Here is a 71,828-nt window from a genome sequence, read left to right on the forward strand (position 1 = left end):
GAGGGCTAACAAGCTTGTACTCAACCCAGAAAAGACCGAGTGGCTGTTGTGCTTCCCTCCCAAAGATTCGACCAATATTCCATCACTCAGGCTGGGGGGTCAAATTTTACACCCCTCAGAGAGGGTTCGCAACTTGGGAGTCCTCCTGGATCCACAGCTATCTTTTGACCACCACCTGACGGCTGTGACCAGGGGGGCATTTGCCCAGGTTCGCCTGGTGCGCCAGTTGCGACCCTACCTGAATCGGGAGGCTCTCACAACAGTCACTCGGGCCCTTGTGACCTCTAGGCTGGAATACTGCAATGTGCTCTACATGGGGCTGCCCTTGAAGAGCATCCGGCGACTTCAGCTAGTCCAGAACGCGGCCGCGCGAGTGATTGTGGGTGCACCTTGGTTCACCCACATAACACCTATCCTCCGCGAGCTGCGCTGGCTACCTGTCGATCTCCGGGTGCACTTCAAGGTGCTACTAGTCACCCATAAAGCCCTGCATGGTAGTGGATCTGCGTACTTGAGAGACCGCCTTCTGCCAATTACCTCCCTGCGACCAATTAGATTTCATAGATTGGGCCTCCTCCGAATTCCATCGGCCAGCCAGTGCCAGCTGGCAACTACAAGGAGGAGGGCCTTTTCAGTAGTTGCTCCGACCCTTTGGAACGAGCTCCCCGTGGAGATTCGTACTCTCACCACCGTCCAGGCCTTCCGCATAGCCCTTAAGACCTGGCTAGCCCGTCAGGCCTGGGGACAAAGATAGCCGCCCCTCCCGAATGATGAATGAATGTTGCTCATTATTTTACTTATATGTGTCTATGTCATTGTTTGTATTCCCCCTCCTGATTTTATGTGAGCCGCCCTGAGTCCCCTCAGGGAAAAGGGCGGCCTATAAATGTTAATAAAATTCAAATTCAAATTCAAATTCAAAATTCAAACATCTTCATCAATGATTTGGATGAGGAATAGATTGGGAACTCATCAAATTTGCAGACAACAATAGGGTGGCAGGAAAAGAAGATAGGCTCAACATCCAGATGGATCTAGATAGACTTGAACCCTGGGCCTATCTAACAAAAGGTAATTCAAAATGCAGAAATGTAAGGTTTTATACTTAGAAAAACCAAATGTACACTTACAGATTAGGTGAAACCTGGCTCAATAGCAGTAACTGTGAGAGGGATCTTGGAGTCCTTGTGGACAATCCCTTAAATATGAGCCAGCAGTGAGTGGCAGCTGCCAAAAAAAGCCATTTCAATCCTAGGCTGCATCAACAGAAGGATAGAATCAAGATCATGTGAAATAGTGACCTGAGGTGGCACAGTTGTTAGAGTGCAGTACTGCAGGCTACTTCAGCTGACTGCTAGCTGCAGTTTGGCAGTTCAAATCTCACCGGCTCAGGGTTGACTCAGCCTTCCATTCTCCCGAGGTTGGTAAAATGAGGACCCAGATTGTTGGGGGCAATATGCTGACTCTGTAAACCACTTAGAGACGGCTGTAAAAGCACTATGGTATATAAGTTTAAGTCACTGTTCCCTCTAAGGTGCGCACCTGCGCAGCCACGCACGTCGCAAGAAAAGCCCGCGCAGCAGATTCTATCTGCCGCGCAGAGTTTTCTGTAAAGCAAACGTGGGGAAGTCCTTTGCAGGCGGCTAGAACTGGCCGCCCACAAAGGACCTCCCCAGACTTGTTTTGAAGAGCACGGCTCTTCAAGTCCATGTTCGGGGGATCCCTTGGAGAGGGGATTCCTTCCTGCGACTGCGAGACCCCGCCCAGAAAATGCGGAGAGATTGGCTGGGCTGGATGTGGCCCACGGACCTAATTTCCTTTCCTGTCTTGAAAAAACTGGGGAGGGGGAGGAGGGGGAAACACGTTGGTGACGGCTTCATCCAACAGCCTCAGCTCAGCTGAGCTCCGGACTGGTTTTTTTTTTTTTTTTTGGAAAAAAATATATGCTGGCTTGTTTCTTCGAAGCCTCTCCGTCGAACTCGGCCTGATGGGCTCTTGGTTTGTGAGACAGGGTGTTATTGTGAGCTCAGGGAAGAGGGGAATCAAATTACGCCCGGGGTTGGGATCCGTATCTTGTCGGTGGGCGCAAAAGGCAGATGCATCTCCACGCAGCTGCCCCACCTCCCCAGGGAGCGGCAGGAATGATAGGCAGCGCCAGAGTGGTCACCCTGGCCGGAATCTTCGGGCCCATCTGGGAGGCATCCGGATGGAAATCTGGATTTGAACCTCTCCTCCTGTTTTCCCCCTCCCTTCTACATGCCCCCTTGGTGCAGCGGGCTACTGCCGGCGAAAGGAGTGGGGCGGGCGACATTGCACAACTGGGTAAATTATAAACCACAGATTTTAATCCTATTTAATTTTTAATGGTATCAAATTTAGCTATAAAGTGGCCTTACCTACTTTTTTCCCCCTGGGCCTGCTAAATTCTGGTCCCTGGTGATACAATGAGTTAAATGCATTCTGGCCTGGATTTCCTATTGTGCAATTTGTGTCATGGACTTAATCATTTTAAATTCCATAAAATGCCAGTACACATCCTTTCTGCCAAGAGATCAGAAAAAATGCTCGAATCTTCTGATATTTAAATGATTTATAATGTTGTTTAGATATATAATTTGGATTACATTTGAAAGCTATGCATTGATTAAATACTACAGAATACAAGCAGTTCTTTCTTTTTTGGTTTTAGAAAAGGATAATTCCCCTTTTAGCCAGGCTTTTTGAATTAGATTATGGTGATATTAACACCAGTTTTTAAGTAGATTTCAATTTTTTTAAAAAAAATCTTTTAGCTGCTTTGAATACCTTGGAGATGAAAAGATGGGGTACAAACTTAAATAACAAAAAAATAGTACATTCATTTTGAAAAATAAATGCAAGACTTGATTAATTTCATATCTTTATTTAAAATAGTTTTGGCATGGCATATGGTTTTATCGATTCAGTTGGAAATGATGTGGATGTTGTATCTGATTCTGAGGTATATATATTCTTAAGTAACATAACATATAGCATATAGTCCAAACTTGCTAGACTATTTAATTGATCTTACTACTTTAAAGGGGGAGAGTTTCATGATAAATTATTTTATTACATTTATGTTGCATTTATATATTATATTTATTACATTTATATTCCACATTATATATTTGTATTGTTATTTTAGTGTTTATTGTCAATTTTGATAGATATTATATTGATATATCAATACTGATTTTAATCATACTAAATAACAATTACTGCTATTATTTATCAGCATTAAATATTTACAGTTTTTAATATTGAGTTAGTCGTATTTTAGAATAATAGGATTATCTTTTAATAGGATAATTGGCAAAATCTAATTCACATGTGATGGGTTGCATTCCAAAGGAATGTGAGAGGACAGGTTGCCTGCAAAATGCCAGGACCCAGGACCCTGTTGGTGCCATGTCTCTCTCTAGCCAGTCTAACAATGTAAAAGCTGAGCAGAGAGCCTTTTTTTTTCAGGGTGAGCGGAAAAGTATAGTGTTTGAGTGGCACTTTTCATGCTTGGCATTCATCAGGCTGAAACCTCGCTCACAATTGGTGCTTGGCGCTTGGAATGTTGCGCAAATGTCCAGCAGACGAGACAGAAGTTCAAACTGTTGCTCTCTTAGGTGCTCAGGCATGAAACTGTGCCGCTCAAACACTATACTTTCCCACTCACACTGAAAAAAAATTAGAGGGAACATTGGCCAGGGGACATGAGCAGCAGAAAATAAAATGTGGAGGGGGGCAGAGGGATGCCCCAGAGGGGTCAGCAGGGCTGCTGGTGGCCAAGTGCCAAGGCAAGATTTTCCTTAGACCTCCCTCCTCCTCATTCCAATCTCCCTCTTTTTCTGCCTCACTCCTGCTCATTCCCATTTCTCTCCTTCCTTCTCCCCCTTCTTTCTCTGCCTCCATCCTTCTGATTCCCATTTATCTCCTCCCTCACTCCCTCCCTCCCCAGGAGGGAAGAGGGAAGGGCAAGAGGGTGAGGATGAGGCTTTCCCATATGGGGGTGGGGGGGAGAAGGGGGGATGTCTACGTGAAAGGAAAGTACCTGTGGGCTGCAGGGCCAGTGGGTGAGGCTGGGCCAGTGAAGGAGCCATGGAGGTGGCAGAGGCATTGGTGGAGGCCACTGCACAGCTGCTGGGGCTCTACACTCTGCAGGGACCATGGGAGCATGGCAGCCACCCAATGTCAGAGCACAGTCAGCCTGCGGAGCCTTTACGGTGCTCATCACATGTCAGCTGCATGCACATGGGGGCAGGGTGGGAGGTTGTGGGGTCTGTCCCCTCACTGTCTCTAGGACGGACCCACGGCTCAGATCCAACTATGTTGAGGGCCTTGAGTTTGACATGCCTGTCTTAAGGCAAAGACTGAGCAGCCATCAATCAGAAAAGCTTCAACTGGGATTCCTGCAGAGAGGAGGTGTTGGGCTAGATGGTCTCAGGGTCTCCTTCACATTTATAAGGGTAACATTCCATGATGCTGATCACAAAACCATACATACAGGGATTTATTTAAAAATCCACAACAGCCTTTTAAAATGAGCTACGTTGAATATGAACATTCATCTGTCATGGTGTCTCCTCTTTGGAGCATTTTCCCCTGAGCAATTAGATTGGCCAAATCTGTCCAAATTTTGCAGCATAAAGTAGGTTGAGATGGTTTCTCCTACTTCTCCTCTGGACTCCTTCTACAAAAGAGCTCAGATTAATGGATCCATATCAGCACCCCCATACCTGCCACGGCTGCAGCCTTGGAGACCCCAAGATCTTTTCTCCCTCCTTCCTTCTCCACCTCGATCTGGAAGAATAAGCGGCATTCAAGGCCTGGGCCAGAATCTTCATGAGAGTGTAACGTTGGTAGTTATTTGTGAGAATTCTCCCGTTCCATTTTTTTTGGGGTCTCCAGTGGAGCTTTCTGGATGCATCTTCTGCGGCCTTTGACAGAAAAGACGTTCTTTGAAAGAGAACAGTGAAAATAATGGTCAAATGTATCTTCCACAAAGCAATGGGGTTTAAAGGCTTCATCTTTGGTGATTTCTTTTATAACAATACCAAAGTTCCAAATACTATGGATGTATTTGTGAAGTCTGTGCTTTTTAATTGAGTAAACTAAAAAATTCGTGAGGATCCAGACTTTCCCTTCAATGAGTCCTGGCAAATGCATAAATGTTAAATGGAAAGGAAGGCTTCTGTCTGAGAGGGAAACATCTTCTATGAAGTGAACAAAGACGTTGACTTGTCTCCATTTAGAGAGGGCATCTTTGAGGGGTGCTGTGTGTCCCGCTGTTGAGAATCGTTGTGATATAACCACACAAATTCCATTCCTGACAAGCAGAGGAGGGAAAGTCCTCATGAAATTATCTCCCTTCTCTGTGTCTGAAGCAAAGAGGCCAATCAGGGTCCATCCGAAATGGAGGAGCAGCTGGACAATTGCTGGGTACTGGATCCCTTCTTTGGGGGACATATGGTGGAAAAAGGGGTATTGACTTTTATCACTCAGAGCCTCTGAAACAAAGTTATCTCTGATCTGAAAAAACGATGAGGAATGTTGTGTTATATGGGGATCAGATCAAGTCCAAAATATTAGCTTTAAATTAATCCGACTTCATTCTTATGAACATTAGAATAGTTTGTTTAGCCATTGTTTAAAATATTAACAAAATATTAACAAGACTCTGTATAAAAATGGAATATGAAACAAATTAAGTAAAAAATAACAACAAAAATGCAATTCATATTACTGTATCACCCAGAGGTGGGTTCCTACCAGTTCGCACCTGTTCGGTAGAACCGGTTCGTCAAATCTACCGAACCGGTTAGAAGAGGTTCCACCAGTGGACCCGGAAAGCAGGCCACACGTACAGAAGAGGGTCCAAAACTTTTTGAAACCCACCACTGGTCCTTGGAGATGATTATTCTACACTATCATGCTCCTATTTATAAAACTCAGTGCCTCTGTGAAAGGTAAGGGTGACTACTGCATTTGTGGTGCAATCAGAACATTGCGTGTGTTGAAGTTGTTTTAACGCAAACCAAAGATGCCCTTTAAAAAACAAGTTTCCATCATATTCTTATGCATGCCAGTGCTGTGTGTGAGGTAATTTAAGGTGGTTCTGACAAGTGTCATCGGCATCTTCATATCCGGTCACATGGGCAGTAAGCCACTCCCACAAAGGAGGCCACACCTCAGAGTAGGTTCGAACAATTTTTGAAACCCACCACTGGTATCACCCCTACAAGTTATCGCACTTGCACCTATGTGTGCAGATCTCAAATGGTGTTTTATTCCAATGAAGGCCAATGCTGTATGCTATTTTTGAAGATTGCAACATCTTTCTCTGCCTCAATAATCCAGATTCTTTATGGAACCATCTTTTTATCTTCTTCTCCAGCTGTACAAGAGACAGGGAGACCGCAACTCCTAATAGAATTTGTCAGTTGTACCATCCAAGATTGGTCTTTAAGTGAAATTTGTCTGTTCTGGTAGATACAATTTTGGGAGTCTGCCAGTTTCCATAGCTTTGATTTTAAACCTATGCTAATATAGCCTGATTTTAGGCAAAGAAGAAGTCATGTAAATTCCCAAATTGGCTCTAAGGGCAGCAGCTGAAGTCCTTTTATCTACTCCCAAGACATTCTTCAGATGCAGTGATAGGTTTGTTCTACTATTGATTCTGTCTGAAGCCCCAAACATCAGCTCAATATAAGAACATGGGGGAACTTTGGCCTTATATACTTTAATAGTTGAGGCCAAAGAAGCTGGAGAGCTGTGAGGTTTTAATTTAAGCACTAGATTCATTCATATCCTTCCTCTAAATGAGCTCCTTTGATGATGAGGGATCCAAGATTCAGTCTCAGGGAAAACTTCCCCAGGTAAGGAAAGATGTTAATTTGCTCTATTGGCTCATCGTTGAATAGTCATCTGTGGCTACGATGTCATTTTCAAAAAACCAAAACTTTGGTCTTTGATTTATTAATGATCAGAGAATTATGACAATACAATCAAAGACTCCTTAACAGCCTACACAATCAAACATATGATAGTAATTTCATATTATCAGTATAAGTCAGGGTGTTCCAATATCCATTTACCACATTAGACATGATCCTTCATTAGTGCAGGTGAGTCATTCATATTTAGACTGAATAACAAGGGTTCAAATATGCACCTTTCCCTTCCCCCATGCTAAGCATAGATCCTTCTTCTTGTGGCTCCATTGAGTCCAAACCCCCCTCTCAAACAAGGGTTTGGAGAAAAGGCTGGGATCAGGGCCAACAAGCTAAGCTCCATTTTAAGGGCAATCAGTTTCCTCCATAATATTTCTCTATTTACTGTGTCAAATGCTGCACTAATATACATATAAAGCCAGCAAAAAGTGGTTCATCTCACTGACATGTTTTGTAATTATTTCAGGACAAATGTTTGTCAATATTAGATTATTAATTTATTAAACACATTTATATAACTCTCCCTAAAATGTTCTTGTTCTTCTGCACTGTCTTCTTCTACCCACTCTCAAAGTTACTTAAGAGAAATGTGGCTTATATTTTAACCACAATATCTGATAGACTAACTGTAATTGCCAACAGAGGATCTTACAATGAGGGATGTTTTTTGAATAGTGGAATAACTGGTAGAAAGTCTTCTCCTGGGACCTTATTGCTCTTCAGGTCTTTTATAATGAATTTGAACATGAATATAATAGGATAAAAAACAGTTAACATGTTTGCTAATGTGGAGAAAAACACCTAAATTCTGTGAAGAAGATATTGGACCTATTGCTCATCCCCCACCGCTCACTTTACCAGTTAGAGAAAAACACACACAAACCTGTGGGACTTTGTAGGTGCCTCCTAATGTTGATGCCTGGATGGAGATATCCCTGGCAGCTCCATCAAGAAGAGCCAGAAGGTTCTCCTTCCTTCCACAGCCGTAGTTGGGGACATTGGCTTCTCCAGTGGAGAGAATGTCCAGCAGGGCATCTGAAGTGCAGAAAGGGCTCAAATGGTTGTCATGGATGTTGTAGCCCAGTGTGAGATTGTTCTGTGGATTCTTGTTGATTTCTTGAATGTTGAAAATGAAGTGTAAGGTTTTTGAAAAACCCAAAGAATCTTTACTGTAAAAAAAATCAATTGTTATCATCAAGAGTAACAAAATATACTTTAAAAAAATACAAACCTCTTTCTGATCAATTATAAAATTATTCAAATTGGATGAATTGAGGTAACTACAACTGTTTCTATCACTACTTTAAACAGAAGTCAGAATTCAAGTGATGAATTGAGGATTGAATTGAGAAAGGAAAATAATATGGAATTCTCTCAGGGTTTTTTCAGCCCCATCTTTGGAACTGAGTCTCTTCCACAAGGTAAGACCAAAGAGGGAAGCCATGGAAATTGAAATTAATCAGGAAAACAGATGCATCATGCAAGATAGGAATAAATGAAATAGGAAGGAAAAGAAGGAGAGTGTTAGAACTGTAAATGGAGGGAATGCCTCTTCATCAACCTGAATGACTTACGGATCAGACTGAAGGGAAGGAGCCCTGTTAAAAGGCAACATTATAGGCGACATTAATATTTCAGTTATGATCATGCTAACAAGATGGTCTCCTGGTTTGTAAAATCTCCGTGTATTCTGTCCATCCTGATGATCCAAATTGATCGCACACTTCATTCTAAGTTTCCCAGAGACTGGCTGAAACATCAGCAGTATCAGAAGCAGGAGCAGGAGGTCCATAATTCATGAGTTGAATGAATCTCCTGACCGCTTCTAACCATGAACAAGAGATGGAAAAATTTAGACACTCTCAGAAGGTGGAAATGTCAACGGCTTTTCTGATTCAGACAGAGACAATCAGAGCTTCACCTGGAAAGGAGAGAAAGATACATTCAAGAGCACAGACCCTGCCTCTCTTAAAACTTCTTCCCACAGAACTCGATCTAAGGATTTTATCCTTTTCTGACGCAAGATCCCTTCCATGTTACTTCCATATGACATTTACATCAAAGGTATAGAAATCTCTCTAGGCCCTGAGGGTCATAATTACAGTAAGATACAACTTCTCCTCTTGGGACCTTGAGCTTCTTCTGGGCTCCATGTGCACAGGAGAAACTGGAGAAAAGCATGTAAGAGGAAAATCACAGATACTCCCCTGTGGTCACTGTTCTGTTGTGAGCTTGTGGTCCTTCCTGTCAGGACATGTCCAGAAAATGATGATGCAGGAAGAAAAAATCAATAACAAAGAGATTGACTTCCGCTGTCCTTCAACATAGTCTCTTGTCTTCAGAGACTGTTGGGGAAGGTCTCCCAGAGCCCAGAGTTGGGTGCCACTCCAGGTGGATGTCCTATAGCTTTAGTGCTGCGCATCTTCTAATGCCAAGGAAGCAATCAACACCCTCGAACCCTCCCTAATGTTAAGAGCAAGGCTCTTGGTGATTTTCCTTCATACCAGAACTCCTTATATGAATCCTAAATTGGGGCTGATTTTAACATTACTTGTGCCTCGTGAAATTTCATTTCCCATCTTTTCTAGCAATGTCAATTTCTGGATGAGAGTCAACTAAGAGGCTGGGAGGTGAAAGCCTCTGGACTGTATTGTTGGCTCAGTGGGGAGAAACTTATAGAGTGGGTAGAAATATTTATTCCCCCCTTAATTATTTCCGTGTTGTCATTCCGTATTCATGCAAGACACTGAGATCCTTTATATTTTGAAGTCTCTTAATTTATTAACTGAATCTTGGGCTGGGAGGTTTGCAGCTAAGCTTGTAGATGTACCCACAGCATTATGGATGGAACAATTTGATTTCTTGCCATGCCCCCCCCGAAGATGGTTTGGGGCACCTGGTCTCCCTTTCTCTGGTGGTATGGAGGCACTTTGGGGGGAGGGACACTTCTTTGACATTCCCAGCTTTTCCACACCAAAAACCCTCCAAGTGCTTTGAAAACTAATTGGGAGTCTCTCTGTTCCCGTTTTATCTGGATCCCTTGTGATCAGACTAGTGTTACGGGTGTTATGTCTACCTTAGAGACAGCTCTATCATTCATCTCTATTGTACCTGTTTCCTATATCTCATTCACTGTTCCCTCTAATGTGCGCGCCTGCGCAGCCGTGCACATGGCTGCAATACCCCGCGCAGTAGCTTCTAATTGCCGTGCAGAGGCAGGTGGGGCAGGTATCTGGACACGAACTACAGAGTGATCGCAATCAAAACCTCCTCCAGCTAAACCTTTTCTACTGAAGTACATTGCCACCCGACTTCAGGATTCTCTAATCTGTGATTCTGTGTAGGTCGAAAAGAAAAAAGGGAGAGGGATCTTAAAGATTTAAAACACTGGAGCGAATGCTTCAGAGGCAACAACAGTTTTCACGGGGAATTAGAACAGTCAGAGAGCCCTGCCTGGAGTTTTGCTCCCCTCCCCTTTCAGACCTGCTGCAAGATCGGCTAATTTGCTATTGCCTGGGCTGGCTCTCCCCGGTTACATTTAGCAACAATGTAGCTCTTTTGAGCTCTTTTTCTTCCTCCTCACTTCTCGGGGCTCCACCAATGGGGGAGCAAAGCCCAGCGCCAGGCTTTGGGCTAACACAGGGATCTGCAAAGTTGGCTGTTTTAAGACTAGTGGACTTCAACTCTCAAAATTCTGGAAGTTGAAGTCCACCAGTCTTAAAAGAGCCAACTTTGCAGATCCCTTGGCTAACATGATTGATGCCCTCGGAGTTGGAAAGAGGCGGGAGAGCCCAGTCACATGAGTCATCATGACACGACATCAGCTTTGTGACCACATTGCTGAGTAATAAAAATTCCAGTCCCACGTTGTAATGAAGGAGTACCTATATTTGATAATTCATTGGGATTTTCAAAGTCATTGAGAATATTTTTGCTTTTAATCTAATTAAACTTCCTATCTGTCAGTTTAAAATAGTGACTTCCATAGAGCAAACTAAAATCACTACTTTATAAACAAAAGGAAGGGTTTTTTTCTCTTATTTGGTTATGGTAGAGCCATTTTAACAATCTATTTATATTTGCAAGTAGTATGCAGTTTAGAAATTAGTTTTGCAGTAGTAGTAGGTTACTGAAAACCTCTGTACAGAAAGATTGAGATTGAGAAGTTTATTTCTATGCCGCCCTTTTCCCTGGGGGGACTCAGGGCGGCTTACAACTCGAAGGGGGGGGGAACAAACATTTAACACGTAGGACAATACATTATTAAAAAACACAACATTCATACCATTCGGGCGGGTTACAGTCTTTAGCCCCAGGCCTGATGGGATAGCCAGGTTTTGAGGGTTGTGTGGAAGGCCTGGAGGGTGGTGAGGGTACGAATCTCCACGGGGAGATCGTTCCATAGGGTCGGAGCTGCCACCGAGAAGGCTCTCCTCCGCGTAGTTGCCAGTCGACATTGACCGGCAGATGGGATTCGGAGGAGGCCTAATCGATGGGATCTAATAGGTCGAGTGGAGGTAATTGGCAGTAGGCGGTCTCTCAAGTACCCAGACCCACTACCATGAAGGGCTTTATAGGTGACAAGTAGCACCTTGAAGCGTACCCAGAGAGCAAATTCCCACAAATTTTTAAACAATCAACAAGCATTGTTGAACATGCAGGCAATAAATCCTTGAGTTTACAAATTAACGATGGAAGAAAACTCTTAGATGTGAATGAGACTTTAATTATGGTGATTTTAATAATTTTACTCATTTAAAATAGCAAATTGCATATAATACATTCACAGAAGCATACAGTGTATAGACAACTTTTGCAATTGAATGTTAACTCATTAAAATGAAGTATATCAAGTGAAATTCATTAAAATGAAGTATATCAAACATTTACTATTTTAATATTAGTGGTATTAAGTGCCATTTATATATTCATTTCAAAGCTCTTTTGTATTTAATCCATATAATTGTAATAATTGATAAACCCTAACCCTATAGGTACATCATCAGTCAGTGCTGATGTCAAAACATAAAGCTGGAGTAAATGTTGTTACGAAGAAAAAGTGCAGCTGGAAGTTTAAACTAGAATGGTCTTGGGTGACATCTGTGAAAAAAATTCAGATGCTCAGGCATGAAAATGTGCCGCTCAAACACTTTTCCACCCACACTGAAAAAAAATTAGAGGGAACATTCATCACTTCCAGAGTGAAGAAATACCCACGATCTGCCCGTCCGGATTCCTGGACTGCGCAGCCTGTGACTTTCTCAGTAGCAGAACTGGGAGTGAAGTTATTGTTCTGGAACCAAAAGCCTCCGGAACCATAGTTGTGTGAGAGGAGAACTGCCATCTCCCGTAGGTGTTTTCTCAATTAGAACATTTCCCCAAAAGGTGTTTGTAGCTACGCACACAAGGATTAGGAGTTACCCAATTATTACCACTAGCTGATTGGTGCATCTGTGTGTATGAAGGCTAAGATATTAAGACAAATAGACTTAACAACCTTTGGGATGAGACCACATGATTTTGTTAGGTATCTGTGCTCTTCCCATATAGGTGGGTACCTATATTATGCCCACTTTACCTGAAAGGAAGACTGGAAACCACAGGAATCTCGAACAATTCAGAAAGTACCTGAAGAATACCAACCCCTTTCTTTTCTCCATGGGCTCTGGTCCCTCAATAATGCTTTGTATCGTATATACGATACAAGCGGTGGAGGAAATCCTAGCTAAGGAGACTGGGGAGTTTTTGCTGCAGAAAAAGAACAAGAAGCCATTTGGACAATGACAGTTCAGAATAGAATAGCTCTAGATATGATACTGGCATCCTAAGGAGATGCGTGTGCACTACTTGGACAACAATGCTGTGTGCAGATTCTGGAGAAATCCTGGAACTCCACAGCTGAACTACACAAATCACAAAGAGAGCTGCAACCCCCCCTCCCCCATGGAGGAATGGAAAGAGAAGTGGCATTGACTGACAGGAGGGTTGCCTGATTTCACTGGTTAAGTACCTAATAATGACCCTGGCAGACAAAGTCATTGTTCTCTCAATCACCTGTTGTGCATTACAATGCCTTCTGCTTTGCCTCCCTACCTGTAAGTAAACTACCAGGTCTCCCAGTACAGGGATATTGCTGTTGGGTGAACCTTGGAAAATGAGATCATTTTCAGATTCAAAGGGGGGGGGGATGATGGGCTGGGTGCTAAAGCAAGTTCATAGCACACACTTGAAAGTAAAGCAGGAAGACTGTAATTGGGGTGGGGCTCTGTCTGTCTCACAAGAACAAAGAATGCTTATCAACAGGAAATATGCATGTGTAAAGCTTGCAGCAATTATGGGTAGCTAGAAAGTTGATAAAAGTAACAAGAATTAGACAACTTGCAGAGCTCAGCTAAAAGTTAGGAATAGAGATGGCCGGCAGCCAATGAAACGCCTGTTAGAGAACTCCTGGGGCCTTTGTTAGCCAAGGCTTAGGAATGGCACAGCTAGAGACCAATAGAACAAATGGTAGAATTATTGCTAAAGTGTTTTTTAGAGGATATTTCTTATTATTTCACCTTGTCCCGCCTTCTCCTTTAGTGAAAATGTATAAAGCTTTCTTAATCCTTTGTTCTTGGCCTTTTGATCAGGAACATTTTTCCTTGGAGTCCTCCAATAAAAAGCAATCAGAAAACCTGCCCCTCCTTTCTGAGTCCATCATTGGCTTCCACACCAGGCTCAGACCCCAATTGGGGAGAACACAAGTGTGTTTTTAAACAGCAACTACATGGATACATTTTCTTCCTGGATATCTGAATTTGGAATTCATGCCCAAAAGGAGACCATCTCCAGTTAAAGAGGAGCTAAGGAGGAGAATCTCCTGCTAGTGAATTTCCTCATAGAAATCAATATCTCATTGTTGGGGGAAAAAAGAAACAGGAAATCATGCACCGTTGATATGCTCCAAGTTGGATTCTTTCTGGGTCTTTAGCTGCTGGAGCCTTCAACATTTGGAAGATGGGCAAAAGAGCGTCATGCCCTTGGGGATTCTTATCCCTCCCCATCTCCCTCTCCTCTCCTCTTTCTTCTTCCCCTTTCTTTCTTCCCTTTCCAATCACATAGTCCTCTCTACCTCTTCCCCTTCATATCCTCTCTCCTCTTCTTATCCCTCACCTCTCCTTTCTTCCCTTCCTTCTCCCCTACTCCTCTCTACCCCTTTCCCTGCATATCCTCTCTCCTCTTCTTATCCCGCCCCATCTCCCTCTCCTCTTTTTTTCTTTCCCTTTCCTTTCCTTTCCAATCTCATACTCCTCTCTACTTCTTCCCCTTCCTATCCTCTCCTCTTCCTATCCCTTCCCATCTCCCTCTCCTCTTTCTTCTTTCCCTTTCCTTCTTCCCTTTCTTCTCCCCTACTCCTCTCTACCCCTTCTCCTGCATATCCTCTCTCCTCCTCTTCTTATCCCGCCCCATCTCCCTCTCCTTTCCTTTCTTCTTTCCCTTTCCTTCTTCCCTTTCCTCTCCCCTACTCCTCTCTACCTCTTTAGTTTCATATCCTCCCAAAAGGAGACCGTCTCCAGTTAAAGAGGAGCTAAGGAGGAGAATCTCCTGCTGGTGAATTTCCTCATAGAAATCAATACTTCAGTGTTGGGAAAAAAAGAAACAGGAAATCATGCAACGTTGATATGCTCCAAGTTGGATTCTTTCTGGGTCTTTAGCTGGAGCCTTCAACATTTGGAAGATGGGCAAAAGAGGGTCATGTCCTTGGGGATTCAGCATCATGAAGCCATGCAGGATTTACTTTTGGCAGAAATTGTTCAAGGGAGACAGGATTTCTTTTTCCTGTCCTGCATGGCCGTATTACTTGGGGATTCAGGAAAAGTTGTCTCGCCTAAGCAGAAACGATGGAGGGAGCTCACCTGGGGTGACGGAACAAAACACAAAAGAGCATGGCAAAAGAAAGGGAATGCGATGGGAAGTTCATCCAGAGGCACATTAATGAGTGGAGCTTCCCTTGACAGAGGCAGTCTACATACACAAACCTGCCTTTTGGGAGAAATGGGCAGTCTGAGTGATTGGTTAGGTTGCCTCCTACAGACATTTGCCTGGCGTTGGTGTATGTGTAAAAGGGGGAGCAGGGGACCTTTGATAGGATCAGTGGTGGATTCCTACTGGTTCTGCCTGGTTCTGTGGAACTGGTGGTAGCTTGGCAGACTGGGCTGATGGAACAGTCCCAGAAGGCCCCCTCTACCTCCCCCTGCCTCTTTCTCTCTTACTTTTCATTGTTGCTTGACCATTTTAAATCATATCTCTCTCTCCAAACTCAGGCACTAAGTTTGGTGTGGAGCCGAAAAGAACTTGATTGCCTGAATTGGGGAGAGTTTGAGAGAAGCAAAGAGCCAATGACTCTGGGTGGCTTACAAGAGAGGACAATAAAACGGGGAAGAAGATGGGCAAAACACTGTATGAAAATCCAAAGCTCCCAATGGCTCAACGAAGAGCCAACCCAGGGGTGGAGGGCTATGTCGCAGGGCACAGTGGCACAGGCAGCAGCCGCAACAGGAGTCCCCTCCAAAGAGGGAGAGGGTGTAGGAGGAAAATCTCTCCCTCTCTCTCTCTCTCTCACACACACACACACACACAGACTCACATACATACATACATACACACACACACACACACACACACACACGATTTCCAAGGGCTCAAAAAAGGTTTAAAAATGCAATTAGGAAGGGGGCAGTATTGGAGGGGATTTCCTCCCTCTGCTGCAGTCTTTAGAGAGGAGGAGCAGGTGGATGTGGAGAGGGAGGGGCTGGTAAGGCAGCTAAAGTAGGGAGGGGCTGGCTGACTACCGTGCTTACTGTCTCTGGGGTGCATAGGGCACTGCACACCAAGACAACTACACACAAGAACAGCTTTCCCCCACCTGCCATTACTCTGCTCAACAACGAATTCCCACAACACCTCCTAAGACTGCATTACTATCTTCTTCTTACTCTTCTCGGTAACTGTCTCTCCCCACTTATGACTATGTTGCTTTTATCTTGACAATTTAGATGGTTCTGTTTGTTTCTTAGTATGATTTGATTGCTTATTAGTAACTTACGACTATCACCAAGTGTTGTATGTTGATGGATGCCTTTTATTTTACTTCAGGTACACTGTGAGAGGTGATGCACCAAAGACAAATTCCTTGTGTGTCCAGTCACACTTGGCCAATAAAGAATTCCCTTCTGCTCTGTCCTATTAACTGAGGACATTTCTTGGGTGAGAAGTGAAAGCAAAGGAAATCCAGTTGCCTCCTGAAAAAGCACCTTCGGGATGAGATCTGCTGCTTGAGCAAAGGGTTGGGCTAGAAGACCTCTAAGGTCTCTTCCAGCTGGCTTGTTCTTATTGTGTCAGCTCAGAAGGGAACTTCCTCCATCGGTCTAAGCCTCACTGGGCTCCAGCATCAGATTAGCTCCGGTCTTCAGTGCAAAACGAGGAGAACATTGAAAGGGCGGAAAACTCCGTGGCCCCTTCAGCTTTCGCTCGCCTGGCTGCCCCACCAGACCTCCCAACCCACCTTGCCTAGGGGAGGACCCAGATGGGGGGGAAAGGGGGATGTTTCCCCTCCCCCCTCTCCTCGTCAGTGGATCCTCCGAGGCCCCCCAAGGCTGCTCCTCTGCCTAGAGCGCTTTCCATCCTCTGGGGACTTAGGTGGGCTTCCTCCTGCTGCCTGGATGCTCAGGAGCCTTGGAAGCAGGCCATTTCTTCTGAAGCCCTTTCCACTCTCCGGGTGTTGAGATTCCTTTCCACCCTCCTGGATCCTTCGGGGAGTCCGGGTTCTTCCAAAGGACCCTCCGCCCTCCAGGCATTTCATCCCTTTCTCTCTGCAATGGATCCTTTGATGTCTATAAAGGTTGCTCCTTTGACTGAAGCTCTTTCCACACTCCAGGCATTTATGAGGTTTTTCTCCTGAATGGATCCTGCGATGTTTATAAAGGGTTCTACTCTCCCTGAAGCTCTTTCCACACTCCAAACAATTATGAGGTTTTTCTCCTGTGTGGATCCTCTGATGTCTATAAATGATTCTACTCTCACTGAAGCTCTTTCCACACTCCAGACATTTATGAGGTTCTTCTCCTGAATGGATCCTTTGATGTTTATAAAGGTTGCCCCTCCGACTGAAGCTCTTTCCACACTCCAGGCATTTATGAGGTTTTTCTCCTGAATGGATCCTTTGATGTCTATAAAGGTTGCTCCTCTGAGTGAAGCTCTTTCCACACTCCAGACATTTATGAGGTTCTTCTCTTGTGTGGATTCTTTGATGTGCATAGAGGTTGCTCCTCTGACGGAAGCTCTTTCCACACTCCAGACATTTATGAGGTTCTTCTCCTGTGTGGATCCTTTGATGTGCATAAAGGTTGCTCCTCTGACTGAAGCTCTTTCCACACTCCAGACATTTATGAGGTTTTTCTCCTGTGTGGATCCTTTGATGTGCATAAAGGTTGCTCATCTGACTGAAGCTCTTTCCACACTCCAGACATTTATGAGGTTTTTCTCCTCTGTGCATCCTTTGATGTGCATAAAGGCTGCTCCTCTGACTGAAGCTCTTTCCACACTCCAGACATTTATGAGGTTTTTCTCCTGAATGGATCCTTCGATGTGCATAAAGGTTGCTCATCTGACTGAAGCTCTTTCCACACTCCAGACATTTATGAGGTTTTTCTCCTGTGTGGATACTTTGATGTGCATAAAGGTTGCTCATCTGACTGAAGCTCTTTCCACACTCCAGACATTTATGAGGTTTTTCTCCTGAGTGGATTCTTTGATGTCTATAAAGGTTGCTCCTCTGACTGAAGCGCTTTCCACACTCCAGGCATTGATGAGGATTTTCTCCTGTGTGGATCCTTTGATGTGCATAAAGGCTGCTCCTCTGACTGAAGCTCTTTCCACACTCCAGACATTTATGAGGTTCTTCTTCTGTGTGGATCCTTTGATGTCTATAAAGGTTGCTACTCTGACTGAAGCTCTTTCCACACTCCAGACATTTATGAGGTTTTTCTCCTGTGTGGATCCTTTGATGTGTATAAAGGTTGCTACTCTGACTGAAACTCTTTCCACACTCCAGACATTTATGAGGTTTTTCTCCTGTGTGGATCCTTTGATGTCTATAAAGGTTGCTACTCTGACTGAAACTCTTTCCACACTCCAGACATTTATGAGGTTTTTCTCCTGTGTGGATCCTTTGGTGTTTATAAAAGCTGCTACTCTCACTGAACCTCTTTCCACACTCCAGGCATTGATGAGGATTTTCTCCTGAATGGACCTTTAAATGCTTTCGAAGATACTTATTTCTCTTGAAGACTTTTTCACATTCCGGGCACTGATATCTCTCTTCTTCCTCCTGGATCCTTTGGGGATTCCGGGGTCTTCTGAAGGACCCTCCGCTCTCCAGGTCCGTCTCGGCGTCTCCGCCCGTTTCCTCCTCCTCGCATCGCCCTCCAGGCAGCTGCCTTTCCCGGGCTCCCGCTGGGCTCATCCCTCCTGCAGCTCCGGAGCCCCCCGGCCTTTCCCCGCCGTCTCCCGGGGCTGCTCCGCAGGGCCGGCTCTCCTCCTCCTCTGGGGCGGCGCTTCCTTCCTTCCCTCCCCCGCCGGGCTCCTCCGTCCTCCTGCAGGGGAGAAAGAGAGGCGGGTCACGGCGGCGTCCCCCTCACCGCAGGAGAGGCCCAGGCCGAAGCCTCCCCTCCCGAGGACCCGAAGGAGACCCTCCCAGGCTGCCACTCTGTCCCAGCAGCCTCTACTTACTTCCGGTTTCTCCGCCTCCGAAGGGAACCGCTCCTTCCGTCAGCTCTCTGATTCCGAAAGTGAAGGCGCTCCATTTCCCAGCCCCTCCTTCCTGCGAAGCCCCGCCTCTTCCTCTCCAGGCACCGCCTCCTTGTCGTTCCCCCAAAGGAGAGAAAGGGACCCGCTAGAACAGTTCGGTTCTCAGCCTTCCTGATGCCGTTCGACACGGTTCCTCCTGCGGCGGTGACCCCCAAGCGCCGAATTGGGCTCCAGCCTTCCCTTCGCCGCCACGTTCGTTTCTTTTATTTCATTTTCCGCGCCTGGTTTTCCGCCTCAGCAACGGTCCCTCTCGGCCTCCGTAGCTCCGCCCAACGAGCTCCGTCGCTGGGAGGGAGCTGCTTTCCCAGCGTCCTCTGCGCTTGCGCGTCTGTCCCCACTCCGGCCCCTCCTTTCGCCCCGCCCCCGCCCCATCCACAGCCAGCCACACGGACAGGCGGAGGGAGGGCGGGGCTTCAGATGGCTTCGGTGGGAGGAGCCGCAGTGGCCCCTCCACTCCCGCCGCCCGCGGAGCCCCCGCCGCCCCTTCCCTTCGGGCGGCTCCTTTGGGCGCGGAAGGCTCCTGGCGGGGGCAGCGGAGCTTCGCCCGGGGAGCTGAAGGGGAGGCTCCGAAGGGAAGGCCCGCGTCCTCCCTTCCCCGGCTTCTCCTGCCAGGGAGACGCAGCACGCAGGCTCCGAAGACTTCCAGGCTCCCCCCGGGGGTCTCGGGCGACCCCTGGGAAAAGGCCCTTCCACCCCCAGGAGGAGAACCGCCGGGCCAGGAGCCGAGCAGCCGAAGGGATCCCGGGAAGGGATGGAGCTCAGCCCGAGGGGATCCCGGGAGGCCATTGGGAGACGAGGGAGCCGAGGAGGGACGGGGGAATCCACTGGAAAGCCAGGGATCCCAAGGGGGGATCGGGGACCAGGTGGAAAGAAGCGGATCCCAGGAGGGGATCACCCCCCACCCTTTCCTGCAGGGGCAAAAGGACCCCTCCTCCCTTTAGGGCTGAGCAGGGGGGAGACCAGCCGCGGGGGGGGGGAGCTCTGGGCCCCCTGGAGAAGGAGCTGGAGAGGCTCATGCAGTTGCTCTGCTTCGGTGGGTCCTCTGGACTGGATCCCCTAGACCGGATCCCCTGTGGTTGAGGAGGCCGTGGCCCTCTGGCCACAGGGATCCCCAACCCTGCAGCAGAGGAGACCCCAAGGACCCCCAACTCCGAACAAAGTCTGGCTACGACCAAACAGGGGCCGGAGAAGGCGGGGTGGGAACAGGGGGAGCAAATAAACTCTGTACATGCTCAGAGGCTGCAGTGGCCTGTTTTCCACAAAGGACAGTTGGAGATCCTGGGAATGGCCATCCCACGTCAAGCGTGTCCTGTGAGTGGCAGCTGCCATCTTGCCCCGAATTGAATGGGGCCGAATTGGCTGTGGAAGGGTCAGGAGACCACAAAGAGATCTCCAGTCTGCCTGGAAGAAGCAAAGGCGAACTGCTCCACATTGGGGCTTCAGAAATCAGAAATACACGTTCTAAGGTGGGAAACGTGGCCCCACGTAGCTCTGTCTAAAACTGCCCCCTTGGCTGGGGACCCATCAGCAAAGCCGTTTAAAATATCCCAATAACGTTCTGGTTGGTCAGGTGACTGACCCTCTTTATGACCATCCCTAGTTATGACCTTGATGGCAAGCTCCATTATGATATTTATGTATATATACTTGAATAATAATTCTTCTTTAAAATGCAATGAACAAATAAAGTGCAAATGTATAATGTTCACTGGCCATAATTTCTTGGAAAGCGTAGAGGAGAAATCTGAAAAAGGGGCAAAGCTAAAAGAGGATAGAAAAAAAATATTTTGTTTGTGACTTTGTTGACTATGGAAAACTCAAGAGCAAAACCAAGAAATTCAATCATTAAATGATACCTAAAGGAGAGTTTTCTGAAATAAAGGCCTTGGAGTCATTAGATCTGCAAATCAGAGTCTCCTCCCCCCCTCATTTGCACCCAGAAACAACCTGGAGACGAACACAGTGTGCCTAGAATTGGGCTTACACGACTAAAGTGGCTCCTGTTCACCAACCCACACAGACACACACACAAACACACACAGACGGGTGCATTTCTCGCCCACTGGAGCAATCTTCAAGGGCAGCCCCAAGGAAAGGGAAGGGCAGACCTCCAGCTTCAACCTGACAGGCTACTAAAACTATTTGGCAGAGATTGTCAGTGGGGTCTCTTGAAAAAACCACCACAGAATTTTGCATTAAAATAAGCACAGGTTGACAAAAAATAGTAAAGAAGGGAAGGAAGAAAGAAAGAAGGAAAGAATTCAAAAAAGCACAATATTGGTTAGTGCTGCCATAACAGTGAGCAGTTAGTTACGTAAATGGTCGTAAGTTGAGGACTCTGAAAGGTTCTGCTTCGTCCTCAGGGTTTCACACCTGGAGCAGAAGCTCAATCAGAAGAAATTCTTAAACCAGTGAGTTGGAATCAGAATTCTAGGGCTGGAAGGGACCTTGGAGGTCTTCTAGTCCATCCCCCTGCTCAAGCTCCTAGAATCATAGAATTGTAGGTCTAGCCCACTCCCCACCCCGCATCCTGCCCAGGTTCATAGAATTGTAGAGATTGTCGGTTCCTCAGAGCTCCTCTAGTCCAAGGAGGAGGGAGGGGGATCTTAAAGATTTAAGTCTGGAGCAGTTTTCACGGGGAATTAGAAGAGTCAGAGAGCCCTGCTGCCTGGAGTTTTGCTCCCCCCTCCCTCTCAGACCTGCCTGCAAGATCGGCTAATTTGCTATTGCCTGGGCTGGCTCATTTAGCAACAATGTAGCTCTTTTGAGTTCTTTTTCTCCCTCCTCGCTTCTCGGGGCTCCACCAATGGGGGAGCAAAGCCCAGCGCCAGGCTTTGGGCTAACATAGGGGTCTGCAAAGTTGGCTGTTTTAAGACTGGTGGACTTCAACTCTCAAAATTCTGGAAGTTGAAGTCCACCACCAGTCTTAAAAGAGCCAACTTTGCAGAATGCAGATCCCTTGGCTAACATGATTGATGCCCTCGGAGTTGGAAAGAGGCGAGAGAGAGCCCGGTCACATGAGTCATCATGACACGACATCAGCTTTGTGACCACATTGCTGAGTAATAAAAATTCCAGTCCCACGTTGTAACGAAGGAGTACCTATATTTGATAACTCATTGGGATTTTCAAAGTCATTGAGAATATTTTTGCTTTTAATCTAATTAAACTTCCTATCTGTCAGTTTAAAATAGTGACTTCCATAGAGCAAACTAAAATCACTACTTTATAAACAAAAGGAAGGTGTTTTTTTCTCTTATTTGGTTATGGTAGAGCCATTTTAACAATCTATATTTGCAAGTAGTATGCAGTTTTGCAGTAGTAGTAGGTTACTGAAACCCTCTGTACAGAAAGGAGCAAATTCCCACAAATTTTTAAACAATCAACAAGCATTGTTGAACATGAGGCAATAAATCCTTGAGTTTACAAATTAACGATGGAAGAAAACTCTTAGATGTGAATGAGACTTTAATTATGGTGATTTTAATAATTTTACTCATTTAAAATAGCAAATTGCATATAATACATTCACAGAAGCATACAGTGTATAGACAACTTTTGCAATTGAATGTTAACTCATTAAAATGAAGTATATCAAGTGAAATTCATTAAAATGAAGTATATTAAACATTTACTATTTTAATATTAGTGGTATTAAGTGCCATTTATATATTCATTTCAAAGCTCTTTTTTATTTAATCCAAAATGAATTTGAAAAGATAATTGTAATAATTGATAAACCCTAACCCTATAGGTACATCATCAGTCAGTGCTGATGTCAAAACATAAAGCTGGAGTAAATGTTGTTACGAAGAAAAAGTGCAGCTGGAAGTTTAAACTAGAATGGTCTTGGGTGACATCTGTGAAAAAAATTCAGGTGCTCAGGCATGAAAATGTGCTGCTCAAACACTATACTTTTCCGCCCACACTGAAAAAAATTAGAGGGAACATTGGTTCCCCATCCTGTAATGGGTTTTTATCTTGTTCTCCGGGATTTTTGACATCCTCGGATCCTTCTTCAAGAGCTACGGCGGTTTCTTGGGTATTTTCGTCACATGGGGAGTTAATAGTCAGGAAATTATCACTTAGCATGCCTTTTGCCAACAACAGCCAAAGCCAGAAAGGCTTTGTTTCTTTTGTTTCTTTGGGTAGAAGATGTACAAGGGTGCATGTGCCAGTCCAATTAGTGGGCAAGCACAGATAGGCATTTCTCCCACATACGCCGATGTTCATGGAGAAGGCATGGACTCGGAGGTTCCTTCCATTAGCCCAGACTTGTAAGGTTCCTGCTAGGAACATGCCAGTCAGGGGCTGTAATGGAACTTCTAGATTAGGGGCCATTAGCTTATTCCTGAGGACTGGACCTTCAAAGAGATATTGGGAACTGGCGTTTCCAGGGGGAAAGTAAACATAGACTCCTCTCTCCAAGTGCAAACGAGATCAAGGGCAGGAGAAAAGGGGGGCTGGGGGGACCCCCGAGGGATGCAGAAGTCAGAGGGACCAGAGCTGGTTCCTACTGCAATCCCAGCTGGAAGCAGAGAGGCAAAGAACCATCTCCTCTGGGCCAACTGGGCAGGACAGGTTAGGGGGTGAGGCTCAGGATTGGCTCCCTCCGGGCATATGGGACGTAGGTGAAGGGGGGCAGAGGAAGTCCAGGGGTGCCTCTAGAGGAACTCTGCAGCTCTTCCTCCTCCCTGGGAAGCCGTGCAGAGTTGGGAGAATCATCATCCTTGGTGAGAAGTCCTTCCTCTTAGGAGGGTCCACCGTTTCCCAGCAAATTCTCAAAGGGGGGGAAGGGCCCATCCAAAGGGACTCAGGGGGGGGGCAGGGATCCCATCCATGGATCCTCTGGGGTGGGAGGTGTCCAAGGAAGAGATCCATGGGTCAGGAAGCCAGCTGCCCATCAAAGGCTGAGGAGCATCAGGTTGAAAAACATTACGTTAAACCAGTGTTTCTCCATCTGGCCAACTTTCAGAATTCCCCAGCCAGCAAAGGTTTAAGGCAGTGGTTCCCAAACTTGGCAACTTTAAGACTTGTGAATTCTGGGAGTTGAAGTCCACAAGTCTTAAAGTTGCCAAGTTTGGGAACCACTAGTTTAAGGTAAGGCTTCCAGTCCCAAACCGCATACAAGAACTACGTTTCCCAAACTTAACCAGACCTCCAGGCACCACACGAGGCTGCAGATCTCTGCTCCAAGCCCAGTAGAAGACAGGCGGCCTGAAGCCCAGGCGTTCCCCTGACAGACGCAGGGAGCCCACTTCTACACCCCACCCCTTGGCAAGGCACTCTAGACAGGCTCAGGCACCATGTGCCATGCGTAGGGCTGGGCAAGGGGGGGCGGGCGGAGAGGTCAGCATGGCTGCAGAAGCAAAGCCTCTAAGGCAGCTTCTCTTCTTCCAAAGGGAAACGTCTCTACTCAACGTTATTCCTTGAAGCAGAAGAGGGGCTGTCCGCTTAATTTCCCATCAGGTGGATGGATTTGGACAATGGACCAGCTTTTCTGCAGGGGGAGTGAAATCAAACTTCATTTAAGAAGTAGGACGTCATCCTCAATGGAACCAGAGGGAGGGGGATTCCTGAAACACCTGAGATTTTTGAACAGAGGACAATTGATTTGATTTGATTTAATAAATGTATAGGCCGCCCAATCCCGAAGGACTCCGGGTGGCTTACAGAAAATAAATTTTAAAAAGTGAAGAGTTAAAAAAAACCGGAGGAAAACAAATTAAAAAACCACATCATGCATCCAGTCTAATCAGGGCTGGACCTTGGGCAAGAGGTCAACAGCCCCAGGCCTGCCGGAATAGCCAGGTTTTGATAGCCTTTCGGAAGGCCATGAGAGTGGGGAGGGTCCGGATCTCTGGGGGTAGTTCATTCCAGAGGGTCGGGGCGGCTACAGAGAAGACCCTCCCCCGGGGAGCCGCAAGCCGGCATTGTCCGGTTGATGGCACTCGGAGAAGGCCCACCCTGTGCGATCTTATCGGCCGTTGGGAGGTATGCGGCAGAAGATGGTCTCGCAGATATCCAGGTCCTCGGCCATGTAGGGCTTTAAAAGTAATAATCAGCACCTTGAATCATGCTCGGAGACCGATAGGGAGCCAGTGCAGCTCACGGAGGATAGGTGTAGTCTGGGTGAATCTTGGTACTCCCAGTATCGCTCGCGCGGCTGCATTCTGGACTAATTGTAGTCTCCGAACACTTTTCAGGAGCAGCCCCATGCAGAGCGCATTACAGTAGTCACGTCTTGAGGTGACGAGGGCGTGAGTGACCGTTTGAAGTGCCTCCCGATCCATATAGGGCCGCAACTGGTGCACCAGGTGAACCTGGGCGAAGGCCCCCCTTGTCACAGCCGACAGGTGATGTTCTAGTGTCAGCTGCGGATCCAGGAGGACCCCTAAGTTGCGGACCCTCTCTGAGGGGAGCAAATTTTCTCCCCCTTGGCTTAGGGACCGACTACCTGGGCTGTCCGAAGTTAGGGGGCAACATCCACAGCCACTCGGTGTTGTCAGGATTGAGTGCGAGTTTGTTCACTCCCATCCAGACCCTGACAGCTTCCAGGCACTGGAACATCACTTCCACCGCTACGCTGAGTTGGCACGGGGCGGAAAGATACAACTGTGTGTCGTCCGTGTACTGGTGGTATTTAATCCCGTGCCGACGAATGATCTCACCCAGTGGCTTCATGTAGATATTAAATAGGAGGGGGGACAAGACCGACCCCTGCGGCACCCCATAATTAAGGGGCCTAGGGGTCGGCCTCTGCCCCCCCAACCAACACCGATCTGTCCGAGAGGTAAGAGGAGAACCACCGTAGAAAGGTGCCTCCCACTCCCACCTCCTCCAGCCGTCGCAGAAGGATACCACGGTCGATGGTATCGAAGGCCCCTGAGAGGTCAAGGAGCACCAGGATAGAGGAATGTCCTCTATCCTTGGCCCGCCAGAGATCATCGGTCAGTGAGACCAAGGTGGTTTCAGTGCAGTATCCAGGCCTGAAACCAGACTGAAATGGGTCTAGGTAATCTGCTTCATCCAAGGTCCGTCGGAGTTGAAGAGCCACCACCTTCTCAACAACCTTCCCTAGAAAAAGGAGGTTGGAGACTGGACGATAGTTTTTAAGAATAGCTGGGTCCAGAGAAGGCTTCTTGAGGAGGGGTCTTACCACCGCCTCCTTCAGGGGCTGCGGGAAAGATCCCTCCTGCAGAGACGTGTTCGTGATCCTCTGGAGCCAGCCTCGTGTTACCTCCCTGCTGGTCGAGACCAGCCAGGAGGGACACGGATCCAGCAAACAGGTGGAGGCACTCATCGCTCCCACAGCCTTGTCCACTTCCTCAGGGGTGACAAGCTGGAACTCATTCCAGGAAATCTGAGCAAGACCCTCCCTCGGCATCTCCGCTGGTTCTGTCCAAATGGAGTCAATGGAGACTATGTAGAGCAGACATTCTAGAAGTTCTAAAGTCAGGGCAATTTGGATTTTAATTGGAGAATCCCTGAATGTCCACCTTCTAAAGTGCTTTAATGCAGGTATTAAACAACCTGATTTGGGCCGGAGGGGACTGACACGAGGTTAAATTCACGTTTCTGAAACGTGGCAATTTTAAAACTCGACTCCCAGGAGTCCCCCATACTGGCTGGGGAATTCTGGGAGTTGAAGTTCCTCCGCCTTAAACCTGCCAGGGCTGAGGACCCTGGGTTCAACAGGGGGCATCCCTCAAGTATCATTGCAACCCAAAACGGGTTCCGTATGAAGGTCTCCCTCCCATTTTCAAAATGTAAACGAAGGTCAACTCTTGGCTTGTAGATTCTTCAAAAGAGTTGGACTCTTTTGCTCAAGGGCACGAATTGCTGGGAAGCAAGGCAGAAGTTAACCATGGTTAGTTAGTGGTCAACACCCCCCCCCCCACAGGGAGAAGATTAAGTGCAACAAATTTAAAGAGATTTCCCTGGAAGAGAGTTTCACAACCCCACCAACTTTAAGATGGAGAGGGGGGGGGACTGGCTGGGGAATTCTTGGGAGTTGAAGTCCCCCCCTCTTAAAGTTGATGAAGTTGACAAACGGTGGCCCAGAAGAAGGAGAAAAACTTTGTGATTTTTGATTCGTTTTTCAAAGGAAACTTTGGTATTCAAGCACACACAGACGGATCCTGTCCTTTTGCAGGCTCCCCCTTACTAGAAGAAACATATGACAATTCTAGGACTTCTTTCCTTTTTGGCAGTAATAGATTAACCTCTTTGGCGCAGGGCTCCTTTTAAACTTTTGAGATAGAAAAAAGACCCCCCCCACCCCCTTAAAAAACCTTTAGCATATTTATATAGATATATAGATATAGATATGTAATAAAGTATAAATTCATGCATAGAAAATAACTTCTTTTAAAAATGGTTTCCTCTTTTTCTGAGCACGTAAAGGACAGAGAGCTCCATAAAGCAGATTTGCGTGCACGTTGGGAACGTCAGACGATTACATGATGCTGCAGTTTGAAGGACCCTAAGAGGGGAGAGAGAGAGAGAGAGAGAGAGAGAGAGAAGACTGACATAGAGTCAGAAGGGACCTCAGAGGTCATCTAGCCCAGCCCCCTCCCTAAGCAAGAGACCCTCTTCCGTTCCACATAAATGGCCCTCCGATCGCTACTTAAGAGCCTCCAGGGACGAAGCACGGAGGAATTGTTCTCACAATCAGGACATTTCTCCCTCATTCTAGGTTCAGGGCCGATCCAGAACCCGGCCTCCCTCAAAATGCCAGCAAGCGAGTTGTGGGAGAGGCAGGCATGGCTGCCAGTCCAAAAGGCTTATGAGGAGGCACACGTGGACCTGCCTGCCCCAGGGGAAGAACAGGCCCTTCCCCAGCTAAGGCTGCCTCTGTGTGACCAAACCTCCGGGGAGACAATCGCCAAGACCATTTTCCAAAGGGCAAAGTTTTCTGCATAAAAAGTTCCCCCACCTCAGGGGGGTCTTTGACAGCCCCCCCCCCAGTGAAGCTACTGGGCAGCCCCAGCCAAGGCCACTTCCGTTTTTTGGGTGGAGGGGCGGGTGGGGGTCTGTGGGCAGTGGGCTGGCTGCCCAGACTGGCTCCGCCCACTCCATGCACACACATGCACACACACGGCTGTCCTCCTGCAGCCCCTGAAGGCTAACATGTGGCATGCGGCACCCTCTTGTGGCCAAGCCCCAGCTCAGCTCTGCCACACTTGTGCATGCGCTTCCAGCAGGCCAGCGGGTCTTTGGGTTCTGCCGTGAATGCGCAGTGGTGGGGGAACAGGGGGAACAGGGCACATGTAAAGGGGGGCACATGCGGGGGGCACATGTCATGTGCAGGAGATGTGTGCATGCATGCGTGGGGCTACATATGCGCGGCGGCCACGCACACATTGCATTGGGGGGAGGGTTGGGAGCACACGGGTGCCTCCTTGTGTTCGCATGGTTTGGGGACTCGGTCTGGAAGGGAGCTCAGAGGTCTTCTAGTCCAACCCCTGTTCAAGCCGGAGACCGAATTCCATGCCAGACAACTCATACGCTAATCCTGGGCACAAAGCCAACTGGAGCTGACTGTTCTCGTGTGAAAATGCAGCCTTTCAGGGTTTTCAGCCCACCCCACGCCTGCTGTTCAGTGGGGACCATCCCGGCCTTCCCCACATGCCCTGGCTGAGGAGCCCCGTGTGGCACAGAAGGTGCCCACAGCCATCTCTCTGCCGCCCTGGAAGGACTGACAGTGCACAGTGATCGGTCTCAGGAGCTTCCCCGTAATGGGAGGAAGGGGGGCACTCAGAATCGGAGGCCTCCCACCACAAAGCCCCCTCCTCCTCTGGCCCAGGATCACACATGCCAGCTGGGGCGCCCCCAGACTGACCTGCTGGCGTGGGGTGGAGCTGCCCAGGACGTAGGTGCGGGGCAGGAGGCTCTCCCCGAGGTTGGTGCCTCCACTGCGGTAGCTGCGTGTGATGGTCAAGCTGGAGGAGGAGGAGCCGGTGGACATGGTGCTGGTGCCCACATTCGTGCCCCCGGATGACTTCTCTGCCGGCTGCCCACATGTGCCACACAACACTGTGCGAGAACGCAGGTTGTACTCGCCCGGATCTCCGCTGGCACTGCAGTGGCTCTGGAGAAGGGAGGAAGAGGGGAAGAAGCAGAGCTTGGCGCCACCCGGACCGAGACCCCACCTGGGGCTGGAGATGCTGGATTCGGATCTGGGGGCTCCTTGGTGCTCTGTGAACCTGGATGTTTCATTACCATCTCCTCCCCCCTCCCCACGCTGACTTCTCCCCACCAGCGCTCGTCTCCAGCCGCAGCAACCCTGGCGGCCCCCAGGGAGACTGAAAGGGGCGCAGCGCTCTCCCAACCGCCGAGGAAGGCAGAGGAGCCGGCCCTGGGCTGTTGGGAGAAGCGCCCTAACCCTCCCTTCCCTTTGGCAGCCGCCTGGCAGAACGGGGCGATTTCTGACATTCTGCAGCTGGAACCAGCCCAGCGCCCTGCGCACATCGGCCGCCCGGGAGCCCCGAGGCTCACCACCACCGTCTCCGGAAGCACCAACCGCCTCCCGGAGAAGCCGGACGTGGCTTCAGGGAAGTCTTGCCCGCTGCAGAGGGCAAGAAACGCCCACAAAGGGCCAACTACAACTTCGGAAATGATCTGTCTCTGACTTCCAGAGGGCATCTAGGAGGGCGGGGAGGCCATTTCTGCCCCCCCCTCAGGCTTCAGGAAAGTCTTTGGGGAGAGGAAGCCCATGTGTGTGTGTGTGTGTGTGTGTGTGTGTGTGTGTGTGTGTCGCATGCGCAGTTGGGTAGGGAATTGAGTGGACACGTGGGGGACCAATGGGAATTCTCCCTTCTGCAGCGTCATCGGTCTCCGGGCAGAGTTTTCCTTGATTTCACCAATCAGAAATCAGAGTTCAGAAAGGGGGGAAGGGGGATATTTTCAGTACATTTAAAGACATTAAAAAACACTGCGCTGCACTTTGAAACTTCTGCGCGGTGTTCCTTTGTTACCTGCGCGGCCGCTCACGCGCGCAGCTTAGAGGAAACGCTGCTGATCACTGCACTGGAATTTTAAGTTGTTCACCATCATTATACTTAATATGCTACTGTACAGTGGCTTTGTAGGCTTCTTTAAAATGCTTTATTTCAAATATGCTTCTACTTCTCTCTGGCCAGCACAGTCTATTGAATGAACCCAGCATAAAGGAAGAGCTCTGACCATCTATGAAGCCTGTAGATCCAATTGGAGAATTGGAGAAGACCTCTGACAATTCCTGGATCAGGAGCCAAGGTGGCGCAGTGGTTAAATGCAGCGCTGCAAGCTACTGCTAGATCAGCAGTTCAGCGGTTCAAATCCCACCGGCTCAGGGTTGACTCAGCCTTCCATCCTTCCGAGGTGGGTAAAATGAGGACCCAGATTGTTGGGGGCAATATGCTGACTCTCTGTAAACCGCTTAGAGAGGGCTGAAAGCCCTATGAAGCGGTATATAAGTCTACTGCTATTGCTATTGCTATCGCTATCATTCTGCCATTCTCTATGACCTTCTTCTCCCCTACATCGACCCATCCACTCTGATGCATTGGGATGGCCTCTATCTCTCCCATATATCTGTCGAAAATATGTGACGCAAAAGAACCCATCTTTCGAAATCTCTACAATTTAGTATCTCCTATCTAAAATCCATTCAAAAGTGTCATGTTAAAGTCTGGAGTGAATTAGCTCTTTGATTCTAACTGCTTTAATTAGTTTAACTATAAATCATCTCAGTAGGTAAACAGAGGCAGAGGACTGTATATCAAACAGAAGCTTTCACACAATGTAACACTCATGAATCTTTGCTTATAGACTGGAGCAGAGCACGAGTTGGTTGCAGCTGATATCGTTACTTCTCTAGGAGTTCCACAGATTTCTACAGCTCAGCTCTTCTTTTTTTACCCTTTTTTATTTTAGGCATTTATCCAAGATTGGGATCTAACTCCTTATTATCAGGGTCAGCTTCCTTCTGTGCAGAGCCTAAGCCAGTGGTTTCAGGAAGAGCCTCAGATGGTTGATAACCCATGACTAACATTCCATAAGTTCTTTCAGGGTCTGATGAGTTTATAATACCAAGGATTGGGGGCGATAGCATGGTAGTTTCAGAGGAAGGCTGCTGATAAGACGGCTGAAGACCATCTTCCTCTTCTATCGCTGGGACCACTGAGAATTCCACTCAGATTTTTTCCTTTTGTGTGGAAAAACAGATGAGAAAAGTAGAGCTTCATCTAGGCAGATGGTTTTGCAGGCCCAGAGGCAGGACCCCACCATTTTCTATTTTCCAGGATTATGTGTATTTTTTTCCAAGATTGAAGATATTTTCTCAAAACGTGGCAATCCATAAAAAAAAGGTTTGGTGAGGAAAGGGTGGTCGCTTTTTAAAATGAGAGGCCCCTCTGTGCCTTTGTCCACTTGTGTAAGGAGTGTGACTGATGCAGAGGAAGTATATTTTGAAGGTGCCATCAATTTCTCTAGCAGATAGAACGATATGTTTCGTTTGCTAGCATTTTGCTCCCTGTGATTCCAGAGAGTCCCTTTTAAGCATCTGAGGGCTGTATTGTATTTTATCATGGGTATGCAGGTTTATTTATTTTTGGGATGGAAACTCTGATAGTTAATAGCTTTGTTTGTCGAATGCTCTGAGCTGAATGTGCTCTGGCTATAATCCTACAAGATGTAAGGCCTAACAGCATATTTTCAATTACTTCCTCCAGATTGTTTTTCAGATACAGAGATCAGAAAAATAGTTTTGTTAAAGAAAAAAAATGTTGGGATAAGATCATGTGAACAGAAATTTGTATTATATGTCCATCAGAAACACTAATGTACTCTTAATAGAAAATGCACCCTAAATCTTGTTATTGGGAAATTAAAGGGTGAGTGCTGAAAGAAGAAGAGAGTAGAGATGATTGATGTTAACTTATAATTTTTCAGGATGAATACCAAGGGGGGGGGGGAATTGCAATTCTGATAATCTAATGGGTTGTATTCTGAGCTATATACACAATTTAGCTGTAATATTTTCAGTATAATATTTGTTTGCTCTGAGAAAGAATTTCACTGTGGAAATGGAAGCAAACTTTACATATACTAAATGACGGTGAATAGAGCTGTCACAAAAGTGTGTAGCCTGAAGTTTAACGTTCTACTAAGTGAGCTCCATTAACTTGTGCATGCGTGAGCCTGCTTAACATCAGGGAAGTGGATGAGAGAGTTCAGAAATCCTGGCTCAGAAAAGAGGAGTACAAGTTACGTTGGCAATGCTTCACATGGTATTGCATAAAAGTGTGAAAAAATTGGATCAGGCTCTTGGCATCCCAGAACAATGAAGCAACCCACAGTGACAAGAATGTGCTGTAGCATCCTGTTCCAATAAGATGCATGGATGTCTTCCAAGATCCTGTCCTTTTGATCAGAAAGGGATTTACAGAAATGATACCCAAGCAGAAGGGATAGTGAGATGAGAAAGATCGGAATAGCAGCAATGCTCTCTTGTGGCTGAGAGCTGCCAGAGCTGCCTGCATCATATGTTTACAAGTACAATATACTGAATAGAATTCCTGACCTGCCTGTTGATACTGAAGTATCCCACATTCCCGCCCATTGTCTTGCTTTCAAGAGAGAAAGCCATAATCTATGAGTCATGAAATAATGTTCCTATTGTTCAGCCTTAAGTGCAAAAGTTTCCAAAGAATAGTGAATATCTCTGTTAATAAATGTGTCCAGAATCAAGAAAGTCTGAAAAGATCTGTCTCATTCAACAACATATTAAGCAGTACTGGCTAGTTTTTACATGACACAATAAACCAGATAATTTAAAGGTGTAACATTTTATTCAAGTCTGGAACAAGGGAGAAAAAGCAGTGAATGGTACATCTGTCTGGCCCTTTGATTTAGTTCAATGTTCTTTCCCTACAATAAGTAGAATAGGTTGAAGCATCAGAGTTGTCCATATTTTTCTGGCAAAATGCTACAGATGTGGCAACAGATCCGGGAGAATTTTTGGTAAAGTTTAATGGAGCTATTGCACACTTCTACTAAGATTTTTTTTTAAATTTGGCATATGGCAACTACAGAAGTCATGCCATCACGGATATAAAAGTATAAGTTCAAATAACATGTCGATAGATAGATAGATAGATAGATAGATAGATAGATGATAGATGGATGGATGGATGGATGGATGGATGGATGGATGGATGGATGGATGTCAGGCAGGCAGGCAGGCAGGCTGACTGAATATAGAGAATATAATATGTGTGAGAAAATATTAAATTAAGATAAAGCCATAATAAAATCAGCATAATATGGCACCATAGAGTCATAATGGGATAGACCTTCTACTGAGATAACAGTTAGAGAATGGAGACAGCTGCAGCTTGACAATTTTCAGGTACCTCTACATCCAACAGTTCTTGGCTGATCTGATCTCGTAAGGTCAGTTAATTGGTGAGTCCATTTATTTCTAGTTCTTACTAATTCATTTGAAAACAGAGCAAAGCTGGGTTCGCCACTTACTGTGTTACATCTCTGCAGTTATTGATCTCTATGATGAGTTCTTATCATTAGTTCCTTAATTCATGATAACTTTCCTTGGTGTCTGTCTGCAGGCATTATTTAGAATAGGCTGCCAAACTCGCAGCCCACAGGCCGGATGTGTCATGAGCTAGCCACACCCATGCCTGGGCGTGAAGTAGGGGAAAATCCCCATATGTCATGTGATGCCACCGTGACATGAGTTTGAACCCCTGATTTGGAATATAGCTTCATACTTATGCTTCTACCTTTGAGGAAAATATCTTGTTACCGTATTTTTTTTTCATTTTTTTAATGAATATTTTTATTTCCATTTTCATTTTCATAACACACACTCACATGTATACTACACATAGCCCGTATCATATGGTATTAAATAATAATTACATCAGTTCCTCTTGTCAACAATGCCCAGAAAAATAGAAACCCATTATAGCTCTTCTGCTCTCCATACACCTCTTTCTTCTACCACCCTCCAACTTTCTATCTTCCCTCCATCATCCTTTTCTACTCTACTTCCTCTCCCTTTCTACCACTCCTCTCTCTACAATCCACTCCTCCTTATCCTTCTCATCTTCCCCCCTTACCCTCTCTCCTATCCTTCTCTTCCCATCTTTCTTCTCCCTTCTATTTCCCACTCTCCTCTCCTTGGTGTATTTCTGCTACATGTCAATATGCTTAACATATTCTAGTTTTTTTTAAAAAATAAAAAAAATAGTAGTAATAATAGCAATGAAAATATAAGAAAAAAAACCAGTATACATGTGGGGTCAAATTACATTGAAATCTAACACATCTCATCAAACCTAATATAAATCCCTCCCCCCACAACCCCCCACAACCTACACGGTATAGATTTTTAACAAACACAATCTAAAATATATTGGAAAAAAGAATAAGAAATTAATAACATCTTTACATTGAACTTAGCTCCTCGCTAAGCTAACTTTAAACAATCTTGTTACCGTATTGATGCCACATTATCTTCATTATTTGTAAGAGATTTTTTTTAACTTGATAGAAGAATAGTGACTCTAAAACCAGGAAGCTATTTCAGACAATAATCAATCAGATATTTTTGTTGATGTTCAGGTGTAATGAAAATGGGTATGTGGGAGATGGAGCTATCAGTTTCTTTTGTTCCTCTTTTTCATGGAATAATTTACTTCCTGTGGTAGGGATTTCTATTTTTTTAGAACTTCAGTAACTTTGAGCTGGCTCTGACTTTTTTTTTTTTTTTGCATTGTTCTATTAGTCAGCTGGCGAGACAGCACTGATGGGGTTATGATGCTCTCAACATTTCTAAGCACAAAGGAAGATAATGAGCAGTCAGTTTTAAACTCTCTTCCTATTTTACAAGCTGCAATAAATATGAAATTTCTACATGAACAGATGTGCATATGCAAAATAAGACTCATGACACATAATATTTATTGGCAGTCTTACAATATCTGCTTAGCTTATAAAGCCCAACAGGGTTAACTGGATCCTGCCACTTGCTGAGATATGACTCTATATATCCAATAAACAAGAGTAAGATTTAATTTTAGTCAAAGCAACTTCTGAATTGCCTCTGAGAAGACTGCCTCCAGTAACTTGGAGCTCAATTAAGAAAAGAGAGGCTCATAAAGACCCCACTCATAGCATTATATTTTCTTTTATATATATATATATATATATTCCTTTTTTATTAATAGAGTTGACCATCTACAACCGCAAAGGCAGATACAATTTTTAATATTGTAATCTATTCCTTATAAAAAATTGAACTGTAGCTGAATTTTAAAATATATAGATTTAGTACATTTTCTAATAGACAATATTGTTTTCTCTTTGGGTTTTAGAAAGGGTGAGTGGATTGATGTATACTGGTTTCTAGACTATAATATATCCTACTTTGAAGCCATTCAATCAGAGATACACAGCCTTATGGTTGCCAGGGTACGTACAGAAAGCCAAATGGGTATGGCTGGCGTGGCAATACTTTTCCTGTCAGAGTTTGGTTTGGTTTGGTTTGGTTTATTGGATTTATATGCCACCCTTCTTCCAAGGATTCAGGGTGGCATACAACATTAAAAAAAAAACATATTACAAAAGTTAAAAAATTTTTTAAATAGAATATCCTAAACAAACCCAATTAGGATTAACAATAACATTTTTTTAAAAAAATCAATTAAAATTAACAATGATCAATAATTTATTTTATTTTGTTCAGGCCAGGCTGGCTTGCTGGAAAAGCCAACGTTTTAGGGCGCGTTGGAAGGATCGGAGGTCGGGGATTATACGAGGCTCCGGGGCCGCTCCGGGCTGCCAGCTGCTGGCACGTGCTCCTGCGAGAGCCTCTGCATAGCGCCGGGAAGCCGCGGAGAAGCTTCGCTCCGCTTCTCACCCAGCCTTCCCCCAGAGGCGATCCGGGACTTCCAGCGACGGAGCCTGGAGAAGCAGGCCGGGGCGGCGGGGCACTTTGCATCGCGGGAGCCGCCAAGCGCCCAGGTCTGCAGCAAAGAGCCAGCCTCCTCCTTCTCGCCCACTCCTCTCTCCTCTGAAGTACGCCCCGCCCAATGTAAGCGTGCTCAAGAAGATATGATTCGCTGCTTGCAGATTAGGAGGCGGGAGAATTAGTGCCTCTTTTCCATCTGAACTTCTTTGCCTTTTAACTCTTTCTTAACTTTTAGAAGGCGAAAAATTCCTTATGGAAAAGAGGCCCTAATTCTCCCGCCTCCTGCTTTGGTTAACACTAAGCAGACACCAAGCCACTGTGACCTGGAATCTGGTAGCAACTATCTTGGCTTTAATTATTTTAAAAATAATATTTAAATTTCTTTCTTTTCCTGAGGAGACTGGTGAGGCTTCGCCTCCCTTGCCTCTAGTGACTGCACGTCCCTGCTGTCAAGTTGGAAACTCTTAGCAGCCACACAGTTAACTTTTCTCCATGACAATCTCTCTCTCACCTTTCAGTTCTTCCAGTGGTGCACTTGATTGCCACTGTAATCGAGTCCATCCACCAGGCTATTGTTTGTCCTCTTCTTCCTTTCCTTCCACCTTTCTCAGTTGGAAGCTTTTTTCTTCTCCTAAAGAGCTTAGCCTTCACATAATATGTTCCAGAGAGGATAATTTGACCCTGTCATTGGTTCCTTAGGTGAAAATTCAGGGTTGATTTGTTTGATGGCCCTTTTGTTTGCTATCCATGGTTTTCTCAGGAGTGTTCCACAATCCCAAAATTTAAAAATACCTTTCTTATTTTGCTGTCTCAAAGTCTAACTTTCACTTCATAGAATGTCACATGGAAAAATATGGTTTGCAAGATTACTTCTAAATAAAGGAAAATGCTGGTGTTCAGTGGGCTGTAAAATGGTGGCTCAGAAGATCCATGTTACTTCTTACTTCAATAGTTCTGAAAAGTCTACAATTGGCTCACATGTTCAGTCATTGCTTTCCCAATTCAGCCCAATTCCCAAATCTTTAAGTTTCATCCAGTTTTTAAAAAAATCCTTTTTCTAGACCTCCATATGTGTGTAATATATTTCCCATAACTTCAGTTTTACAAAATCTCTGTTTTATCAAAGCTCGTATTGCAGTAAATCATTTTGACTTTAAAATTCCATACAGCTCTTTTCTCTGTTGGAATTAACAAGTTTTCAAAACATCCTTTCTGTTTTTTTTGATTATATAGCATAACATGCCATTTGTCAATATGCATCAGCATAAACCTTAAAATAAATTATGTACAAACAGATTTCAATATATCTCAGTTCCAAATACAATTGAAAGATTTTATTTTGTTTTGAAAAAAGAATAACACTATGCAACTAAAACCAAGAAACTGCACTCTGGAAAAATCAATTTAAAATAAACAAATCTTTGCTTCATCACAGTCTGGCCTATGATCTGTTTCCATGCTTACATTGTAAATCACATGAGTGTTGCTGTTTGTTACCACTTTAATGATTGTTTTTGGGTCTTGATGGACTGAACACTTTCATTCTTTTGCAAGCTCTCTTTTGGCGAGCTCCAAGAATGTAGAATTGCTGCCAGGAATGTCTCTCCGCAGTTCTAAGCTTGCTTGCATAACTCACACTTGTCACATGCAAGCACTACTCTGTGGGTGTTCATACTAGAGGGCAAAATGCTGTGTGTTCCAAAAGAATTCCTTCACTTTTTCTAAAGTAAGGCTGTAGAGCAATTGGCGATAAGGACTCACACCAAACCATTTGTGAGACCTCAGGCAAATTGGTAAATAGGTTTGCACTGGGCAGACAGTGAGACCGGAGATCCAGATTTTTGGAAGGAATCAAGGAAGCTTTCCTTCATTTTATAAAAAAACACTGGGGCAGGAAGTTGAAATTCAAGAGTGGTGGGGGAGGGATTGGGGAAACTGCAATGAAGAGTTTGGCGGCTCTAGTGGCTACAGTAATTAAAGACATTAACTCCAGTATTTTAGTCGTATAAGTTATGGTGTCAAGAACCCATGTATATGTGGACTGAGAACTGGGAGCTTTCTGTTACACAAAGGGGCACAACAATATGATTATTTTTACATGAATGGCCTTTAGAGCAGTTCCTACTGCAGGAACCCAAAAGCTTCATTGATCTCAAAAGATCAGTAAGAATTAGAAGGGTAAACTTTACCTGGATAGTAGTAAACTTATCCTGTTTAGTCCTTGTATCTCACTAATGAAAATAAATAGTTCAATCCAGTTACAGCCCTTTTTAAAATATCCTTGATTTTTTTCTTCCTTCTGCGGACATATCATTTGACCTCTTTCCCATCTTGTTGGCTAAAGGAGAAAGGATGACTACAGAAATAAGTAACTCACAGGAACCAAAGGGTTGGCATTTTGTTGCACTGCAAAAACTTGATTTAAATGACACAAGTAGAACCTGCAGTAAAACAACGACCAACTTTTCACTTTGGGCTCAAATATGCTTAAATATGGCTTGGTAAGGGAAAGTCATTTGGCTATGTTCACATAAAAACAAGGAGTGGTGATGGACATAGTTCAGGTCTGATATACATAAGAATTATGTATTTGCATTCATAAGACAAATTATATCCCATAGTATTGAAATATTTGATAAAAGTAACATGTTTGGTATGTTTTGAAAACTGGAGGAATAGCAAGACACCAAAGACTTGAGTAGAGTAAACCCAATATTCAGATAGGAAAAAGAAAAGGCTGGAATACAGCTACTAGCCATTAACTTATTCATCCATGTTTAAAAGTTATCCAAGTTGTAGTTATTAACATGCTATTGTAATAGCACGTTAATATGAATTCCACATATTAAAACATGCTCTTTTGAAAAAGCACCTTCTATTTAAATTCCTTCCAATCATCTCTTTCCAGTCTGCTTTAACCAGCATCTCATCAGGAATGCTTATCAGATTGAGGAGATTTCGTCTGCTAGTACCCGGTATTAGAAGGATTTCTTTTAGGGCTTCTAGTTGGCTACTATACTACATGAGTAAATAATGTCATGCAGTAGCCAACAGTTACATCACCATCTTTGGAGATTTCATTGTACCGATACTGTACTTGGGGTACTGTGTTCAGTTTTGAGCATCATGTCAGGGTTCCAAATAACACCCCCAATGAAAGAAGACTACGAGGCTTCAAGTTCCTCAAAGTTCCATTTTATTAGAGATGTCCTATTGGCACATCTGGAAAAACCCAAATCTGAAAACTTTCAGGTTTTCCTCACCCAAAAGAAAGTCAAAGATCCATCCTATTCACATTGTCCATTCAATTCAGTCCCAACTGAAGACAATCCCCAGTCACTCCCATCCAGGTGGAAGCCGAATGCCATTTACTCCGAGAGAAAGATATGGTGTTATGGCTAATCCTCCACCACTCCTTGTAATCCCCTCTCCTGTTTCCCCAGGCACTAAATGTGGCAGCACTGAAGCTCCAATGGAAGAGATGGCTTCCAGGGTTGACACATCAGATTTTAAAAGGAAGATGGAAAGCAGCTTGGGTTATGAAGATGATAAAGAGCCTGGAAATCAAGCCTTGTAAGTAAAGTTTAAATCAGCTGGGCATTTCTTTTCAAGCTACAGAGCTTGAAAAATAGAAGAATGAGAGAGATCATTGTGTGTGTCTTACAAATACTTAAAAGTATTTTGAACTCATGAGATACTCATTTGAAATCTGACTTATCAGACAGGATTAAATTTGTGTCATCCTGGTGCTTTGTTTTTATGATCCACATATTTTTTTTTTGTTTTAGAGCAAGGACAAGAAAAGGAGATTGACTCATGGTACAGTATAAATGCAAGTGGGATGTTTAAATTCAGAGATGTTAGTTGCCGAGAGAGATTAGATTATAAGAAGATAGAGAGGAATGCTTAAGGTTAAAAATTGTAGTTTAGCTGGTGTACAGAGTTTCTGATGTATGGTATCTTAATAATGGATACACTGAATGTTAATCCCTACAAAAGCACCCTAGATCTCTCTAGATTGGGCTGCATACAAGTTTAACTAAAATCCAGAACATTTTAGGATTTAAGTGACTTAGATTTCAGCAACCAGTATTAACATGAATCAAGCAGATGATGGGAGAATAGATTAAAAGAGTTGGACCAATATGCAGAGTAACACAAGACACTGAGTGGATGCGAAGTTAAACAAAGGAAATTCAAACTGTATCTTAGGAGGAATTTTATGATAGTAGAATGATTAAAGATTGGAATGCACTGCAGAGAAAAGTAAGAATTTCCCTCTTGCTGGAGATTTTCAAACGGGGGCTGATTTAACTGATTCTTGCAAGGGAAGGAGCAGGTTGTAACCTCCGCAGGAGGTTGACCTGTACTATTTTTTTTTAAATCATACAATTCTGATTCTGAAATTCCTACAGGCTGTATTCATACCCTGAACACCACCATAGTCTACTTTTCTTGGTTTTGCTTGGTACACTTTGTGAATCCAGCCATGGAGGATAGTAAACTTTGTTTTATGGTGTAGTGTTCACATTCAAAGTGACAATAAAGTTATTCTAAGTCTAAGTCTAGTGTTTCATGAGTCCAGTTGTGTGCAATTTAAGCAACTATAGGTTGCTACACAATATAAACACAATGGAGGTTGCATGCCCATCCTGGCTCTAGGGAACCTTTGATACCTTTAGCCACATTATTATTCTGAACTGGTTTTGAGAGTTGGGAGTGGGTAACACCAAGTTAAGGTAGTCCTTTTCCTTTTTCTGGGGTCAGTTCCAGTCAAGTTTTTTTTTGTTTTCCAGGCTGCTTCAGGGTTCTGTCCTATACTCCTTCCGCATTTTTAATATCTCCATCAAACCACTGGTCATTCACTATGAAGTAAGGCATCATTCATTTATTATTTATATCCATGTGTACTTTGCATTAGGCATCCAAGTGACGTTCTGTCCTATGTCTGCAGGCTTTGAGGGTATGGCTGGGGAAGATCATGTTATGACTATTGGGTTGAAGAAACCGAGTTCAGTTTTGACTCAACTGAGTGGCTGTAGTTTTCAGGTTCTCTGGATTTGGGGTGTTTCCATCCTTGACTCTGGGCAAGATGGCTCTCTTCAAAGTAATGCACAACCTAGAAGTCCTCCTGGCCTCAAAAATCAGAGCTTCTTATTGCCACATCTTTGTGCTTTCTCCCCCAACACCCAAGAACATGTTGTGAGTGTCCTCTCAAATTATCTCAATTGTAATGCTCATTGCAAGAGGCACTTCTCAATCCACAAAACAATAAAAGAATGATACATCCAATCTGATTTCAAGATATCTATAAAAAACAATATGCCTTTAGGGAAGAATTATATGCACTTTTTTGGGGAGGGGGTAAAAAATACATACATACATGCATGCATACATACATACATACATACATACATACATACATATATTTGTAGGCCAACTGCCATTTTTTAATTTTTGTTGAAAGTAGTCCATGCAAAAAATAATTAAACATAGTAGCAATTGCATCACTTTTTGCTTTTTAAAACTCATTTATAGCTGTAAAATACTTCATTTAAGAAGTTAGTGTTGTTTCATGATTTTTTTTTCCTTTATGGAGAAAACAGTATTATACAGCTTATGATTACAATTGAGCCCAAAATTTATTTTGTTTATTGAGAAATTTGTTTAAGTAAGTTTTGCTTCATTTTACGATTTCTCTTGCCACATTTGTTAGGTGAATCACTGCTGTTTTTAAATTAGTAACAGAGTTGTTAAGTAAATTTGGTTTCCCCATTGACTTTGTTTGTCCTAAGGGTACAAAAGGGGATCACATGACCCTGGGATGCTGCAACTGTCATAAATCTTGAGTCAGTTCTCAAGCATCTGAATGTAAATCACGTGACCACAGGGATACCGCAATGGTCATAAGGGTGAAAAATGGTCATGTTACTTTTTTCAGTGCCATTATAACTTGGAACAGTCACTAAATGAACTGTTGTAAGTCAAGGACTACCTGTACTAATGACAACAGGCTTTTAGAAGACTGTTAAGAAAAACTTTCATCTGCTGTAGCTACAGGATTTGCATCCTTAAATTTTAGATTCAAGTTGTATGTCAAGATAAGGAGATCAACTGCCACAAGGTGGAGCTAGTGGCATGGTGCTTGAGTAGAGGATCTTATTCAAAGATAGCATTCAAAGAAAAGGTAATTCAATTTGGCTGTAATTCTGATATAGGGCCAGAATACACAAAACTATCTGGCAGCGAGTGCTATTGTGGAATTTACCTCATGATCAAGAAACAATTTGTTTTTTAGGCTTCACCAATAAGGGAAAACAGTATGCAATCCTCAACTTTACTATACGCAGGATCCCATGAAAATTTGGTTGGGCAATTTAAGCATGAGTAAGAAACCAAAATCCTAAATTTGTGTAATTATATAACACTTTCCTCAGGAACTCAAAAGCTCTTATATGGGATATTTTATTACACTTTATACCCCACAACCATATGTGAGGAGACTGGGCTTAAAGAGCGTGGCTAAAGTGATCGAATGAAAATCCATGGTGACACCAGCTGTGCAGAATGGCATTTGAGGGCTTCAAGGATAAACTGCTGCGATGCAAAACCGTGGATCCTGTTAAGATTTCAAATGAAATTATATGAGCTTCCTACTTTTAAAAAATTATGAGGGATCCCCAAATACCTTTTGTTTGTAGTAGGCATTTACCATATTAAACATTAAAAATGATTCATTTGTTGATGTTACCACTACTCCATTATTTTATGGGATCTTAATATTGTGTTCTTTTTCAACATGCACCGACTTTGATGTCAGATTCCCCAGCTGTCCTAAGACTCACACTTTAACTAACACTGAAATAGTCAAAATACAGGCCACTTTCCTAGAAGGCTGCATTCTGTAATGTCAGCAGTATGTGATGATTATCTGTATCCAGATAATCAATTATAAGGATACATTTTATATATCTATATCTTTGTATCTGTATCTATCTACATTTCACTTCCCCAATTCCTTGGGCATCACTGGTTGTAATAGTCCTTTCTATGCAGACGAATGTAATCAGTATTTTGAATGGTGATTCAGGTGGACCCTATGAACAAATACGGGATCTCCGAATAGGATAGAAGGGAATTCTTTATTGGCCAAGTGTGATTGAACACGCAAGGGATTTGTCTTTGGTGTATATGCTGTCAATCAGCGTACGTAAAAAGACAAGATCCAGGACAAGAAGATCCGACTTCTCCTTTCTTCCTTGCAGCTGTTTGCAAAACCGACCACGGAGTCCACGGCCTTCTTCCTCCCCCGCTCCCTCCCCCACTTAGGAATCCCTCGTTGTCCTGGCGCCGCTCATTCTGCAGACTCCATTTCCATATCATCTCTGACCGAAGGGAAGCTAAACCGCTTGAAAAGCCCGCCTCGTCCACGACCCCCCCACCCCACCCGCCCGCCAACGCGCGTCCTCCACCGGGCATGCGCAGTGTCTTTCTAAGCCGGCGTCGTTAAATATCGCGAGATCGAATGCGCTCGGCGCGGGCTTTAAGCCTAAGATTCAAACACAGGTTCGTCGGGGTTGTTGCGTGTCTTAGTCAAAGGCGAAACAGGTAAGTGCAAACCTCGCAGAGCGGGGCTACGTATTGAAAAGTAGCGACTAGAATATGCAGGAGCGGCAGAAACTACAAAAGAAGAGAAGCTTTTCTTTTTGTCTCTGCTACCAGCACTCAGTACGGCTGCATTCACCGTCTTTTAAAAGGCAAAACAAAACGTGGTTTGCCAGTACTTTCCTGGCCGCACGTCTTCTGGAGAAAGTGCCACAGTTGGTGTTATACCCTAACACTAGTTTCCTCCTGAAAGCGAAGTTAGTTACTCTAAACTTGAGTCCCTACCTGCTTCCTCTTTCCTCCGCCTCTTCCTGCTTTTCACTCAGTGGAGCTGAAAGGCATATCTTTGCCTCCCTGTGTTGGACTCCATCTGCCTTTTAGGGAATAGTAAAAAGCAAATTCAGCCAGATCTGGATGAAGGGCTGGATTCAACCTGATCTGGAGGGCTGGATGAAGAAAGAAGGAGGGGGGAAAAGTAGGGAGAGCCTTCTTTATGCTTTGGGACAGCCTTTCCTAAATAAGATTCAGTTATTCAACCCTGCATGTAGATTATTTCATGATCCTCTTTAATGGTTTAGGGTCAGAAAAGGGTTTTACTATATTGCCTTTTTATGCTGGTATACAGTTGGAGTTAATCCCATCAGTGAAACAAATGTCCACATTCTGATTAATGTTTAGTTGTAGTTTTTATATTGGATACCCATGACTCCATTCCCTAAAAGTACTGTATTTTTCAGAGGATAAGATGCACCAGAGGATAAGACGCACCAAGGTTTTGAAGATGCAATTTTTTTTAAAAGGTAAGTAGGTAGATAGAGGGATAGAGAGGGAGAGAAAGAGAGAGAGAGATACAGTAGATAGTAGGGAGAGAGGGAGAGTAGGTAGGTAGGTAAAGGGATAGACCGGGGGGGGGGGGTAGGTAGGTAGGTAGGTAGAGGAATAGAGAGAGAGAAAAAGAGAAATACAGTAGATAGGTAGGGAGAGAGAATAGGTAGGTAGGTAGTTAGATAAAGGGTTAGAGAGAGAGAAATACAGTAGGTAGGTAGGGAGGAGAGTATGTGTAGGTAGGTAGGGAGAGGGATAGAGAGAAATACAGTAGGTAGGTAGGGAGAGTAGTTATGTAGGTAGATAAAGGGATAGAGAGAAAAATAGAGAGTAGGTAGGGAGAGAGTATGTGTAGGTAGGTAGGGAGAGGGATAGAGAGAAATACAGTAGGTAGGTAGGGGAGAGTAGTTAGGTAGGTAGATAAAGGGATAGAGAGAGAAAAACAGAGAGTAGGTAGGGAGAGAGTGTGGGTAGATAGATAGGGGATAGAGAGAGAGAAATAGAGAGAGAAATACAGTATATAGGTAGGTGTTTCTGCTGGCACAGCACTTAATCAATGTAATTCTCATCAATCAGTGAAAGAGCTTTCCAAAAGGAAAAAAAAAGTTTTTGCACTCTGTAAACCTCCCGAAAACAGGTCCGTTCCCTCACAAAAAGGCATTAATAGCCTTGAAAGGGGGGGGGGCTTACAGAGTGCTCCTGGAAGATGGGGGAGCAAAAACGAGCAAAAAACAGTCTGTTTTTCATCAAAAAAAATTGCATGCATAGCCTTATGGAGGCTTATAGAGTGCTGCTGCGGACTGCGAGGGGGGGGGGGAAACGACCTGTTTTTTGCAAATTTCTGCCCTCCCCAGCCCCCAGGAGCTCTGTGAAAGTCCCCATAAGAGTATGCCCAGCCATTTTGGTGAAGGGGCGGGGCTTCGGAGGGCTAAAAATGCTGTATTCGCTGTACAAGACGTTCCCAGATTTTCAGTCTTTTTTTTTTTTTGAGGGAAAAAGGTGCATCTTATACTCCAAAAAATACGATAGTTAAATTCTACTTCATATGCAAAATTGATAGCCAGCCAATTGATAAATTGAGTTACTTTTATGATTTATTCCTTTTTTATGTATGTAACCTTTTTTTTAACTATTGTTTTATTTTAGTATACCTTTATATTGTACTTGTCCTATAAAGATATTTGTACTAGAAGAGAACTGGAATTTTAACAATTCCATAATTATATATTTGTTCATATATAGAACAATATGCATACAGACACACTGAAGATCATTTGGTTTTGGACTATAACTGGAAACAATCCATTTCCTCTTGGTTTGCATAATAAAGTTTCCCACAATCCTAACTGATAATCTTTTTCACTTTTTATTCCTATCCAGGGAAATTTACATGGGTGCTGCTCAAGTTTCTTTTGAATTGGATATGCAGATTTAGATTTTAATTCTTTGAACTAAAGCATATACTCTTGAGTTTTTGCCTCTGTATTTTTTAATATTTTAAAATTCTTAACATTGAAACTGTCAGTTGCAGACTTTCAGACATCTTTTCTAGTTTTTGGAGGACAATCTATCAAGGTGCTGACCAGGAGTGGAGAGAAAATTAAGGAGCACTCACTTTATTTATATCTTTATATTGTTCTGAGTGCTCAAGTACCAGATGGTTGAAAGGAAAAAATTTGTTCTTCAATCTTTTGCTAAAACAATTAGAGAAAGGGAATGGAGCCAAGGAGATTCTTTCATTGCAAAGAGTGATTAGCTTTAACCGTTTCCCCAGACTTGAACCTAGAAAGGGGTAAAGGACATAACCAAATTGTGCTGGATTTGGTGCCTCCGTTGTTCCATCTTACAGAATATCTCTGCTTGTTTCCTTTCTCCAAAGTTCAAATAATGTTAAGATTGCCAAAACAATACTTCCCTGTTTAGTACTGAAGAGGCATGCAGAAAATAGCTTTAGCCATCCAAGGTTTTTAAACCTTTCTGCAGCATAGCAGCTTTAAATGGGCCTTTCCCCTTCTGGTAAATGGTTAAGTGAACAGGATATACACTACATTGCCAAAAATATTCGCTCACCTGCCTTTACTCGCATATGAACTTACTGTAAGTGACATCCCATTCTAATCCATAGGGTTCAATATGACGTCGGTCCACCCTTTGCAGCTATTACAGCTTCAACTCTTCTGGGAAGGCTGTCCACAAGGTTTAGGAGTGTGTTTATGGGAATTTTGTCCATTCTTCCAGAAGTGCATTTGTGAGATCACACACTGATGTTGGACTGATGTTACGTGGCTACTCTTTATGGCTGAGTTGCTGTCATTCCCAAACACTTCCACATTCTTATAATACAGCTGACAGGTTGACTGTGGAATATTTAGGAGCAAGGAACTTTCATTACTGGATTTGTTGCACAGGTGGCATCCTATCACAGTTCCAAGCTGGAATTCACTGAGTTCCTGAAAGACCCATTCTTTCACAACTGTTTGTAAAAACAGTTTGCATGCCTAGGTACTTGATTTTATACACCTGTGGCTATTGAAGTGATTGGAACACCTGATTCTGATTATTTGGATGGGTGAGCGAATACTTTTGGCAATATAGTGTATATAGAAAGATACTGTAAAATCTGACTTTTTCACCTGAATACTGATTTAAGCTATTAATGTGCTATATGACATCTCCCTGTTGACACGTGAAAATTCAATCTAGAATTGTACAATTGGCTATTAGGTTGTATATTTTATTAGTTAGTCTGGACTATGACTTATAAAAATATGACTCGACAGCCAATGTGATATGGAGAAACATGACAATTAGAACTGTAGGTTGTTATTGGTTTCTGCTCTGTGTTTGTTGTTTTGGGCACTATCTAATAAAATGAAATTCACTGGTGAAAGAGTAAGGTTCTACATTTAGGCAAGAAAAACGAAATAGACAAGTACAGTATAGGTCAGAGGTAGTCAACCTTTTATACCTACCACCCACTTTTGCATCTCTGTTAGTAGTAAAATTTTCTAACCGCCCACCGGTTCCACAGTAATGGTGATTTATAAAGTAGGAAAGTAACTTTACATTATAAAATTTATAAAGCAGAGTTACAGCAAACCCCTACCGCCCACCATGAAAGCTGGAACGTCCACTAGTAGGCGGTAGGGACCAAGGTTGACTACCACTGGTATAGGTGGTACCTTGCTCAATAGTAGTAACTGTGAGAGGGATCTTGGAGTCCTAGTGGACAACCATTTAAATATAAGCCAGCCGTGTGCAGCAGCTGCCACAAAAGGCCAACCCAGTTCTAGGCTACATAAACAGAGGGATAGAATCAAGATCACATGAAATGTTAATACCATTTTATAATGCCTTGGTAAGGCCACACTTGGAATACTGCATTCAGTTTTGGTCGCCACGATGTAGAAAAGATGTGGAGACTCTGGAAAGAGTGCAGAGAAGAGCAACAAAGATGATTAGGGGACTGGAGACTAAACATATGAAGAACGGTTGCAGGAACTGGGTATGTCTAGTTTAATGAAAAGAAGGAGTAGGGGAGACATGATAGCAGTGTTCCAATATCTCAGGGGTTGCCACAAAGAAGAGGAAGTCAAACTATTCTCCAAGGCACCTGAGGGTAGAACAAGAAGCAATGGGTGGAAACTAATCAAAGAGTGAAGCAACTTAGAACTGAGAAATTTCTTGACAGAACAATTAAACAGTGCAACAGCTTGCCTCCAAAAGTTGTAAATGAATATCGTGTAAAAGTTCATTTATTTCAGTAATGCAACTTAAAAGGTGAAACTAATATATGAGATAGATAGTTCAAGCTGTGATTTGTCATAATTGTGATGATTATGGTGTATAGCTCATGAAAACTCCAAATCCACCATCTCAGAAAATTAGAATATTACATGCAATCAATAAACAAGGATTGTGAATAGAACAATATTGGACCTCTGAAAAGTATAAGCATGCCTATGTACTCAGGACTTGGTTTGGGCCCCTTTTGCAACAATTACTGCCCTCAATGCAGCGTGGCATAGAAGCTATCAGCCTATGGCACTGCTGAGGTGCTATGGAAGACCAGGATGCTTCAATAGCAGCCTTCAGCTCTTCTGCATTGTTCGGTCTCATGTCTCTCATCTTTCTCTTGGCAATGCCCCATAGAATCTCTATGGGGTTCAGGTCAGGCGAGTTTGCTGACCAGTCAAGCATAGTAATCCCATGGTCATTGAACAGGTTTTGGTGCTTTTGGCAGTGTGGGCAGCTGGAAAATGAAGTCAGCATCCCCATAAATCTCATCTGCAGAAGGAAGCATGAAATGCTCCAAAATCTCCTGGTAGACGGCTGCGTTGACCCTGGTCTTAATGAAGCACAGTGGTCCAAAGTCCTGTTGCTCCTTGGTCCAAAGTCCTCTTTTCTGATGAGAGCAACTTTTGCATCTCATTTGGAAACCAAGGACCCAGAGTATAGAGGAAGAATGGAGAGGCAGATCAAGCACAGTAATCCCACGGTCATTGAACCAATTTTTGGTGCTTTTGGCAAAAGTTGCTCTCATCAGAAAAGAGGACTTTGGATGCAACCATGTAGGATGAAAAAATTAAAAAGCATAGAGATGAAGTGTTTTGCGAGGTGAAACAAGATTTGAAATCTTCAAACCAGAATTTTCTGGGTTTGGTCATCCGAGCTTGATCACTCAGCATAGGTACCAATACAAATCTTACCCAAAAAACACAAAAACTTGTACCCAAGAAATGATCAGCTTTTAATTCTAGGCCTTAAATGATTCAGTTAGGAGATGAAGATAAAGTGTTCCCCTGGTTGTCATTGTTGATCCAAGATCTGGAGCAACATAAAGCCTCATTGTGATATGTTTTGGTACCATGTACTAAATTTGAAAAAGGTCAATAGGGAAGTCCTATTCATGTTTGCTTAGAAGTAAATTAAATCTCACTGGATTAAATGGTTCTTATTGTCTGATAAATGGATCTAGGATTATAGCCTTAGGGTTCTTCAGCCTAGCTCTAAAATAGTCCTATGGAAATTCGATAGTTGTGATTTTCTAGTTGTCTTATGATTTTTTTATAGCCGATTTAGTGCAAAAAGTCTGCTAGTGAACTAATGTAATAGGTTTGTTAAAACTCAGCAAAAATGACTGGAAGTTTCATTATAATAGTGCTGTCTTGATAAGTTTACTTGGCATTTTCTTTGAAAAGTTACTATTATAAACTTTATAAATAAGCTTTTCAAAGCTACTAGGAAGGTGTGCCTCAAATTGGTTCAACCAGCAGTACTGTTTGGCAATTTAATTCTATGGTAATCTAACCTCTATTCAAATTGTTTTTTGTGTAGTTTTGTTTCCCCTTCTATTTTTCGACTATTTTTTAAAAAACTTTTGATTATCTATTGGTGGTTTAGCAACTAGAATAATCATTCTCTTGTCTTTCATTTTGTTAAAAGGTCAGGTGTCTTTTAATATGAATTGGTGAAATGGGATTCAAATATAATCCTAAGCCATAAATGTTTGGCTTTGCATGCAATGTGAGCCAAGCTGATTTTATCTAATAAACTATGATTGAGCAAACCATGGCATTTGATATCAGCTAAGAGTACTAAGACCACTATGTTCTTCCCACTAAGTTAATATATATATGTGTCCCCAAATATAAGAGATCCTTTGTCTTTCATGCTGACTATGGAAAAACAGAAATATCCATTAATATGATACATTAATCGATTGGTTATTTGTTTGGCATAAAACACTCCTGTATTTTCAAAACCCAGTCATATCATAGCCTACCTGTGATTAAATATGGCATTGAGGGTAATGAGTTCTTTGAGGATGAGCCGTGGGAATTATTACTTGGTTTGTTTATGAAAATGTAGTTGGTCTGCATATGAGGAGGAAAATTTTTAGATGATTGCTGATTTTTTTTTGATGGCACAATAATGAGCCACAACGCCTTGAACCAATGAGTAGTGTCCACAAAGCAATGTTCTATCAGTTGAGAATGTGGTGTGATTTTTGGTCTAGGAACCTTGTAAGCCAGGGCTGTCAAACTCGGAGGCTGCGGCCCAGCTACATCACGCTCTGGCCATGCCCACACCAGTTTGGCAAAGGGGTAAAAAAAAGTCTTAATACGTCGTATGATGCTGCCATAACAACACAAGTTTGACACCCCTGTTCTAAGCATAACATTTCTCCATGCGTCTATAAAAAGTGACAGACCAGCTGAATGAATTGGTAGAAATAGCCTGATGGGTGGCTTTGAAGCTGAAAATCATCTGGCTGTCATAGCGCAGCCCAAAGTTGGACACATTTCTGCTTAACCTTTCAGGGAAGATTGTAAGAGAGTTGTTAGACTGAAGGTTCTGTGACCCGTCAAAACCGCGGACCACAAAAGCGCGATCGACAAAAGCGCGTATGTGACATCATCACAGCGCGACCAAAAAGATCGAAAAATTGAAATAAAAATTAATAAAAATTAAATTACAGCAAGCCGATTCACATAAAGGTAAGGGTTAGGTTTAGGGTTAGGGTTACGTTAAGGGTTAGGGTTAGCTTTAGAGCGTTAGCATTACGTTTAGCGTTAGGTTAAGGGTTAGCGTTAGGTTTTTCATTACGTTAAGGGTTAGGTTTAGGGTTAGGTTTGGGGGGGTTAGGGTAAGGTTTTCGCTTTATTTTTACATTTTTCCATCTTTTTTCGTCGCGCTGTTATGATGTCACATACGCGCTTTTGTCGAGCGTGATTTTGTCCGCGGTTTTGTGGTGGAACTGAAGGTTCAAAGGTCCTGGAGGAAACAGATTATCTAGACCCCTTTCAGTATAGCTTCAAACTGCGATTCAGTACTGAGGCAGCACTGGTCACATTTTTAATAACCTGAAACAATTTTGAGATGGGGAAGTGCATCTCTTCTGATTCTCAGTCTCCCAGTGGTCTTTGGTATCATCAGCCTTGGTATTATTTTGGACCGGCTCAAGGCCCAAAGTGAGTGGGAGATACGGTGTTATGGTGGTTCTCCTTTCTCCATGACTAGCTCCAGTCAATGTTGGGGGGGGGGTCTGCTTTGAAGGTCATCCACAGGATTAAGTACCATGAGTATATAATTCGTGAAGGGGGGGGGAGGCTCTTCTAAATCCCATCAATAATTAGATATATGGATTTTACCCATAGTAGATTGATTTTTAAAAGAGTTGTATATCATATATAATTTCAGTGTTAAAAGAAAATGGAGGCAGACAGAGACATCATTTCACATCTTCGATATCAACTGAAAGAAGCTGAAAAAGAAAAAAACAAAAGCACTACAGTATGGCTTAAAGCTGTTGGAAAGTGAAAACTTGCTGCAGAATCGGCTGGATGAACTTCAAAATGAACTGGTTACCAAAACAGAGGTGAAATTTTAAGCATTGTATAAGAGTGTTTTGATAGATTCTATTCACTGACACAGAAGCATTACTGTTATTGCTGTGAAATACCATTAACAAGTTAACATTAAAAAATGCAATTCTCTGTATAGTTTTCTACAACCATTTTTAAAGGTTTTGCAATGGAGAGCTGTAAAGTTACAATGCCACTAAAAATGTGGTAATCAGTCCTCGCACTTAAAACTAGCACAGTATCTCCACAGTCACATGATAAAAATTTGGTTGCTTGGCATCTAGCATGTATATACAGTGGTTTCAAAGTCCTGGGGTCATGTGATCATTTACAACCTTCCCAGCTGCCTTCAAGCCAGCAAAGTCAGTGGGGAAAGCTGAATTCATTTAAAGACCACATGATTTACTTAACTACATTAATTGCTTAACAACCATGGCAGAAACGGTTATAAGAATAGGTGCAATTTCCTTCAAAGTTGCTTTCCTTAACAATGGAAATTCTGGTTTTGATTGTAGTCATAGGTTGAGGACTACCTTTATATAGAAAGCATCTTACTAACAGTGGGTTTTGTCTTCTTCCAATGATGGTGTGCAAATAATGAAATTTACAATTAGAAGGAGGTTCTTGAGTTACAATGGATATTTTGCTCCCAGTTGTGGCTGTATGTTTTTGCGGTCATAAGTTGAGTCATCACATGATTGGACATAAATCTGTGACCCTTTTTGCAATTGTGATTAAGCAAATCACATGATTGTTAAGCAATTCCAATTTCCCGCAATGGCATTTTTTCGCCAGAAACCAGCAAAAAATGTCACGTCATAACAGGATGCTGTAACCAGTCATAATTGTGAGCAAACTGCCAAATGCATAAATTACAATTATGTACCAGTAACTGAAGGGATGGTACAATGCTTTGCAATGGTCGTAAGTGCAAAACAGTTTATAAGTGACTTTTTCCAAGGCTGTGGTAAATGAATGGTTATAAGGCAACAACTACCTTTACCATCATGAAAGAAAACATTGCTATCCTATATATATATATATAGTCTGTATCTATGGTCAGCATCTCTAAATATAAATTGTGAATGATTTCCCAACTATTAGTATAACCAACCTATTAATATGATTATTATATTAATAATTGAATATTCATTTCATTTTCCCATGAACAAGGAGGTAAAATTTAAACTTTCCCTCTGGGCTGATCCAGTACCTCATGCCTCTAAATCTTCTCCTTTGATGCAGTTAAGAAATGGGCACCAAAGATATATGCAGTCTTTTAGTCTTTGCCAGGGTGAACACTTTTTGCTCACCACCGTTCTTCTATAGCAGATGTCTGTCTTTGTTATAAGTCCGTGATACTTCTTTTTCAGAATTTGAACAAGCAAAATATACTCACCAGAGAGAAGTAGAATTGAAGAACCGAATGTTGGAGAGTTTAAATCTTGAATATGAGGCTCTTAAGCAGCAGCAAAATGTACAGCTGGATACATTGCGCATAGAACTAGAAACATTACATGGGCAAAAAATAAAGGAGCTTGAAAATAAGGTGCATTATGCAAAGAATAAGATGAATCTGTTGTTTATAGTAATTGGTCCCTTGTAATAATGCTAAACTGTCTTTAAAATGTTTTGGACTTAATACATCTATTGAGAAATCAATTCTGAATTGGAGTATGTTTCTGCCATGTTAAACTATGTATAGAATAGAATAGAATATTTATTGTCACTGAATGTACACTAATCACCATACATTAAAATGAAATTATATTGCATATAGCCCTCAAAGGGTCCCAACCTCTAATATAAACATAAACATGACAAGATTGATAAATAAATAACTAAATAACTATTATGCATATCTTACAATATATAATAACTATTATTATATATTGTAAGATATGGAGAAACAACAGTCTAATTCGAATGTATACATGTACATGGTGAAAGAAACAAATCTTGCAAGCTTAGCAGACTGTATTAATTTACTATACATACTGCTATGTATTAATTTTAATTATATGCAGTTCGATAGGATAGCAAGGAAACTTTTTGGGGTAACGGCGCGTGCGTGAGTGAGAAAGAGTGAGTGACTTCATGAGTGTGTAGATAACTTATGTCTTCCATTTTTAAAACTGCTTTAGAGCAGAAAGGAATGGGATGGAAAAGATGCTACTACAACTACATAGTGTGTTTAAAAACCTAAAGGAGATGGGCAATCTAGAAATATGAGATGTAATAAATAAATACATTTAAACACAAAAAACGACAATTCAACTGCATGTTTCTTCTTTCGGCCTTCTTCCTTAGGAAACTGTAGTAGGAAATTGTGGCAAATACTGTATTTTGTTTAAAAAAAATATTGCTTATTTCATAAATACAGACCAGCAAAGTTAGTAAAAAAATGTTGACCTAGTTAATGTATGTTTTTTTTTTAAGTTTTAGAATGGAATGAAAGTGAAATATTCAGTAGAGCAATAGTTAGTGAGAATATGCTGGTAAATTTGAAGAAGAATATGTGTAAAAGAAAGTTAAATGTAAAAGTTATTTCCCCCTTTGGAAAACCATTGTTTTACAGGTTGAAAATTAAAATCGGAGTTAGACGAAGCATTACTTAGTGAGAAACAACTGAAGCATAAAGTGGATAATTGAAAGATGTCATTGCTTCAAAATCAGAACTATATATAATGTCAGAACGTGTACAAGAAAGTATGTCTTCAGAAATTCTCAGTCTTCAACATCAGCTGCTATCTCTTGAGAAAGGAAAGGTATGCCTTGGGTTAATTCTGGATCTTTTTAAGTGTCCTATATATAGATAATTTGCAGATAGCAATTCTTCCTGTTGGCTTCTGATCTATAATCACATTTAAATATCATGGAAAGTAATTGAAATTAAATGTTGTAAATTGGGCTGTGGTCTCTATAATAAATGTAACTTCCCAGTTAAATCATTCACATACTTATTAATTTTGTGACAGAGAGATTTTGAGGACCAGTTACATGAGCTGCAATACAATAAAAAACAGCTGGAACTTGCAAATAGCAATTTGACGAATCGACTGGCTCAGCTTGAAGAAGAGAAGGAAGGGAAAGAAAAAGATCTTGTTTCAGTTTGCAATTCATTAGAGGTACTGAATTACTTGGTATTTATAATGACAAAAGAATCTTGTGCTATTTAGTGAAGAATTTAATAAGAGTTGCTAAATTAAATGGAATGAGCCAAGGTGGCGCAGTGGTTAAATGCAGCACTGCAGGCTACTGCTAGATCAGCAGTTCAGCGGTTCAAATCTCACCGGCTCAGGGTTGACTCAGCCTTCCATCCTTCCGAGGTGGGTAAAATGAGGACCCAGATTGTTGGGGGCAATATGCTGACTCTCTGTAAACCGCTTAGAGAGGGCTGAAAGCCCTATGAAGCGGTATATAAGTCTACTGCTATTGCTATTGCTATTGGAATATTTTTTCAAATTATGTTAGAAGTTTGAAAAAAACAATAAAAATGATAAAAAAAAACTTAATATTTTTTTTAAAAAACATAATATTCTCCCCTCCAGAAAGCTTACTTGTTTAAATATAATTGATTTACTGAAATTCCTTGGGCTGTGGTCTATAACATAAATATTTTTAGCAGTGAGAAGCTTTGCTGGATTTGTATCTTTTACAGATTTCAACTGAAAGGACATATGCTTACCTATTATTTATTTTGTTAGGAATGTATTTGTTTGAATCGGTAGCTAGGATAAATAAAGCAAATCCTCTACTTGATTTTTGTCCTTCTATTTTGTTTTAAGCATCAAAAGCAATTGTCTACATCTACTATTCTGAACAATTACTGGACTGCCTTAAATATCAATTTTTTTCCTAAGACTAGTCAGTAATAAAACTTGTGTTTTCTGTAATACAATGTTAAGGATGGATGGATGGATGGATGGATGGATGGATGGATGGATGGATGGATGGATGGACGGACGGACGGACGGACAGACATTGTGATCTCCTGAACCTAAAATATATTATCTATTTAGTTTTTGTTAGCCTCTGCTAACATCATTAGAATATAATCATATTCTTTCAGTTGTTTTTTTTTAAAAAATGTTTGCTAGTGTAGGATAAAGCAAAATGGCAACCTGGAGGATTCTCTATGGAGATTCTTAGTCATCCAGGTCATGGTTGTTGCAGCTTCAGCTGAAAAAGCTTGGATGAGAGGCGAAATATCTTCAAAGAAAAACCAGAAAGTCCAGTTGCCTTTTGAAAGAAAACACCTTTGGGACAACCCTGGAAGATTTGCATTTCTTTACAACATTTCTACACCTACCCTGGTCTTGTCTTGGGAAAGAAAATGATAGGCAACTACATTCCAGCACTGTCTCCTGGCTCTGAAAAGGATAAAATAAGTTGAAGCATAAGACAGTAACCTGGGAAAGTATCAGAGAGCAATCTTAGCAGATTGCTAAACAGATTGCTTCTAGACATTTATCTTTGGAGCTGTGGTGTCACAATGGGTGCAATGCAGGATTACAGGCTAGTTCTGCCCACCGCAGACCAATTCTGACCAGCTCAAGGTTGACTCACCTTCTGAAATTGGTAAAATGGGGATCCAGATTGCTAGGGCTGACTCTAAACTGCTTAGTGAGGACTGTAAAGCACTATAAGTGGTATATAAGTCTAAATCCTAGTGCTATTATTATTTATAATGCCTTATTATTTTTACAAATAAATCCAGGTGGTGAATATATCCAACACTTTCCTTCTCCTATTTTTCCCCACAGCAACAACCTTGTGAGATAGGTTGGGCCGAGAGTGACTGCCCAATAATCACCCAACTTGTTTTCATAGTCTCCTGCTTTCTAGCCCGATGCCTTGAACACTAGATCAAACTGACCATGGTTGATGTTTTGTGACATGTAATGCCATTATCATGTGTTTTCAAAATTTGGAATATTTACAGGATTGGAGAGTTCTGTAAATAAGATACATTTAGTTTGGGTAAATTTAAATTGAGTTTAGTTTGGATAAATTAACAATGTTTTACTCAAATTCAGGAAAGCCTGTGAGATGAATCGAGGTCTTCAAGTTAGCTTTGGTTGATGTGCTATTCTTAGTCAAACATTTTCCAGAGGACCCATGCTTGGTATTTTCAGTTGATATTTTCAGTACAAACGAATACTTACAAGAACTGGTGTTAAATCTCATAGAACTGACTTGGCTAATTACAGGTAATCCTCGACTTATGACCACAATTGAGCCCAAAGTTATGTTGTTAAATGAGAATTTTGTTAAGTGACGTTTGCCCCATTTTTTGACATTTCTTGCCACGTTAAGTGAATCACTGCAGACGTTAAGTTAGTCACATGATTGTTAAGTGAATCTGTCTTCCCTATTGACTTTGCAAAAGGGTTGCAAAATGCGATCACATTACTCTGGGACACTGCAACCATTGTAAAATCAGTTGCTGAGTCTGAATTTTGGTCATTTGACCATGGGGATGCTGCAAATGGTCATAAGTCTGAAAGTTTTTCTGTGCCGTCGTAACTGTAAATGGTCACCAAATGAAAAGTTGTAAGTCAAGGATTACCTTACTTTTTGAACAGATACTGTATGAACCAGTGTCCAAGCATCTGAATTTTGATCATATGATGATGGGGATACTGCAAATATTGTAACTGTGAAAAACAGTCATAAGTCGCTTTTATCAGTGCAGTTATAACTTTGAAACAGTCATTAAATGAACTGTTGCAAGACGAGGACTACCTGTATATTTCATATACATGTAATTAAAAAATGACCAAAATTTGGTTTGATTTGTAGCTGCAGATGGCTGCAGATCTTCGAAGAATGATAGGTTCACAGGGAGAACATGACCAGCTGGACCCTTTACCCAACATGCTTCAACAAAGAAATGGTGAAATAGAAGAAATGAAAGTGAAACAATTAGAAAAACCAATGGTATGTACATGACTAAATTATCAAATCCTTTATTGGCAGTTAGTGAAGGAATGATTTAGAACTAATCTGGAAAACATTACATAGTATAAGCCCATGCAGCAAAAAGAATCATGAAATAAGAGTGAGTGGCTTAACCATAAATACCTGAGATGTACAACTGAAGAAAATAGATCTCCCATAAAGGAATTATGCCGAAAATAACATGGGCCCATCTCTCTCTGACACACAGGGAATAGTGGAGAGTACGCCAAAAGTGAGGGATTCCCAGGCATATAGGTGATGGCAGCAAGAACTATGAATCAAGGCAAGAGGCACAAGCAGGGTGTTTAAATGCAAAAGGTTTCAGGAAAGGAGTGTGTGAGGGAGCTCCCCAATGCATCATGGATATTCAGTGGCAAAATACCGTAATTAAATTATAATCATGCAATTTCTGTTTCTCAGTTTATAATGTGGTTTTAAGAATGAAATAGGAGCAATTTGCTTTAGAGAGCCCCAAAATTGGAATAAAAATGAAACGTGGCCATGCTCTTCCAACGATTGTCAATCCTGAAGTGAATGTGGCTGAGGCCATCTTTGAAGCTTTAGGGTTGCCACAAGGAAGAAGAAGGGACAGGACAGGGGAAAATAACTAACTGGGGGCTTGTAGTCAAACCAAGAACATTCCAACACGTGACTGGGGGAGAGGAGGAGTGGAGTAACCAAGCAACTGGCCAGCACCTCTATTGGACAATATAACTGATGACTTGGGGGAAGGGTAACTTTTTAAATTTTATAATTAAAAAGTAATTAGATGAAAACCACAGGAACTTTCAGAGTTGGTTTTCACCAGTTGTGTCAATATGATGTATCCAATAAAATGTTCTTTGAGGAATCTACTTGCCTTGGAGTTCTGCTTTCTATGGGTGCATTACTTGGAACACTGACAGATACAGAAGAATGACTTTGGGTTGTTTTTACCCTTATCCCAAGCATTGTTCATCATGATTGTAGATGATACTGAAAGACTTGAGGAACTCCATTACTGAGGAATAGTACACACAATAGTTTGCTCTGTCAATCTCAGTTCCAGGAAGTACAATAAAGAAGGGAAGTGGTGTTACAACTTTGCATTTATATAAAGGACAAGCTTTAATATTCATTGAGCAAGCCATTTTGGAATAAGAACCCAAAATGTGTTTTCATGGTTGTGTTTTTCTAGGCTGATTTCACGAAGCATAAAAGCAATAAAATACCACAAATATCTATTTGGTGTGTAAGCTGTTAATTTCATTAATCATTTGATAATTTTCCTCTTGAAGATAGTTGAATTTATATATTCCCTTATACATATTTTTACCTCAGGCTATAGCATAATTTCATACATTGAATGGGATGATTTCCCCTATCTGAAGGTGGGCCCAAGCTGATCTTTCCTGGTCTTAGTCCAATACCTTAATCATACACCACTTTCAATGTTTTAATATTACTTCATGAGCCAGATTCAATGATATTTTTCAATGATAATTGAAGTTGTTCTCTTCCTTCAATTTTTTTCTTCTTCTGTATTCTCTCCTGAAAGCGACAGATTTTCGCTGGCTAGAAAAGTCACTATTGTTCTGTACTGAGAGCGTCATAAATCTTTTTGAATGGTTTTGGCTGCTAATTTTGCTTCATATATTACACGTTTTTAATCCTAATATCTTTATATGGGGATTAAGTGAAAAAGATGGAAGGAACTGAGACCTGCGATGTGAAGGTTGACTTTATGCAATTGTATGTTTTCTAATACTTACTTTTTGTTTCCTTATTTTAGTAAAGAGAAAGAAAATTGAATTATGAATTATCTTTACAGCGGATGAAAGCTTTATTTGAAAGTCAGAGAGTCTTGGAGATGGAGCGAAAGCTTTTTGTAACTGAAAAGAAACTTAAAGCTTGTCAGAGTGAGAACACCAGGTCAGTGCAAAGACAATCATCACAGACCTGCATCTCTGTACTGCTCATGCTTTTTGTTTGTTTGTTTGTTGTTTTTTATTATCATTTATAGGCCGCCCTTTTCCCTGAGGGGACTCAGGGCGGCTTACAATAATGGGGAAGGAGTAAAATAAAATAATAAAATAATAAATATTTGAATAAAGTAAAATAGAAATAAAACAACATACATTCATCATTCGGGTAGGGACGGATTACGATCTTTATCCCCAGGCCTGACGGGATAGCCAGGTCTTGAGGGCTGTGCGGAAGGTCTGGACGGTGGTGAGGGTACGAATCTCCATGGGGAGATCATTCCAAGGGTAGGAGCTACTACTGAAAAGGCTCTCCTCCGTGTGGTGCCAGTCGACACTGACTGGTGGATGGAACTCGGAGGAGACCTAATCTATGCGATCTAATAGGTCGCAAGGAGGTAATTGGCAGGAGGCGGTCTCTCAAGTACGCAGATCCACTACCATGAAGGGCTTTGTGGGTGGTAAGTAGCACCTTGAAGCGCACCCGGAGATCAACAGGTAGCCAGCGCAGCTCGCGGAGGATAGGTGTTATGTGGGCGAACCGAGGTGCACCCACAATCACTTGCGCCGGCTGCATTCTGGACTAGCTGAAGTCGCCAGATGCTCTTCAAGGGCAGCCCCATGTAGAGCACATTGCAGTATTCCAGCCTAGAGGTCACAAGGGCCCAAGTGACTGTTGTGAGAGCCTCCCGATTCAGATAGGGTCGCAATTGGCGCACCAGGCGAACCTGGGCAAATGCCCCCCTGGTCACAGCCGTCAGATGATGGTCGAAGGTCAGCTGTGGGTCCAGGAGGACTCCCAAGTTGCGAACCCTGTCTGAGGGGTATAAAGTTTGACCCCCCCCCAGCCTGAGTGATGGAACACTAGCCAAATTGTTGGGAGGGAAACACAACAGCCACTCGGTTTTCTCCGGGTTGAGTACAAGCTTGTTAGCCCTCATCCAGTCCCTAACGGCTTCAAGACCCCGGCTCATCACGTCCACCGCTTCATTGAGTTGGCACGGGGCAGACAGATACAGCTGGGTATCGTCTGCATATTGATGGTATCTTATCCCGTGCCTCCGAATGATCTCGCCAGCGGTTTCATGTAGATGTTAAATAGTAGGGGGGATAAGACCGAACCCTATGTTAGGGGCCTAGGGGTCGATCTCTGCCCCCCAACTAACACCGACTGCGACCTGTCCGAGAGGTAGGAGGAGAACCACTGCAAGACAGTGCCTCCCACCCCCCACCTCCCGCAGTCGTCGCAGAAGGATACCATGGTCGATGGTATCGAAAGCCGCCAAGAGGTCAAGGAGAACCAGAATGGAGGCATGGCCTCCATCCCTGGCTCTCCAGAGATCATCGGTCAATGCGACCAAAGCGGTTTCTGGTGCTGTAACCAGGTCTGAAGCCCAACTGGAAGGGGTCAAGGTAACTGGTTTCCTCCAAGGACCGTTGAAGCTGGAAGGCCACCACCTTCTCAACACCTTCCCACAAAGGGGAGGTTGGAGACTGGACGATAGTTATTGAGAACAGCTGGATCCAAGGACGGTTTCTTCAGGAGGGGTCTTACCACCGCTGTCGTTAAGCGCGGGTGGGGAAGTACCCTCCGAAGAGAGGCGGTAACAACCGCCTGGATCCAGCCTGTGTCACCTCACTGCTGTTAGCGACCAGCCAGGAGGGACACGGGTCCAGTACACAGGTGGAGGCACTCACAGCTCTCATGGCCTTGTCCACGTCCCCAGGGGCAACATCCTGAAACTCAACCCAGGGGTGGTCAACTAATTCATCCTCTTGTGCCTCGGTTGGATCTGCCAGAGATGGAGTCCAAATCCGACCGAAACCGAGCAACTTTGTCCGCTAAGAATTGGGCATAATCCTCAGCCCTACCCTGCAAGGGTTCCCCGTATCCCTCCTATTTAGGAGGGAACGGGTTATCCTAAACAGGGCGGCTGGGCGAGACTCAGCGGACGCAACCAAGGTGGCAATATAAGATCTTTTTGCTGCCCTAAGTGCCCTGATGTACTCCTTGGTGCAAGTTGTAAGAGTGCTCGGTTCGATTCGGATTTATCGGACCTCATAGGTGCTTTAGGCGTCTCCTCCGGCGCTTCCTCTCACGGAGCTCCTCGGTGAACCAAGGAGGCCTCTGGGATCGGCCGCCTCGGAGGGGCCGTAGTGGCGCAATCCGGTCAAGGGTCCTCTGATGCTGCCGAGTGCCAGGCAGCAACCAGAGTCTCCACCGGATTGTGGGCGAAAGTATCAGGAATGACCCCAAGCTTCGTCTGGAACCTCAGGGGGTCCATAAGTCGCCTGGGGCGGAACCACTTGGTCGGTTCCTCCTCCCTACAGTGGGGGTTTGGCCTCCGAAAGTCAAGCCTCAGTAGGCAGTGGTCTGACCACGACAGGGTATGATCTCATTACCCCTCAGACCAAGATCACAAGTCCACTGCTCCGAGAGAAATACGAGGTCGAGCATGTGACCCGCTGAGTGGGTTGGGCCCCGAATTACCTGGGTCAAGCCCATGGCCGTCATGGAAGCCATGAACTCCTGCGCCCGTCAGAGTGTTCACCGAGCGAAGGCAAATTGAAGTCCCCAAGACCATAAGTCTGGGGATCTCAATTGCTAGTTCGGCTACCGACTCGAGGAGCGAGGGGAGGGCTGATGCAACGCTGTTGGGAGGCAGGTACGTTAACAGCAGACCCACTTGACCCTTGAGGTCCAACTTCACCAGCAGGGACTCACACCCGACAAGCTCCGGAGCAGGGACCCTACGAGGTACTAATGACTCCCGGATAACCATAGCCACACCGCCACCCCTTCCCTGGGCTCTCGGCTGATGAAGCACCTGAAATCCTTCTGGGCACATCTCTACGAGGGGGACTCCTCCCTCCGGGCCCAGCCAGGTTTCAGTAATACATGCCAGGTCTGCCCTCTCGTCTAAAATTAAGTCCTGGACGAGGGGAGCCTTTATGAACAACAGACCTGGCATTTAGCGACAACAGCCTGAGACCAGGGTCCTGATTACTCGCGCCATCTGGCCTCGGAGTGGAACTCATAGGGCCGGAAGGAGGGATCTCTGTGACTTAGCGAGCCCTCCTTCCCCGGTAATGGTCAGCCCTAAAGTCCCGCCATATCTGCCCCTCCCTGTTACGACCGTAATGCTCCGGCCCACTCCCGTGTCCGTGGTTCCCCCCGACCACCCCAGTGACCCCCGCATTCCCCGGCAGGTCCTCCGAATCAAGCATACTCATCCGTTCACCCAAACAATCCCCACGTAATGATTAAAAACACAAAAAATACAGCAATAATAGGTAGTAAAAGTGGGCACATTCGCTCAATCACATACATATCCCATACAAAGAAGAAAAAAAAAAAGAAAGAAAAGGGAGGAAACAAGAATGATTACGCAGCTTCTTAGAAATGCGGTTTCAGGTAGCTGTACACCAACCGTGGGATATAGGGTACGTAGATGGTATATCACGTTCTTGGACGGTATAATAATGGGGGTCCAGAGTCTGAAAGTCCAAAGTCTAAGGTCCAGGGAGGCCAAGGTGGGTCGTAAGGAGAGGGGAAGTATGTTAAGAACATTAATCCCCTCTATAGATTTTTCCACCTGATGGTAAGGTGGTGATAGTAGTCCGGAACAGTCCCCAAGGGTTCAGTGAGTCAGTCAACCAGGTGGGCGCAGTCAGGAGATGTTGCACGGCCCAAAAAATCATAAGGGATGCCGCCATTGTCCATATGTCACCCGCAGCAGCGAGCAGAGACACGGGGTGTACCAGAGAAAGGAGGGGGGGGGGAGAGCTCGAAAACTAAGGTGGCCAGAAATCAGGCACCAGTCACAGCCAGTCTCAGCTGTATAGGTGTAAAGGATCAGCCACTCCCTCTTTAATGAAATGCTGGTTAACACAGGCCAGGTCTTTGATCTTAATCTCTCACAGTTCAAAACAAATGCTAGCACCGCCCACCAGTATGGAATACGCCCTTGTTGTCTTCAGCGTTGCACCGATCACTTGGTGCCACTCGCCCACACCAATTCGAGCCGCAAAATTATCTAAAGCGGCTGCCACCGTCACCCCTAGCTTGGAACACGCTGGGGGGCTTGGGGGGGGGGGCGCCCGACAACGCCGGCAAAACTCCAAAAATCACCGCCCTATGAGCGGGGGGGGGGGCATCCAACAGCGCCCACGGCCAAGCCACCGTCCGCTGTAAGGGAGGGGGAAAGGGGACGTCCGACACCATCGAAGGCACTCTGGAGTATCCTAGGTCTTTCAAACTCCAAGCCCCTCTAAGTTCCAAGGTTCCGAGGATCCGGCAGCAACGTCTCCAAGTTGCACTAGCAAGCCGCGCCGGCAGTCTCCGCCCCAGCCCAGCGCTTTTTTTCCGGATATCTTCTCTCGTCCGCGTCTTCCGCGCCTAGCAGATCTGGGGAGCAAATCTCCTCAGTACACTGCTGGCACGGGTATTCTAGGAGTTCTTACTTCCTTCAAGCACGAAGCGGGTCCTGGACCAAGATTCCACCTTCTCCCACGCAATTTCTCAGCAACCGAGCCGGAGGCGAAAAAAACTCGGCAGCCATCTTCCATCCAGAGATGGTTCATTAAAGCAGTGGGTGTAACATAGCTATTGGAACGACTGGATGTATAACCTGGTAATGAGAGCTTTTGTATGAATTGACAGAGCTTTTAATATTTTTTTAGGGCTTTAAAATGCTTTCAGAAGAGGTACTATGGAAAACATTTGGCCAGTAACAAGCACTTCCTTTTTGAACTATTACATTGTGCCTCTTCCCAGATTCACATGATTATTTGTAGCTGTCCTATGAATATGAAATCATGTCAATTTGGGAAGAAGCTAGGCCGCTTTGAAGGCTTATAAAAAGATATTTCACTTATGTTTCCTTGCATTCTAAAGTACTTACTAAATTACTCATAGCAACTATGAGCAATTAAGTATATGTTCAGATGCTTTGCTGCCAGATTAGCATTATACCTACATAATCATGCAATCGATTATTGGGCAATGAGCTTTCATGGATTATGCCTCTGCTGTGATATTTTAAAATACTTTGGAGGATTCTGCAATGTGAATGCAAGAGCTTCAAGGCAGTTACCCATTGGTTACCAGTTACCATTGCATTTTGTCGTAATTCCTTGGCTCATTCCTATAGTGTTAAGATTGTAATACAGTGGTGTTATGTTACCTTTCTGCTGCATAGTTGTCTTTAAAACTGGTCATAATAACCAGACTGCTTGCTTTGACATCATCAAGAAAATGGAGGATACTAATATTGGCCAGCTTGACTGTCATTTTATTTCATTTGACTTTTTCACTTTTGGAGGAGAAAGAACTGCAAGGTTTTGAAAATACGTGAGCAGCATCTTTAGAGATATTATTGCCAACTTAGCAATGGAATTCAGCAACTCAGGCAGAGAAGCTGTTGAGAAACAGGGCTGGTAATACACCAGCAGCAATCCCTATTGTTTCCATAAACCCAACTTCAACCAGAGCACCTCTTCGCTGAGGACAAATAGGTATAGACAGCAACATAACACAGACTTACTAATCCATTGTTCTGTCGCTTATAAACCTTTTCATTTTTATATAATTTTTATTAAATATTTTTAAAATAATGCAAATTTTGAAAGAGAAGAGTAAGGGAAGTGAACAAAAAGAAGAACAAAAAATGCAAAGAAAAATAGAGAAAAGAAAGGAAAAAACAGATAATGTTGTAAACAAATGGCTTCCAATCTTTAACAGCAATTACAAATATATGAGCCGTGCAGTGGTTAAAGTGCAGTACTGTGGGCTACTTCTGCTGCCTGCAATTTGGTAGTTCAAATCTCAGCAGGCTCACAGTTGACTCAGCCTTCCATCCTTCTGGGGTGGGTAAAATGAATACCCAGGATGTTGGGGGCAATATGTTGACTCTGTAAACCATTTAAAGATGGCTGTAAAGCACTGTAAAGTGCTATATGTCTAAGTGCTATTGCTAGTGCTATTTAGCTCTCTCTAAGACCGCAACATAACTTCCTTTTTTCCATTCTTTAGCCTTTCTCATCATCAAATCCATAAAGCACAAGTTCATTTTTTTAATTTTTCAACAAAAAGTCTATAAGAAGCTTCCTGCTAGTAATAAATATATTTTTGTCCTTTCTCTAATAAGACAATTTTGCTATCTCTCTGTTAATTCTGTCATCTTTACCATTTATTTCTCCATCATACATATTTCGGAAGCTTTCCATTTTTAGCATAAAATCTTGCAGCAGCTACATATAAAAAGTCTTCCATGACTCTTTTTTAAGTGTCTGTCTATTAGTTCCAATAAGATCTCTGCTTTCAATTGAATATATTACTCTTTAAAATTCTTTCTATCACTATACATATTCTAACCCAAGATTCTCTAGCTTTTGTGCATGTCTGCCAGTCATGATAAAATGACCTTTCATATTTTCCACATTTCCATCATAAATTTGCAGCATCTTTATATATTTGGATATTTTTTTCTGGAGTCATGTACCAGTGGTACATCATTTTATAAAAGTTCATAGTTACATATTTTCCCACTGTTCCTCTTTATATTGATAGAGCCAGTTTGGTCTAGTAGTTTAGGCAATAGTCCAGAAAGCAAGGCAATGTGAGTTCAAGTCCATAAATACCAAGTGGGTGACCTTGGGCCAGTCACTTCCAGCCCAATCCACTTCACAAGGGTTGTTTTGGGGAAAATAGGAAGAGAGAGGTGTTGGATATGTTTGTCACCTTGACTTATTTATGAAAATAATAAAGGCAGGATATAAATAAATGAATAAATAAAATAATAAATATTGTCCAAAGTTATTTGCTCACTTTATCATACTGTTCCGCTTATTCTTCCATTTCAAATTTCAACAAAAGTTTATGCATTTTAGCAATTAAATGGTCCTCTTTTATACATAGTTTAGTTTCAAATACTGTTTTGTGATGCTAAATTCCAATTATACTGTTATCTACCTTAAATATTAACTGTAAACAAAAACCATTGAAAACTAAATCAGCAGTCAATTTATCTCTTGATTTCATTTTACAATTGTTTGATCACTTCTAAACTTTACTGAATGCCAATCTTTGACACAATTGTCATTAACTGCTTCTTTGAGTTCTTTTAAAGTCATTTTGTCTCATCGCTGATGCCATCTAGTCATGTAGGTATTTTTTTCTTATCTCTTGAACTTTCCAAGTGCCAGGATATTGTCCAATGACTATAGATTTCACTTTATGTGACCACAATATTTAAAGTAGATTCGTTATGTGTGCTTCCAGCAAGCATTCTGTTTTTACCTTATCTATCGATGAACTATTTTTTCTTCCAGTCTAAGGTATTCGTAGCAATTTTTTCCAACACTACCATTCAAAGGCATTGATTTTTCTTCAGCTTTTCTAATGTTCCAGTTTTCAGAGCTATTTATTACAACTGGGAAAAAAATAGTCTTGATAATATACACCTGTGTTTCCATTATGATATCCCTGCACCTCAGTATTTTATATAAAGTTATCTTAGATTTTCTTTCAAGTAATAGGCATTTTTTTAAATAAGTCACCATATCTGTGAATGCTTGAATCTGGAAATATGAAGACTTCAACAGCTTATCCATCTTTTTATGTATATTGGCATTACCTTTTAACATATTGGATTTTTAATAAATAGAAGAAACTTTTTTCTACCAGCTTATTTGACTTTTTAACAAGAAATTCCTTACTTTTTCCTTCTTCCAGACCCACCATTTACATATCTGAGGCAGTTGATGTTTCTTCCAACACTTTTAATTCCAGTTTCTAATTCAGTGTATCATTTCTTTGCATATATGATAAAGAAGGTAGCAGTGTGCAAAATTAATTTTGAACAATTTAATTGCACCATATTTCACTGTAACTGTTGCTCCCTAGTAATCATGCAAATTTATGCAGTAAGAAGAAATGGCCTAGGTAAACCTATCTTATTAAGGGTTACCCTCAATGTGGCATAATTCATAAAGCAATTATAGATTTCTTGTCAATAACGTGGCTCTCTCCCTTTTCTATTGGATATTAATAATGTGATCTTGTGTGCATCTGTTTTTTTTAATCTAGCTTATACATCTAGCACTTCCTGTTCATGTGCTGTTGAAGACTAGATTGTGAAGTGTCTCTTACCAGCATTTGAGACAAGTGCAGTTGTGCAGTAATTTATTTATTTATTATTAGTTTATCAATCATGTACAGGAAAGCAGGTATAAGTATGAATATGGACATGAACAAAGGAAATTAATAAAAATAAATGGGGATAGTAGGACAGGGACAGTAGGCACGCTGGTGCGCTTATGCACACCCCATTTACAGAAGAATGGGGTGAGGTCCATGGTAGACAATTTAAGGCTGAAGCTGTGAGGGTTTGAGGATGTTACAATGGAGTTGGATAGAGCATTCCAAGCATTGACCACTTTTTCTGAAGTCGTATTTTTTGTAATCGAGTTTGGAACAGTTTTCCTTGAGTTTGTATCGATTGTTTGCCCGCATATTATTGTGCTTGAAGCTGAAATAGGATGTTGTAGAAGACAATTCTGTGTATTATGCTTAGGTTCAACTTCAGGTGGCGCAGTTGAGATTGTTCAAGCCCAAAATGTTGAGCCTGGTGGCATAAGGGATTCTATTGTGAGTAGAGTGGAGAAGAGTGGAATACACTTCTTATGAAATACCTCTGGACCCACTCGATCATATTAATGTCTGATATACAGTGTGGATTCCAGGCATACAAATTGTATTTGTATGCACCAGTTAGCAGTACAATGTTGCCAGAGAAGACGTTTTGCAAAATTAGGTTAACAATTCATAATGCCTTTTTGGGCAATGCTGTTATAGTGAGCTCTGGGGCTTAGATCATTTGAGATGAGTAATGTACAGCTAGGTCCTTGACAGAGTGAGCGTCGTCTACAAGGTCGTTTCCGCCCAACTTGCATTTGGTATTCTGATTTTTATTGCCCATGTGTAGGACAGAGCATTTGGAGTTGTCAATTGCGCGACCATTCTGACACATAGTCGAGGTCGTTTTGTAGGGCAGCAGCATTGTTGGTGGTGTTAAATAATTTTATGTCATCGGCAAAGAAGACGCAGCTGCTTATATATTATCGCAGATGATTTTATATTATTAGTTTTAACAGTAGTTTCTTATGCACCACTGAATCAAAGGCTTTGCAGAAGTCTATGTAAATTGTATCTGTTGCTTTATCCTGATCAAGATCTGTGGTCCAAATGCTTCTGTAGGAGTTGCAGATTTGAGCATTCTTAAGATGTGTTGTTTGATTTTTGGAATATAAATTGATGTTTGTTAGTCTCTTGGCTACTGCTGAATTTTTCCTATATTAAGAAGTAAAAGTTTAACTCCATTGTTTTGGAAAGTTTTAAACAGTATTTCTTTTATTTCATCAAACCCTGCAACTTTATTACTGGTAATAGGGCACATTTAGCTTCATTAGCCAGAAACCTCTGGCTTGGGTCTGAACCATGATTCAGTATTTATATGTATCAACAAACTTTGGTGAAAAGTTGAGGTTATTGCAGTGCCCTCTGGTCACATGATCAAAATTATGGCACACGATAAGTGCTTGGAATGCTAGAGCTGGCTTTAGATATTTTTTAAAAAAGTACCTTCACTTTCCTCTGGGAATCTGATCAGTGGTTTTAAGGAAAATTTGGCCTTGTCTTCAAAGGGTTCCTTGAGATCACTGGAAGCTTTTTGCTTCATGGAGGGCAGTGGTTGATCTTTGCCTTACTGACTCCAGGGCATTGGGTGCTTGCCAGGCAAGGCACCTTGCCAGGCAATCCAGCTACACTCTTGCCCCAGGTGGATACTGAATTGCATCATGATTGCGTACAGGTGGTGGAGTCTGTATATTCCAGTAGACCCAATCTTAGTGCTCAGCCTCTCCCAAATGCTGACTGTGAATGGTTTACAGATGGTAGCAGCTTTATGATGGAAGGTCTGAGAAAGGCGGGATACGCAGTGGTCCCACTGTGGGAAGTTATAGAAGCCAAATCACTACCAGTAAAGACTTCTGCTCAGCTGGCTGAGCTGGTAGCTTTAACTAGAGCCTTACAGCTGGCTGTAGGACTAACAGTAAATATTTACACAGATAGCAAATGTGCCTTTGGAATCTTGCACACCCATGGAGCTTTATGGAAGGAAAGAGGATTATTAAATGCAAAGGGGTCAACTATTAAGTATGGTCCACAAATTTTAGAATTGTTGGAAGCAGTCTGGCAGCCAAAAGAAGTAGCAGTCATACATGTCAAGGGGCCTTCTAAGGAAGACACCCTTTACGCGAAAGGGAACTGGGCTGCAGATAGGGCTGCTAAGGAAGCTGCCCTACGACACTCAGATGGAACAGCTACCCGAATTCCCATGTCTCCATCCATACCCCCTTCCCCGGCCTCTTATACACCCGGGCACAGGGCATGGGCCAAGTTTAGGAGGCAAGGAGGGGAACGATGGTTGGCAGGTAGAGAGCAAAGTTATTCTACCAGATGCACCTCTAAGGATTCCTTTACAACAAATACATGCTGGCACACATTGGGGGTCAAAAGCACTGGTAATAATAATGTATACAAATATATTCAATTGGATAATATGTGATTTCATATCAATTGTCATAATTGTCTCGGGCTCTTTCCAGCCTCGGGATCTGATGAGACACCTGGACATCAGACTTTTGCCACAGGTGTCAGGGAGTCAAAGGCCCAATGAGGGCAAGGCAAGAGCTGGCCAGGGCCCGAAGTGTCCATCTCCATGTTGCCATGATTCCACAGGAAGATCCGATGATCTCCCTGATAAAATACCTTTAAGTGTCTCAATGTCAAAGTCATCATCTTAAGGATGGGGGCAAATCCAAACTTAGTCGACTGTAACTAGCCTTGGTTGGCTCTTGAATCTTGACAGGTTGAAGTGTATAATCCATGCAATGCAAAAGAAAGCAGCTAGGCAGAATTCCTCTTTTCCTACAAAAACAAATCAGAAGAGATCAGCATAACAGCAGAGCATGTGCCCATACAGTCATATAGCCAAAGGCAGGACTGGGACTCACCATTGCTTAATATTTAAATTAATAACTCTTAAGCAAAAAGATTTAATACCTTCCATATTCTGGACAATACCTAAAATAAGGTCCTACAATGTGGGAAAGCCAAATGACAAACGTATTCAACATTTTCTGGATTGCTTTCACAACTAACGGTTGAAGGGAGAGAAAAAAAGATCATTAGTCCAGAGTGTCAGCGTTCCAAGTATCATGTAGAATTAAATCAGAGTCCAAGGCAAAATGATCCTTAAAGTTCCAATTTAATAAGACAGGCATGTTGGCATTGTGCTGTGGGATCCCAATTCTGGGAGTTACATCAGGATCCCACCCAGTTAAAAGTTCATTATCTTTTTTTTAAATAATTTTTTTTTATTACATATACAACATCACATAACAATAGAAAAAAAGGGAAAGGAAAGGGAAAAAAAAACAAAAAAAACCCCCATCGTCCCATACAGTATGTTATTTGATCACAGGTGCATCCCTACTACGTTTCCCCCCATACACATCCCGTATCTCTCTGTTGTATATTTAATAGACACCACAATAACCTAGGGTTTAAAAAAAAGGGGGGGAGACAAAAAAGAAAAAAAACCATCATTACATACAGCATGTCGTTTGGTTACAAGTGTTTTAACATCTGCATCTTCAAATAAATTTACCGTCTCAAATTTCATCTAATATAACTAAAGGCCACATTTTCATTCTGCATATATATTCAGTTAACATTAGCATTATTTTTCCCCAGGAAGTATACTTTATATGTTAACCTTGCATTTCATACCTTCAAACAGAGATCTTATTCCTTCATTTTCAACAAAGCATCGCTGCCTATATATACCAGTTTTCATTTGTTCCCCTATTAGAATTGCTTATCAGCAGCGAAATATCATTAATAAGTTCTTAACCTTATACATTATATCCCCAGACCTTATATTAATACTTCATTGTGTCATTGTTAGATTATTTCACAGCATAATTATATCATCATTTACTTTCTTCAATTAAGGCATAAGTATATCATTTTTCATTTCCAAAGTTTTTTTTCCCCCCTAGCCACCGATAAAACAAATCCCATATCTTATAAAATTGTTCATCCTCTTGCTCTCTAATTTCAAATGTCAATTTATTCATTTCGGCACAGTCCATTATTTTTCGGATAACTTCTTCCTGTTTTGGTATTGTTTCGTTTTTCCAGTTTTTTGCAAATACAATTCTGGCTGCTGTTAACACATTTACAATCAAATAT

At 42.9% G+C, this 71,828-nt stretch overlaps 2 protein-coding genes and 1 long non-coding RNA gene across 3 annotated transcripts; 2 read left to right on the forward strand and 1 right to left on the reverse strand.

Moving 5' to 3' along the window:
- Positions 1–26,256: 26,256 nt before the first annotated feature.
- LOC116520260 (prelamin-A/C-like) lies at positions 26,257–29,476 on the reverse strand. The gene is made up of 3 exons (XM_032234427.1): positions 29,310–29,476; positions 28,654–28,902; positions 26,257–27,294 (listed from the first exon to the last, which is right to left on the reverse strand). The coding sequence occupies exons 1-3, from the start codon at positions 29,454–29,456 to the stop codon at positions 27,268–27,270; spliced, it is 423 nt and encodes a 140-aa protein (XP_032090318.1). The 5' UTR covers positions 29,457–29,476; the 3' UTR covers positions 26,257–27,267.
- A 659-nt stretch (positions 29,477–30,135) lies between these two features.
- Positions 30,136–40,350, forward strand: LOC116520266. Its single transcript, XR_004256739.1, has 2 exons — positions 30,136–30,173; positions 39,231–40,350. It is a non-coding gene; the product is annotated as an uncharacterized LOC116520266 (long non-coding RNA).
- A 2,845-nt stretch (positions 40,351–43,195) lies between these two features.
- LOC116520262 (protein Spindly-like) lies at positions 43,196–59,336 on the forward strand. Its single transcript, XM_032234429.1, has 7 exons — positions 43,196–43,395; positions 51,421–51,598; positions 52,958–53,133; positions 54,163–54,352; positions 54,563–54,712; positions 57,390–57,527; positions 59,320–59,336. The coding sequence occupies exons 4-7, from the start codon at positions 54,272–54,274 to the stop codon at positions 59,320–59,322; spliced, it is 372 nt and encodes a 123-aa protein (XP_032090320.1). The 5' UTR covers positions 43,196–43,395; positions 51,421–51,598; positions 52,958–53,133; positions 54,163–54,271; the 3' UTR covers positions 59,323–59,336.
- The last annotated feature ends 12,492 nt before the right edge of the window (positions 59,337–71,828 follow it).

This window comes from Thamnophis elegans, chromosome 17, assembly GCF_009769535.1.
Source record: "Thamnophis elegans isolate rThaEle1 chromosome 17, rThaEle1.pri, whole genome shotgun sequence".
NCBI lineage: Eukaryota > Metazoa > Chordata > Lepidosauria > Squamata > Colubridae > Thamnophis > Thamnophis elegans.

Coding starts and splice junctions, on each gene's coding strand:
- LOC116520262 (XM_032234429.1), top strand. CDS start 54,272: ATGTCAGAACGTGTACAAGAAAGTATGTCTTCAGAAATTCTCAGTCTT. Junction 54,353..54,562: donor TATCTCTTGAGAAAGGAAAG/GTATGCCTTGGG, acceptor ATTTTGTGACAG/AGAGATTTTGAGGACCAGTT. Junction 54,713..57,389: donor CAGTTTGCAATTCATTAGAG/GTACTGAATTAC, acceptor TTTGATTTGTAG/CTGCAGATGGCTGCAGATCT.
- LOC116520260 (XM_032234427.1), bottom strand. CDS start 29,456: ATGCCCTCTGGAAGTCAGAGACAGATCATTTCCGAAGTTGTAGTTGGC. Junction 28,903..29,309: donor TGCTTCCGGAGACGGTGGTG/GTGAGCCTCGGG, acceptor TCCCTTCTCCAG/AGCCACTGCAGTGCCAGCGG. Junction 27,295..28,653: donor GCTCCACCCCACGCCAGCAG/GTCAGTCTGGGG, acceptor CTCCCCTCTTAG/GGTCCTTCAAACTGCAGCAT.